This window comes from Prosopis cineraria, unplaced genomic scaffold (assembly GCF_029017545.1).
Source record: "Prosopis cineraria cultivar Desert tree isolate PC_DT_omini unplaced genomic scaffold, ASM2901754v1 PC7, whole genome shotgun sequence".
Taxonomy (NCBI): domain Eukaryota; kingdom Viridiplantae; phylum Streptophyta; class Magnoliopsida; order Fabales; family Fabaceae; genus Prosopis; species Prosopis cineraria.
In genome coordinates, this window is record NW_026555338.1 from 5,121,715 (window position 1) to 5,193,803 (window position 72,089).

Here is a 72,089-nt window from a genome sequence, read left to right on the forward strand (position 1 = left end):
TTTGTTATCAGAACTTTTTTAACTCTCAAATCATATGAAATTTTATTTGATAAACATTTATATATATATATATATATTTGAATATATATATATATATATATTTCAAATATATATATATATATTTGAAATATATATATATATATATTATATATATTTGAAATATATATATATATATATATATTTCAAATATATATATATATATATATATTCATGTGTGTGTGTGTGTGTGTACGTGTGTGTACGATATATGTGTAAGATATATAAAATTAAAGTGGAGAGAAACTAGAATCTATTATATGACACCAATAAGAGAAAGAAATCAAAGAAGATTTTTAATCTTCTTAAGTATTTGTTTCTCAATAATAGAAGTATTAGAAAACCTTCCATCATCAATATAATCAAGACAATTGAACTAAAATGTATGAAGTAGAGCAAAATAAAATTTCAGAAAGTTCTTATATACCAATAGAAAATTTATCATGTATTTTAGTACCCTTCTTATTAGGAGGAGAAGGAGACAGTATAAGTAATCAAGCAAACTGGACAAATATGTTTTTAATGAAACAATTAGGTTGTTATATAAATGAAAATATAAAAGATTTAAAACATCTTTTTAATGAAAAAGAGATAATAAGCATGTTACTAGAAGAAGTACAAATAATGTTAGAAAAAGAAAGTCTTAGAGAAAAAATGAAAAGACTTAAAGAATATGCAAAACCTTTAGAACAAAAAGTACATGAAATAAAGAAAGAATGTAATGAAAAATTAGATGAAATAAAACATAACATAGAAAGATTAAGAACTGAATAAAGTATGATAAGTCATAATATTTATAGAATATTTAGGAATAAACCCTTATAATAAATTAGAAGATGAATGGTCACAAATAAATATGATGAGAATAGTTGAAGATGAAGAAATTAAAAATGAAGAAAAAATAAGAAAACAAGATATGCATGAAAATATATTACAAACAAGAATAAAAATAGAAAAAATAAAGGAAGGACAAGAGATAATGAATAATAATCTATGGTTTATACATGCACAAATAGAAAAATTAGAATTACAAATATTTGATAGAGGAAATGGAACAAATTATGCAAAGAAAAAAGATAAAGAAATAAAACAAAAACTAGAAGAAGAAATAGAAAGAGAATTAGAGAAGAAAATAAAATAGATGAAGAAGAATGGAAGAGTACAAATAGAGTTGCAGAAATAATGCTAGGAAATTATAATTATAAACCTAGAAAGAAAAATAAACCAAAACCTCAAAATAATGCAAAAATAAACATGGCACGAACGATAAATGACATAGAAAGTGAATTAGAAAGTCAATCTGAAGAATTGAAAATAGAATTTCAAAAATTATTACAAAATGAAGAAATAGAAGAAAAAGAAAAATTAGAAAAAATAAAACAAGAGTATAAAAATTTGATAAATAATAATTTTGAAGAAGGATTTGTAAATATGCAAAATTCACAATTAGTAATTCATGGCCAACAACTATATGCATTAATAGGAAAAAATGTAGATGTAAACACTGCAAATATGTTAATAGAAGCAACTTTTTAGGAAATGTAAAAAATTGGTGGAATAAAAAACCTCAAAAATATAGAGAAAAATTTAGAAGATTAGATAAAAGTTATCATAGTAAAAGAGAATATTATGCTATGCTAATAGATAAATATATAAAAAAATTATTAAATGAATTTGGAGGAATAAGTATGGATATAAATGAGATGAGTAAACAAAAAGAAACAATAAAAATATTACATGAAATAGAATTATATTCATTAGAACCATAATATTTAAATGCTTTTATATGTAAATGCAAAAATATTATTATAAAGTAGGATTAGAAGATTTAAAATAAGAAAAATTCTATTTAGACTTATTTTATAGAAAATTACCAAAATTAATATCAGATACAATATTAGAAGATTATTATGATACTTATAAAGTAACTTCAGAAGGAGATAAAATAATAGATGATTCAAGACAAGGTCCAATAAATATTTTAAATAAAATAGATACTATGAAAAGAAGAGAATTATTTTTAAGAAAATATATAGCTGATAAATGTAAAACTGCATGAAGAAATATGAAATATTATAAAACTAACAAAACAATATTAAGATGTGAAGAAATAATAAAAGGACATAAATGGGGATGTAAACCAGAAAAATATGAAAAGAAAAAGAAGAAAAGAAAATTCAAATTCAAAAGGTATCCTAAAGAAAATATTATAAAAAACATAGTAAATCTAAACCAAGAAAGTTCTTTAAAAGAAAAGGAAAAATAAGAATAAATTATAATAAAAGACCTAAAAAATGTAAATGTTATAGTTGTGGAGAATTAGGACACATATCATCAAATTGTCCAAATAAAAAAGATAAGAAAATTATGAAAATAATGAAAGAAGCATATAGAGAAAATTTAAAACCTATAGGATATGATGAAGAATTATCTGAAATAGAAAATAAATTAAATAATTCAAAAATAGAAATTTATAAATTAAAAATAGTCAGTGAATCTAAAAATAGTGAATCTGAAGAAGAAGAAATAAGTTATACGCATATGATGAATAAGTTAGAAGATGAACCTGAGAGTAGTAATCAAAATGAATATGATGAATATGAAGAAGTTGTTACTGCAGAAGAAGGAATAATTTAAAAAAGAATGTCTTTTAATAAAAAACAATATGAGAAAATAAGAGATTTAAAATTAAATTTAAAACTTGAAAAATTAAAAAATGAAATTTTTTGAATAAAGTTGGAAAACTTGTAAAATCTAAAAAACAAGAAAAATATGCATGTGTAGTATTAGAAAAGAAACACCCTATAGAATCAACATTAACAGAAGGAGTGTTAAGAATACCATTAATAAGTAAAGTCTTAGTAGATGCTGAAATTAATAAATTATCATTTAAAGATGAAGTAACAGAAATATATATTGCTGAAGTACAATTATTAGTAAAAGCTTATTTTCAAGAAGGAAGAAATTCACCAATAGAATTATTAATAACTAATGAAAGAATAATAAGTAGTGTTAAAGAAAGCATTTGAGGAATATTAACTGAAAATTTAATATATCAAAAACTAAAATTTACAGTAAATATTAACTTTTGTATTTCAAGAGTTGATGAAAATATGAATAAAACCTTATTAATATATCATAAATTAGAAGGAATAAAATTATTACTAGGATCAAGAACGATAAGTATAACTGCTATGATAGGATTAGTATTTACAAATGAACATAAGATTTATAAAAGGAATAAAGGTAAATTAACAATATACAAACTTTTTATACCTGTATCACAAGAAATAAAATTAGATCCAACTAGAATAACAATACCTGAACAATTAAGATTAGAATTAGATAATACAATAGGATATTATGAAAACGTAAATAATTCTAGAAGACTGATAGCTAATGACAACATAGGACAAAGAACATTAAGAATAAGTACACTAACATTAAATACAAATATAAATCAAAATAATACTAGAAGAAGTTTTAGTTTTGAACAAAGAACTAGTACAAGTAGAGGAACGTCTAGACAAGAAAGATTATTGTTAAAATCTAAAAATGAAAGACCAATAACTTCAAACTTAGAACCAATAAGACCTAAAACACCAATAAAAAACAATAATTATATAGCTATACAAGTAAAACAATATGTTAATTGGATAGATGTAATGGCCTTAGTAGACCCAAGAGAGCAAAAAAGTACAATACAATTAGGATTAACAAATAATAATCCTGAAGTAACAAATGAAGGAAATAGAACAATATCTTCAATAAGAATAAATGAAAGAGATGTGTTAACTGTAAAATTCTAAGTGATAGATGATAATAATAATCAATGTAAAATAATCTTAGGAATAGATTTCTTAGAATAAGTAAAACCATGGAGAATACAACAAGAAAGAATTATGATTAATATTAATCATCAAATAATAGTAATCCAAAAAATAAAATTGATATGATAAAATTATATTATATATTGATAAAATTTAATTATCAAAAATATAGATCTAGAAAATATCATGCTTTAGTTGATACGGGAGCTAATATTTCAATAGCAAAAGCAAATGTATTACCAGATGAATTATGAAAAAAGAAAAATAAAGTATTAAGAATCCAAGGGGTAGGACAAGAAATTAATTGTATTTGGATTAGAAGCAAGAGAATATGGTACAAATAGAAGAATATGAATTAAAAATAAGAAAATTAAATCAATATAATGATAATTCATGTGATATAATATTAGGAATAGATTTTATTGAACAGTATTATTCTTTACATATGTTTGAAAAAGCAATGATATTAATAACACCTTGTAAACACCAAGCATGGGGAGTAAGAGTAACTAAACCTTACAGTAGAAGAGATGAAAAATTTAAAAAGAAAACAGAAAATTATGAAGTATAATTTCTACCAAATAAAAAACCTTAATCTAGTAATGATGTTATAAATTCAATAAAAATGTTAAATACTGCAAAAGAAATTAAGACAATTGAACAAAGATTATTAGAAAATTATAATGATAATCTTTTAGTTCATTGGAAAAAATCTAAACCTTTAGCAAAAATAAAATTAAGAGATTACAGTAAAGAAATAAACTATAAACTATACCCATAGACAGAAAATGATAAAAAAGAATTTATAATGCACATTAATGAAATAAAACAATATGATTTAATAAGAGAAAGTATATTTGAATATTTATCACCTGCTATGATTGCAGTAAAACATAGTGAAGGAAAAAGAGGAAAGTCAAGATTAGTTATAAACTATAAAAAATTAAATGAATTAGCAATAAGAAATAGATATCCAATCCCAAAAATAGATTTATTATCTAACTTAATAAGAGGAAAAAATATATTTAGTAAATTTAATTGTAAATTAGGATTTTTTTAAAATAAAATTAGAAGAAGAAAGTAAAAAATATATTGCTTTTAGTACATCAGAAAGATTGTATGAATGGAATGTATTACCTATGGGATTTCATAATAGTCCTAATATATTTCAAGAATATGTAACAAAATTATTATTGCTAATAAAAAATTTTGCTGTAATATATATAGATGATATTTTAATATTTTCAAAAGATAAAGAAGAACATGGAAAACATTTAGAACAATTTATAGATCATATAGAAGAAAAAGAATTAAAATATCACCTAAAAAAGCTGAATTAAGAAAAGAAAGAATAGGATTTTTAGAAAAATACATAACCAATAATGGAATAGAATTACAAGAACATATTAGTGAGAAAATATTAGAATTTGAGGAGATTAAAAATAAAAAAGAACTTCAATCATTTTTAGGATTAGTAAATCAGGCTAGAAACTATATTTCAAACTTATCAAAATTAACAGCAAAGGTAAGTAAATTAGCTAGAGAAAAGACAATATGGATATGGGAAAAAGAAAAAGAAAAAAATAGTGAATCAGATAAAAACTTTATGTCAAAATCTACCTAAATTAACTATTCCAGTAAATAATAATGTAATATGGATAATATACATAGATGCTAGTGAAAATTATTGGGGAGCAGCTTTATATCACATTAATGAAAAAGGAGAAGAAGTAATAACTAGATATGCAAGTGAAAAATTTAATGATTTTCAAACTAGATATCATTCAAATTGGAAAGAATTTTTAGCTATAGTAAAAGCTGTACAAAAGTTTGAATTGTTTATTATTAATACTAGATTCATTATAAGAACTAATAATACTCAAGTTGGTAGTTAGCTAATTATAGTAATAGCCCACAAGTCACAAATAACCTTTAGCATGACATTGCAACTAACCAATTCATATAAGGATCGATAATCCGATGTAACCTATCATATAATCGTATCACATCCCTTTTGTCACGTGATATTTTGGTCGAGTGTGAGACATGTAATTGTCATTTTCCTTTACCTAACCATTACTTTCTCGATCTCTAAGTGAATTGACTATAACAATGGAAAGACACTTTTCATTATAGTATGGTCATACATTTTCTCAATCTTACTCATTGAAGGGCCCAATAATATGTCTTAATTAATGTGAATGATATATTCCATCTTGATCACTCATATTCCTCTGCATGAATATCATTAAACTTAATCATAGCCTTTATGATTACCTGGTTAAAGGTGGCTTTTGACTGGGTCAAAGTTCAATGGTCATCATGTAGGAATTCATGATGATCTCAAGTTAAAAGGCTTAGTGATATGGTTACATATGAGATAAGCTTATGACTTGTACCATGCAGCTTTTTCATAATAGGTCAGTTAAGCACCTTGTACGCTTTCAAGTGCCTACAACTTTGATTTATATATCTATAATTAATTAAAGTCATACTAGTCTTATTTCATCTATGATCTCTCATAGATGACTGATCAGGGATATTTAGTACAATTACTATAGTTTGTTTAAGAATATAATTATCATAATGAACATGCAATTGATATGATAACAAAAGAGAAATTTATCAAATAACATTGTTCATAGTATAATGATTGGTTTTAGGACACAATTTCCAACAATTTATACTAACTTAAGATCATTAATTTTGGGTTCACTTGTATGAGAATGTGTAGTTATGGGTATCTCAACTTGGGATAATGTATTTATAATGAAATTATTATTAGAGGTCAAGATACTAGTACAAGTGACAATATTGTAATGTACGTATGTGTATTGATGAATTCAGTATTGTTGGATACTATTTATGGCCACCCCTTGATATATGTGAAATTAGGGTTTTAATGGTCAATTTATGTTCGGGATGTAATGATTGCTTAATCAAGTTGAATGGTTTATTTGAGTTAGTTCAAGTGGTTATAAGGTTATTGGCACTTAGCTAGTGAATTTGGACACCCTTATGTGTGTTTTGAAAGAAAAAGGGATAATTTTGTGTTTGGTTGTCTAACTTTTAAATGGTAAAGTATTTGGTTGTGAAACTAGTGCTAATAGCCAGGTGGTTTAAAGAGCTATGTGTGAATACTTGAATCGCTCAAATCGGACTTCAGATGGCAAAACAGCCCACTTTGAAAGTAGGTCCAAGAATGTTGTCATAATAGTAGTTTGCTATCATGACAACAGGGGTGCACTACAATGCAAGGCATGTAAGATGTAGCATACTACACAACAAAAGGACTCTTCTCTTTATGCCATCTACTACATCAAATGACACATGTGCCGCGGTAGATGGTGCAATTTGGTTGGTGTCCAAATTGCCCTCTTTTGTTGATTCCATGTGTTAATTTATATTCCCATGCATTTGTTACTTCCTTTTACTTGTTTTAAAATATGGTTTGAGCAAAAACATATCTTCATAAAAGGTTTCTTGCAATCCCAAATCTTTCAAACTTGATTTTTAACCATTGTGTTATGATAATCTTATATAAAGAATTAATCAATCCTGGTTATCATAACGATGTTGTGTTTTCGTGTGATGTATCTTAGTAATGTTAAGGCGGACATTACAATTTAGTATTCGTTTCATGCTTACTGAGGCTGGTATCCTGTCACTAATGTGTTTGTTTGCTTGTTGTGTTGCATTCATTTGTAGATATTGGCATATATATATTCGTTACACTTACCTTCCCTTTGTACAGTTGTTTAACTTATCTACTCAATATTTTTGTAGTTACTTCCATCCTCAGGAGGGAAAAGGTGGCAAGAAGACAATCTTCTAGAGCTGTTACTGGTCGCAATCCATCCAAAATGTATGATGTGCTGGAAATCAATGAGCTACCACTAGAGAACTGCATTCTAGTTGGTCGGAACTTGGAACAACCAAGAAATGAGCCGCAAGGTAATAAGGCTTTATTACTAGAGATGAGGGATTTGATGAGAGAAATATGTAGCACCGTGAAGGGACAAGGTGCATTGAGGAATAATAGAGCAAGAGGTGACAATTAGACTATTGAGAATGAAGAAGAGACATTTGAAGAAGATGAGGCATATGAGGAAAGTACACCCAAGTAATCTAGGGCTATGGGTGGTAGTTCTCAAACTTTCATAGATTGAGCTTGGAAGATCTTCTTACATTTCAATTCACCTACTTTCAATAAGACTGTGAAAGAGGGCAAAGCAAAGTAATGGATTAAGACCATTTTTGAAATGGCGCCTTGCTTAAAGGAATAGAAGATGACCTTGGCTTTAATGTTGTTTGTGAAGGAAGCCAAGCATTAGTAGAAATCGATGAGGCTGGCGGGTGGAATCAGATAGACTTTGGATGAGTTTAAGATAAGGTTCTTTAACTTCTACTTTTTAGTAGCCTTCAGAGCTAAGTAGAAGGCCGAATTCCATGAGTTTAAGCAAGGGAACCTTGATAAAGAAACCTTTATCTCTAAATTCAACCAATTATCTAAGTACTCCACTTATCTCATAAGGAATGATGACTCAAAGTGGAAAGTAGATAAATTACTTGAGAAGATGAGGCCAGAGCAACAGTTAGCCCTATTTGAGATCATCTTGTGTGCTGAAATGTATAACAAGCTAAGAATAGCTACAAGAAGGGGAAGAGAGGCAAAGACAAAGAAGAGAAGGGATAGCCAAGGTAAGTTTTCTTAGTTACTTACCCCTACTGGAAGAATTAGCAAGAGGTCTATTTTTAACTCCAATAGTTCTTAGTGCAAGGCAGTGTGATAACAGGGGTATTAATGAGATCCGGGTGGTGAGCGAAGTCCAAGAGGTTTTCACAGATGAGATTACGGGTTTACTACCAGAATAAGAACTAAAGCTCTCAATTGATTTGGTGCCAAGTACCAAGCTAATTTTTTAAAGCTCCATATCGTATGGCTCCCTTTGAATTAGTAGAACTCAAGAAGCATGTAGAAGAGATGTTAAAGAAGGGCTTTATATGTTCCAGTGTGTCACCTCGAGGTTTGCCCATCTTGTTTGTAAAGAAGAAGGATGGCAGCTTTTAGTTATGCATTGACTATAGACAATTGAACAAGGTAAATATGAAGAACAAGTATGAGTAATATGCATTGAAACTTGCTCAAGCTCAGGATTGTTTGGCTTACCACTAATGAATCCTTTGTGGTAGCCATTTCCTTTCTCATTTCTTCCTTAACCAGCTTAATCTCCTTATTGAATGAGAACTCAAGCATTTGAAGACATAAAGTGAACATGTAATGTTCGTCTTAATATTACTATAACATATCACACGTGTAACCCTCCCCTACATCTACTAGATATAGGAAATGATTAACTTAATCACAACTCACAAGAAACCAAAGCATATCAATCAATATGTTTGAAAAGTTTAGGCCTAAGACTTCTTTTGCAATATCATCAAAATCATAACACATTTGAGCATATGCGGTCGAAACAAACTATATACATTCATATAGACCATTACATGCCTTTAAAATGAAGAAAACAAGTCAAATTATAGGCCATGTACTGTGGCAGGCAACACATACACTGTAACATGTGTCACAGTCATACGCCCTGACCTTCTGTATGCCATGTGCTGTGACATGATGTGAAATGTGTTGCGGTGCACAAACCCTTTTTACTGCTATCATTTGACAACACAAATGACAAACTTTCAGCATGCACCATTTCCACATATGATGTTCGATCAGAGTGATTCAAGAGCCCACATGAAGCTTATCTCATAAGCTAACTAATGAGATAAATTTGGACTTGATCTAATGGTTTGATCAAAATTTAACACTCAAGTGCAAAAAGTCACTTTTTTGAAGAAATTAATGCACCCAAGCGCTCAAATCGATCTTTTAATCTCATTAGATCATTCTAGGCCTTAAACCAAGTTTAAAAGGACCTATTAAACCTAATTGACAATAGTATATCACATATATATACACGTATCAAAATTTGGCCATTCAACAGCCCCTTTCTACAAAACAAAAACTTTTCACAACTTGGATCAAAAACTTTTTTTTTGGCCACTTTCACTACAATATCACCACAAATCACCTCTTCACACATTTACAACATAATTACAACTAAATCTTAGTCCCTGTTAAAATCATTACATAATTCCACAACACATTTCCACATATAGGTTAAGATTCATAAAATTACTACAAATTTTCCTACAAACCACAATTCAAATATGCATGCAATTTCTATGGCAACTTATATATACAATATTCACAATGTTTTGGTTCATTACATAAACCCAAGAATTTCCACGACAATGGTACTACTATACTAGTCCAAACTCTTTCCTCTTGCTTGGCTCACTACTAGGTTACCTCAACCTTTTAGTCACAAGAAAGGTTACCTATAGATTCAATAACCACTATAACTCGTTACCAACTTCCTTTCTCAACTCACACGTAAAACACACCAATCTACACATAATTGGCATAATTAGTCAATTGGTTTAATTGACCAAAAATACTTATTTACTACACTAAGCTACAATTAGCCATTCATTCCTCGTTGCTTAGCCAAACTAGGTTTATTACCAGTCTTAATCACTTCTAATAATCCCACTTTTGCTCACGCACAATTTTCACCCTAATTTCTATTGAATTAGGGCCAAAATTGAGCTTATAAACTCAAAGATCTATCGTTTAATTCCAAACCAATCACAAAACTCTAATTTAACTTTCGAGAACCTTTTTATTATTATAGGGAAAGAAACAAACCCCTGAAATTTCCTTGATTCAATTTCTCTATAACTCGTAGCTAGAGAAATTATAGTAAAATTGGAGGTAAAGGTTGTACAAAACTTACCTAATAAGTTATTAATCAGAATACCTTCTAATGCTCCGTAAATACGTATATATATATATACATATTTCACAGTTACATGAAAAACTAAGAGAATAATGGTATACAAACAATAGCACTCCTATTTCTTAGTGTCGTCTTCCTTCCCTTTGCCCTTAGCAAAAGCTTCCTATAAAATTATAACAATACAGATGAGAATAAGGTTACAGTAACCAAATAATCTCATTTATCTGCAAGTATACTAGGAAAATACATGAGCATATGAAGTGGCAAGTAAAACAAGTTGACAAGAAATATATAGAACACATACTATAACTATACAATGCATGATTGAACACTCCACCTTATATCTTTCTTATTTCCTCTAATTGAATCTGTTGGCTAAAAATTCAACAGAACCAAGTCTATGATATAAATTGGCCTAAGATCACCAATTATGGGAAGCAGTCAACTAAAGGCACCTTCTCCCATTCTCAGACCACATACTCCCCTTTTTTTGAATATCTGGGTGCCTTATACCCGATCTATCACAAGGTTAGAATAAGGGCTTCTAAACAAGAAAGACTAAGCACTAAGGCCTTTGGGATGCAAGTAAGTACCACATGGATTTCATGCAATACATCTTTCCTATAGTGAACTCTCACTCTTGTACAATGATCATACTCATACAATATAAGAAAATGTAGTCATATCACATCATAACTAGTTTCAAACCAATTACTACCAATTTCACTTTGTAACTGATGTCACAATATATATCTCTCTCTATGTATATAGGTTTGGCATAAAAAAATTCTTTCAAATATCTATATATATATATATCCCACTTGACATAATTATTCCAAATCATGGATAACCATCCATATTAATGCATTACTAATTTTAAAACAAAAGAATATACTTTTACAAACTCATTACCATCCAAATGCAAAAGTAAATAGATTAGATTATCCAATTTCATCAACCCTTTTATCACAAAAGGGTTATCGTGTCAATTAACAACTCCTTTAGTCCTATTAGCTCAAAAGGGTTCAATCAATATTTAATCTATAAGATTAAACATTAATAATCAAATTACAACTCTAATAAACACCCTTATTAGGCTAAATTAGGGTACCCACACTATCCAAAATTCTTCTTTAGCCTAACCAACACTCCTGCCTCATTTCATTAACCTTATTTAACATCCATATACCTATATAATACTAAATTATAACCAACATTACTCCCAAACCTCTAATTTAATCTGAAGGTTCATCCAAACTCTAGCTTAAAATTCCAAATCATCAAACCTAAGTTTAAAAGTTTAAATTAACTCCCCTTAAACCTAAATAACAGTAGGTTTGGTTGTAACCCAAGCGGAGATGAAATCAACATCCCATGCTACCCATAACCTCATAAATTTCAAAAAGAGAGGAAGGAGAATGAAATAGGATGCTTACCCAGATGTTTTTTTAACTTACAATACCTTTAAATAGGTCAAAAGATGAAACCCCAGTAGCCATAAACCTTCTTTTTTATCACCCTTCATGTTTCTTCTTTCCTTCTCTTAGTTTCAGATGCGTGCGAACTTTTGATTATATTATATTTTCATACATCTGCTATGACAGATGGCACAATAAGGCCTAAATGAGTTTTAAGCCTCACTCTAATGCCTAGTTGGTCTAAAATCCATCTTAATCCACCTTTAAGGTTGTCTAAAGATCCAACATACCTGTTAGTAGTTTGGAAAAACTGTTAGTCTAATAAATTCTCTTATTTACCAATTCACCTTTATTAAATCCCTAAATTCAAGTTTCAAAATTACAGGATGTTATAGAACACGTCTTCATGAATCTTGAATATATAATGAAGTCGTCTTCTAGTAGTAGGATCTATTTACAAATCATCTTCATTTATAGGGATTGAAGAGCTTGAAGCTACACTTTCTGCCTTAACTTTTCTCTTAATACTCTTGGTGCAACCAATGTAAAGAGTGCACCAATGTTAAAAGCTACATTGTGACTTTCATATTCTTCTTCATCATCACTTATGGGTAGCTACATCTTTCTTAGAGTAGTGAGACCTATGACATAACATGTGTTTGTCTTTCCTTCCATATAGTTGATCTTTTTGTCATCTAAGATTTTGAAAATCAGGGGTGCATAAATGTGAAATTGTTGAGGCCTCTTGAATTCTAATTTCACTAGTTATGCCATTTTCTTTTATGATAATGTCTGCCAGATTGAAACCTCATTTGCAAAGCACAATTTGAGTGAGTATATGATGCACCACCTTGTAAATAGGAGGCATAGAAGTAGGCTTGGTCACTAGTTTGTCTGTCAAAATCCATTCTGTCATGAAAGTCTTGTAAATATTAGCCTTGTCAAATGAGAAGTTATTAATTTTTATCATTGAACCATTCAAAGGCAAACCCAATAATTGAATGAAATAACTCTAAGTGATGTCAAAAGACTGATCTATGATAATTACTCTAAGTTTCTTTCCCTTGTTCAAAATCTTCATGGACTCATAAAAGGCTCTAGTCACTTCTTCAGTAAAAGGTAACTTGATCTCAAGCATGTTCTTGTAAGGTACATAAAACTTCTTTACTTCATAACCCTTCTCTTTCAACTCATTCAAATTCACACACTAGTAAGCTTCATATTTTTTCTTGCACATCAACTCTTAAAGCTTTTAAATTCCTCCCTTAGCAAGATCTTCACAATAGTAACCATCAAAATTAGCAGAAGGGTCTATCACCACTTTTCCTTTATTTTGATTTTGGTTTTCATGCTAGCTTCTCCAATATTCACATTACTAGAACTTCTTATTTGAGAGGTAGCACCGTCAAGTATCCTCTTTAAATCAATCTCATTAGACATAGAGGCTTGAGCTTGAGCAGTAGGTTCCTTACAAGATAACATAGGAGATTTAAGTCCAGACCCAATACCTTTTAGATTCTGAGAAGTGGTAGCATCGCTTATAGTCTTATCTGATTGAATCTATACTCTCTTTCTAGTCAGCTCTTTCTTCTTCTAAGCCTTTGCCACTTAATTAGCTTTGTCAATCACCTTTGTCTTGTTTTCCAATGTGCTTCTACTTGTTCTTTTTCTCTTTATAACTATCTCATGAGGTTTATGAAAATCAACCGGAGAGGTCCCTTGGTTTGCAAGAGACTTCTCATTTGTTTTTACTTATGCCACCTTCTTTGATGGATCGAACATAAGACCAGATGAACAAAGAGATTTAAGAGGTTAATTAAGAAAAGGTTTAGGGGTTTTGATTGTGAGAGTGTATAGTGTATAGGGGATAATTGCAAAAGGAATTTGATTATGGTGTTAGGATGAGGGTTATCGGGTTGAGAGAAAATAATTTTTGTACCGATAAGGTTTGAAGACAAAGGTAAGAAAGAGACAAAGCCACCTCTAATACCACATAAAATCATACCAGAATGTTACCAATATAGTAGTATGAGAAACTATTCGTTGGAAGTAAATTTGAAATGAATAGATATATGTTTATGATATACTAGTATGTGTAGTTCATACCCTAAAGTTTCTATTATATTGGTGCCTTCACAGTCTATATCAACTTTTGTTATACCAATTTATTGTTTTGATATTGGTATAAGTAATTTAAACCCCAATGATTCTTAGATACTAATAAGTATTCTCCTTTCTCCTTAATCGTTCAAATCAGAATGTACTAGCTCTATCGGTATGTGCATACCGCAATGTCTTAATAATACTAGAATTTGTTCTTACATACTACTTAAATGAGACCAAAGTACCTACAAAAGAGACTAAACATACTTCGATGTTCAAGTTAGTTCCAAGTATATAATAAATTTAAATTATAAACAAGGTTAGAAATTCTTACAACTTATTGGAATTTGATAAACCCAATTCTCTCCTTATGGACATGAATTACCCAGCTTCAAGAGGCTTGGTGAAAATATTAGCAAGATGATACTCTGTAGAGATGAATCCCCTTACCACAACTTTCTTCTAAACATGATCTTTCATAAAGTGATGTCTAATATTAATATGTTTAGTCTTTGACTGAAGCAATAGATTCTTAATCAGGCAAGTTGAGTTTTACCCTAAAGTCTTCAAGTTGCTGCTTCATCCATAAAACTTTATAAACAATAAAGCCTAGCAGTAGTGTACTCTGATTCTATTGATGAAAAATAGACTATATTTTACTTTTTTATTAGGGTAATGTGGCTTTGTTGGCATCTGGACACATTACGAAGATAATCAAATAGGAATTTAAATTATCACTAAGATATTTACCTAAGAAATACTAATAGCCTAGCTGTCTCAAGTACAAAAAACTTTTTTTAAAAAAAATAATCAAAGGCATAACATGACTAATTAATTATATTAGCCAACAATACTAAAACAATTGTCAAATAACTAAAAATAAACACTTCTAAATCGATCATATTTTATCATAAGAAATTGTACTAGGGTATCCCTTAAAGTGGATCCATGAAATAGTTTATTTCACTCGAATCTTCTTCCTAATTAGGAATTCCATTAGGTTTATCTTGAATCTTATTTCATAAAGGAATTCCCTTGCAAATATATACATATAAGTAATAATTTTAATCATAATAGTCAAAATACCAAAAATAAACATTGGCATAGTACTTAAACAACTATCATTAAAAAAATATTAAAAGCAATGAATATATATATATATATACATACCTAATAATTACAAGAAGAAATAAATTTTAATTGAGTAACTAAGATCAATTCAAAGAGTCAATGTATAATTTAAACAACTATTGCTAATACTAAAACATATTAATGTGTGCGCGTGAAATAAATAGTAATTATTGATCTAAGAGAGTAACTGATATAAATAAATTTAAGTAGATCATGCATGATATATAGAATAATAAATAAGCAATTTGGACAATAGGGCCTATATTTAACAATTTCATATGCAGGTAAAAAATTGGCCAATTCTCCACATATCCACCACTGTTGTAATATCTACTCTCATAAATCATGATTAACTCCAAGTCTTCATAATTAAGAGATTGGCTCAAGGTAAAAGACATATTTGCTAAGTTCACAAATAGGTTGTAAAGGTGGGATTCTAAGTTTTCAAAACAAAGACCATTTCAAAAGGTTTCGTAATTGACAAATTAGAGTTAATAACTATGTGGAAGCATATGATCATTTAAAGGATTAATGTATTTGCTTAGAAATCAAAATACAAAAGATTTCAGCAAAATTTGAGGCCTGCATCATGGCTTATAGAACTCATGCCGTAGCTTATGTGCCTTTGTACCATGTACTGCGGCTCATGGTATAATGCGCCGTGGCACATTGCACATTTCATGACAGCATAATTCTACTATCAAATTGATAGCTTCTGGGACAACTTTCGATGTGTCTCATTTCTCCGTTCGACATCCAATTGATGCGAACTAGGTGTATACAAAAAGCTTTTCCCAAGCTCTAACTAATGCCTTTAGTTTCACACTCAAATTAATACTTATTCAAAAATTAGACACTCATTTCAAAACTTATACTTTTACACCATTTTTCATAAAACAAAGTGTCCAAAACACATACCACAAGCCAAAAGTCATAGACACTATTCAAACCACATACAATAGACTAAAACCAACATGTGCAATGCACCACATCATATGTAACACTTATAAATATCATTTTCAATGTTCAACCCCTTAATCTCAAAAATAGAGGGGGAGCTCTAAATCTCATAAATCAGTAGTTTATTCACAAGAATCACATTTCAAACACAACTTTTACTTGCATTAGTATTTTAGCCCTGCTATGGATATTATAATTCTCATACATACACCTTAGGGCTCAAACTACACTATATAATTCACAAAAACTTAATGTAAGTATGATCCAAAATAAATTAACCCTAGTTGGCAATATCAATTATGATATACACAAACATATTCAAAAAGTAAAAGAGGCCTACTACTAGGATCTCAAATTCTAAGCCTCTAGCTATTTTCCTCTCAAGATCATGCAATGCATAGATATGCACAATTCAAAGCATGCATTTACTCAATAATCAAGCACACATTACCTCATTGTTGTACCCAATCGTATACATGATAATCACATAATACAGACAACTAAATCATTGAACTCCACTTTACCAATCTCATTGAACTTCACATTTTCACAAATCATTGAACTCCTAATAATCAAATATTCTCATAATACTGCATTAACACACATTCCTTGTACTCCCTAAAACATGTAATCGATGAACTATTGACAATCAAGTTATTGAACTCAACTTTCACAAATTCTTTGAATATCAAATTGTATCATTCCAACTTAATCATTAAACTCACAATTCACAACATCATTGAATCTTACAAAGGAAACCAACATCATGGAAGTTAGAATAATTCATGACACACTTGCAATTTATTTAAGTTCACACACTCAAATTTTCAAACATCAATCAATAAACTAATTAACACACAAAAACACAAGGTAAAATTCCTCTAGTTACCTCAAACCTTTGAGAGGTCAAAGGTTTCATTCCTCAAATACTCACTCTCGAAGCTTCCAAGAAGCTTGAATGGTGTTAATAAGATTATTCTATAAACATTTACAATATAATTCATTAATAGCCATTTTTGGAATAATTTTCACTATCAATCTACACACTTCTTCACTCCTACAATTCCTTTTCTTCTCATATAAAAGTACCCTTTGGCTTTCTTGTTTTTCTCTTACTCATATTAACATCATTGAACTCTTCAATGGCCATTAATGAAGCTACACTATCCCCACCGTCTTATTTATAGTGAAAATTTGGATAATAAATGCTCTCCAACCACTAAACATCATAAATCCATAAATATCAAGTTTTATTCGCTCAATTTTCTTTCATTAACTCTATTTAAGTCAATGGGTTTATATCATAGCCTATGTGGACTGAAAATCATCATTCTCAACCAAACCTTAACTTCCAATATTAAGAAAATGGATAAGGAAGGTAGATTTAGGTGTGGAAAGCTTATCTTTAATGTTTATGAGCTCCAAAATACTCCTAATGTTTGGATTCCTCAGGCCCTAATAGAACATTTTTGTCTCTGCGTCATTTCTCTTTTGTTTCCTATCTCTTTCTGCTTCATTTTGTGACCTTATTTCTACAGAAAAGTGTCCATGTGCCTTAGCAGATGCATAATGCGCCGTAACGCATGGCACAGAGGGCATGTCTGTATACATGCGTCACAGCGGCTTGATCCACAAGCCGCGGTATATGGCACAAAACCTTACCCTTCAATTTTCTTCCTCTTTTCACATCTGGGTGACCTAATTCTCCTTTAAACCCGCTTTCAAGGCTAAAATTATAACTAAACACACTTATTAGGCTTCTCTGACCACACACTACTCTAATAAACTTAATTAATCTAATCAAGCCTAAATATCTAGATTAAAATTTAAGGATATTATAACTATTGCACACATAACCACACACATAAGCTAGGACACACATATTCACAACATAACTACATTATCACATGCTAATGCATCCTATGGCAACTTATAACATGAAACATTTAAAATACAAATTCATTACACAAAACTCTAAGGGTACAGTTGTAGCCACTAATACACTTCATCAAAACCTTTCCTTTTGCCTTGCTCACAATTAGGACCTATAAAAATGTAACCATGGGGTGAGATAATCATCTCAGTAATAAAATAACTCACAGCTACTAACTAACATGCATAATTGTAAATAAGTAAAACTTATATATAAAATTACATTTATACGCACCATTGTCACATTATATCATTTCCATTAGCATGACCATCCATCATCCAAACCTCTATATCACCTTAACTGAAACCATAGGTTCCACTAGGCCAATCATACACTTATTGACCCAAGCACACCTTTAGTAGTAGAATCACCTGGCTAAAGGTGTTTGATCCTACTTACAGACTATGGTTTTCCTCTATCACACACGATCGGGGTGTCATACTCTAACACCACATCACACAAATGCTAAAGAGCCTAAATTCCAACACCACACCCTGCCGATACTCAAGAGAATAAATGCCATATGGTCTTCACTACTCCCCATGAGTGAAGTGTCGCACCTTATACATCTTTGTTCAATAGATTTAATGTCTATGATCTTGCCTTGGGCTTGGATCTTATATTTGAATTCTTAAAGTTTATCCATCTAGGTCTCAAAAAGAATTCTAACTAATTTAATTATTTATACAAAAACCTATATATAGTGTGGGTTCATCCTAAAAACTAACGGGATCTAAGTACAATAGAACTTAGGAGTGAGAGATTGAACTTTTAATCTCTCAAAGGTCTGAGATAACTGGAATTTAAGTTAATATATAGCATAGTCTGTAACACTACTTGGAAATTATTTACTAAAATTATGGGTTGCGTTTGAGTTATGAAAACCACATCTGAATGTACATGTTGATTCAGTGGGATGTTATGGAAATGTATGTATAGCATGTTTATGTGTTATCTGGAGTATTAATACTTAATGATACACATGATGAAATGCTGTACATTGTGAATTGGACTATATATGTGAACTCTAAAAATGAGAAACTACTCTGAAATAATTGCATGTATAAATTTGATGATCGAATGTAAGCATAAAGGTAGGAGTTCACCTATAGGAGAGTTGTAAATACTATAAAAATACATGATCTACCTTACTGAGGTCACCCCTTAGTAGTGATTCATATGAATATATGTGCACGCATGCCTGCGGTAAGTTTCACTGCTTAAATTGATAGTGTTAATCTAGCACTTGCTCAAGTTCATTACTTGGATTGATAATGTTGGTCGAGCATATCATGACACCCTGCATTTGAGTAAGGGGAATCGTGGTCCAAACTAGATTGAGGAAGCCTTTGGCCGGGAAACCCCTCCTGATTTGGAGAGCAGAATTGGCCTAGTGGTATGGATTAGAACTGCAGTGAGTTACCCATAAGTTTAGTTAGAGGTGATAAGGAGGTTATAAGGGGGATTTGACCATGCATCATTTGATACATATTTTTCTATGAATCATCATGGAATTAAATGACTAATATAAACTCTAAAATATATCTTGTTTGTAGTGTACTCTTAAGCTAAATATGTGGATTGTATGAATTGTATGTTACCACTATTTTATATGTTAATTTAAATATCCTAATTACTAAGATTTTGTATGAAATATCACCTTATTACTTTCACAATTTCTAGGATATGATAAGGGAAGGATAAAGACAAAGGCTTGGGAACAAAACACTAGAGCTACTAAGGCTTCTGGTGAATTTCTTTGTAATGTATTATTATTATATATTACCAACTATCGGGACATGTAGATTCAGGTTTATGTTTCATGTGAATTTGATATTTAGAATATTTGTGGTATTTTGGTCTAAACTGGTTTAAAAGAGACATAGTATTATACTTGAAGATTTAAGAACTTGAGCTAGATTTTAGCTCGTTTATTTGTGAATATTCAATTTAATTTCGAAGTATGCTTGGGGAATATCTGTATGAGTGTTTTATGACTTATTGAATCTAATTCTAAATGGGAAACATATGTTCCTCTCTGAACGTTATGAAATGTGCTACCCTCCTGGGCGAGTGGAGTACAAGCCGAGGGGAGTGAGGTAAGCCCTCAATGAGACAAGTTGAGTTATAGGTTGGGGTGAATACATAGGCCAGGGTGAGTGGTTCTGCAAGCCGAGGTGAGTAAGCAGAGACTGATACAAGAAATCTTTATACATATGATTTGTATATGTTGAATGCTTTTAAATGGTTGCTAAACTTATATAAAATCTAATTATCTTATTTTAAGATATGTGCACCCTTAAAGCTAGTTTAATCTTCTTGAAATATTGATATATGTTGTAATTAGGGGTAGTGACTAGGGTCATTACATTTTTCTTTTTGACAATTTTAAGAGTAACTTTGTCATTTGACTTTCAAAATTAATTCAATATCAGAACCCTAGTCATGCAGTGATATATTAGAAAGTTTGGGGTCTTCTTTCTTATTATGTTCAGTTAAGGGTCTCTTAGTGAAATTTTCCCTATTTCTACTAGGTTTGGAATTGGAAATTAGTAGAAGGAATGTGCAAAATCAAGAAAGAGAGGGGGAGTGGGTGGAAGAAGAGAGAGGGAGAGAGAAATTATAAAAGAAGAAGACAGGGAAGAATAAAATCGTGACTGTGGGTGTATTTAATAGCCAAGTGAATCAGATTGCTATTTTTGTTGTGTTGCACGTGCTATATAAAATCCTATATTTACTTTTTTTGAAGATTAATTCCAAATGTAATTATGAGCTAATTGTCACGAGCCAGTCTTTTGACTCATGCAACACTTAGTCACACTTCACTGGAAGGTGCTTAGCTTAAGCTTAAGCTTAATTTATAAATAGGAAGATGCTTTGACAAAGTTGAATGATGAAAATCTTGACAGAAAAGGATGATTGAGAAAGTTTGGGAAATGTGAGAGTTATATTGTTTTGAAAACTCATTGATGGTTACAAATGAGGAGGGTAGACTTATTTATAGACCTCCCTTTTTATGTAAAATGTTCTTATTTTTTCAATAGACGGTGGAGATTAATTCGATCATACGATTGTCATTATTTCTCTAAAATTCTATATAGAAATATCTAAATATTTATATAAACTTTTTTAAAGATTATCTCAAGATATGTTTGGAACATTTTAGAATATCCTAATTATTTTAGAATATTTTAAGTATCTTCACATCCCTCCACAAGTATCAAGAACCTTCTAGATTTTTCTAAATTGTTCTAAATGCTTTTAGAATATTTTGGAACATTCTATATTCTTCTTAATTGTCCTAAAATACTCTTTTATAACTTCTTAAAATTCACAAAATATGACATAATGGTGATAATTTCAGATCTAATGGAATGAAAAATGAAATATAATGTGGAAAAATAAAAGAGTGGAAAGTATAGGAAGTGAAATTTGGTAAAAATTACGTTAGAAATATGGTGAGATGAAATGAGAAATCAATAAAATATGAAAATGGCCTTGGGAATTTAGAATGAGGTTCTAATTAATGGATAAAAAAACTGCTAAAATAAAGGGAAAAAATTAAGAAAATCAACTAAAAAAGAAAATAAAATAAGGGAGAATGACAAATAAGAGCCTTGTAAGAATAATAATATCAAATTAAGATTTTTTAACATTGACGTTATCAAATTTTAATGTTTCTTCTACCATATTTCAATACTAAAATTTTTAATTTGACATTAATATTGTTATAAGATCCTTACTTATCATTTTTCCATAACATAAAGAAAAAAGAAAATAGGAAATAAAAAATTTCCAACTTTGTCCTTGCTTCTTTTCTTTTCTCTAATATAACCACCGATTAATCTAATCTTCATTTTTATCCTTTAATGGTGTCATTTTAAATCCCATTGACCAATTGATGTATATTGTACACATTTAATTTTAATTCACTTATACTAGAAAATTCACTTCATATTAGATAAAATCTGATTTTTTTTAAAAATTATATTTTTTTTAACCTTCTACAAAATAATAAAAACATAGTTGATAAAATATAAATTAAAATTACTAGTAAGAAAGATAAAGCTTTTAATATAGAAAGTGGGATTGTTCGAAGACTTGTAATTTTTTTGAGCTTTGCAGTAATATGTACTCTTTTTGTTAAAAAATATAAGACATTTTTTGAGAAGTTGAATATTAAAAAAATATAAGGCATTCTTACTCTTTCAAGGTGTAATTATTGTGTTTTTTTTAAATATACCCCTATTAATAAATGACTTTATATTTATGATAGGCTATTTAATATGAGTAAATATAGAAAGATAATGTTAATTTGAAAGTAGGTAATTACTTGATTGAGAGTGATATTTGATTAAAAATACTTTATATTTTTTAATAAAAAAAGTATATAAATTGTTTAAATGATTTTTTTTTGTAAAAAGATAATTCAAGAATATTTTACTAAAATAATTTTTGTAACTTAATATAAAATATATTTAAAATTTAAAGTAATTGATTTAAAATTTGGATAGTTCATACATTTTATTGATTCTTTTAGCATTTAAAATGGGGGAACTAGGAGCGATTTTCCCTAATTAACATTCAACCGACACCTTCTCCTGAAGTTAATTTTAACCCCCACAAAACATATCGTGGGAAGGAGCAGCGGATCCATTTTTCTTCGTCGACTAGCAAGCGTTCGCTACTCCGTCAGACGCCGTCGGCCGTTGTCAGCCCTGCGTGGTTGTTCTCGGGCAAGTAGTGAAGAAGGTTCGAACCTAGGGCTTTGTCTACTCATAAAATCCGGTGAGATTGAGTTGTTCAATCGGGCATTGAATCTTATATTGAATTTGTTTCCCGCGTCATCCGTTCATGCTGGTTGTTCTTGCTTTGTTTCTTTGAATCTGGTTGCGTAGTCGTTTGAATATTGACACTTTTGAACTTGGGAAAACTTACAGATTGAGTTTATTATTTTTACTCGTTTTTCTTGAATGGTGTGTAATTGGCTATTGTACTTTTGTCCTCTTCATTTTGATTACTAGCGACTTGTAGGCTTTGGATTGTGTTGGTTTGCAATGTCGGATTCGTTGTGTATTGGCTAAAGTTGTGTCAAAGCATCTGGAACAAAAAATTAAAACGTTATTATATCAACTATGCATATTTCAAAGATTCCAGCGGGGGCACTGGGTGTAATATAGGTCCGCCTATGCCTTGGACTGTTGATAAGTGGCAGTCAGCATCCCGAATTGCAGCCAGGACGAGCCTGATCTGTGTGTGGATGATTGAGGTAAATTCTTCTAATAGTTCTACTCCATTAGTTCTTTTAAACCCCTTCTACTAGATCTTAATCCTGTTAAATGATCTTAAGGATTTCAATATAGCTTCTTCTGCTATTCAAAGGCTCTTTTATAAGGGCGATATTGCAAACTCTACTATAGTACTAGCCGCATTAATATATTATAATTTCTAAATAATGTTTGGAATCTCTTAATTAATAATATTCCTAAAAGCTTGATAAATGATAGAGTATAATGGCGTTTTGCAATCCATGTAGCCGACCCCCACCTAGTGGGATAAAGGCTTGTTGTTTTTGTTTGCTGTTTTCTAAATAATGTTTGGACTTGCTCCTAGTACAACCTCAACTATACTAGTGGTAGGAAAGTTTTGGTGTGGGATTAGGGTGGGTTAACATTACGTTTGTGATATATAAATATTTACTTTTATAACTCTAAACAAGGGAGTTTGGTAATATGTCTTTTTTCCCCTTATTTTATTTATTCATTTTTTTTAAGGTGAAGTGTACTAAACTTTAATATAGTGTGTGGACTAACTATTGTCTATTGCTAGACTAACTTGGGTGTTGCTTAATGCTTAGGCAATATATACCTGCCCCCTCTGGACTACAATATAAGGCATTTTCTGAAAGCCTTACTTGGTTTTAAATATAAGGCGGCATTGGGAGGTTTCCTATATTTTTTTCAGTTATACTCTCATTTTATTATATTTCACTCAAATAATTAATGAGGGTTTTTTTTTGAATAAATGAAATATTATCTTTATTCCGCTTAAAGGTATGATTGAATTTTTTTTTCAGAAAATTAAAATTTTAACCAACTTCTTTTAGAAATTTAAATTAGTTAATAATGACTTATATTGTAGTTCCGAGGGAGTATATGTTAGAGTAGTCCTTTGGTAATCAAGGCATGGTGTGAAATTAGGGTCTTACGATTCTCTTATCAAATTCTCCCCTTTCTTTCTACCTCCCCTCTCATCATTGGGAAATACCAAGAGTTAGTTTCCCTCTATTTGTTCATTAGACTTCAAATCAATATAACTATAATTCATCCCTTTGCAATGCATGGGGCATTAAAATTGTATAATGCATTGTCTCTCTCCACTTCTCTAACCCTTTTAATGGCCTCACTTTATTCAAAGCCTACAATCAAGTTTACTTTTGGGAAAAAAACTATTTAGCTTCATATTTGAAAAAGTAATAAAATATGTAAAAAAAACTTTTGGTTAGAACCTAAAGTGCAAAATAAAAAGAGAGAATACTTTGTAAAGCTTTGTTATGAGGAGGCTTGTTTTATGTAGAATTATGATAGATTGAAGGTTGTATGGCTTGAGATGCCATTAATGTGCAATTGTATACAACAACAATAACAAGTTCTATCCTATGAAGTGGGGTTAGTTACATAGATTCATGACACCACTATGTTATATCAATAATCAACTCTTCAAATATATCTTTTACCAATAGATCTATTTGATAACTTCCTTGATTGTTCTTGGCCTCTTTATATCTCTCTCTAGATAGTCAAAGACTATCTAAAGTTTTCTTCACCAGTGCCTTTATTAGCTCTTTTTTTGTTTTTTGGTTTGTAGATTTGCAAACTACCTTAAATGATCTTGAAGATTCCAATGTGAAATATGGTGAATTGTAATGCCAAAATTGGTTAGAGCTTAAAGAACAAAAGAAATAGTGAGAATACTTTGGAAAGCCTTGATACTAGGAGGCTTGATATATAATTATAATATAATGAAGGTTTTATAGCTTACATTATCATGCAATTAACTATTATAGAGTTTAACTGCATAAGAAAGGAGAATTAATACTATTGTAACAATCGTTGTGATTAGTTGGCTGGTTGTCTTTCCTTGGTTTAACTCTATTTTCATTGTTTCATCAACTATAATAAAACTTTCTTAGCATTATTTGTGATTTATGTTAATCTCCAAGGAGCTTGAGATGTTTTGTTGATTTTATTTCTATGTTTATTACTTCATGTCTTGCAAGATAGAAAAGCTTGTAGGCATCTTGATGAAAGATGCATCAATTACCATTTCATGTTGGTCAATTTGCTGAGGCAAGATCTTTTCAAGATGGTTATCGTGGTGCATGGTTTCGTTGCAAGGTAATCATGGTCATTCTCCTAAGTAGTTTATTTTTTTGTGGTGCATGGTTATGCACAAGATATTTACACTTATGTTTGATGCATGAATTACCATTGCATGGTTTTGTTAAAAAGATATTCTCCTAGGTAAGTTGTATTGGGTCATTGATTCTCATATAATTTAGATTGTTATAATGTCTTGTTAAAGACTACTTTTGATTTGCGGGTCAAAAAAGCAAGTTGGGATTCTACAAATGCTATAGGAACCCATAGTGTTGCGCATAAGAATGAACCAACACCAATTAGAATGTCCCTCATTTTTAATATTATTCCAAACAAATTCATAACGATCCAGATTGCAGTTCATTCCCTTCCATTTCATTCCATTCCCTACCATTTCATTCTATTCCATTCTTATCCTTTTTAAGGGCTGAATAGGCCGTATGTTATGTTTTTCTCTCCATACCCATTGTTGGTTATTATGACCATTCAAGTTGTGCCTTGTAATAAGTAGGGTCTTATTTGTTTCAATTATAGTGGAAGTGATTGATCCAAAGGACCTGCTCATGATTGGTTTCTTTCATTTGCCATGTAAGCACATCAACAAGGGAGAAACATATGATGTTCTTCTAGGAGATGTTCAAATTGCTTGACTTGCACTTTCTTATTCCTTTGAAATCAAATCTAATCAAAAGACTCTTAGACCCCATTTGTTTTGTAGCAAGGATTTTAATGGAAAGGGAAGAGGAAAGGGAGTGAGAAGGAGAATAGGAATGAGAATGTGGTTAAAATGTATGTTTGAATGCAATCTCTAGTTAAAATTTGTTTTATATGCATGCTTTTATCATGGAAAGGAAGCTTGAATTATTACTAGACTAAAAATGACCCTAACTAAAAATACTGTGAAACCATTTAAGGGAATTTTAAACAGAAAAATTTTGCCCCAAGTGATGGCCTTCTTCATCAATAAAATGGTTGGCTCTTTGATAGATTGAATATTTGCAAATTCAATTAAAAATCTCAATAGATTAACAAGATTTTCAAAATCAAAGATTTCAACATATTTGAAATCAAATATTGGTTTACAATAGATTTGTCAACTCTTAGATTTGCAAAATCTTTTCAAATATAAACTCATCAAAGATATCAAATGCTAAGTTATATTGAAAATTTGTAATGATAGAAGAGAGCTTTGGATGATTGAGAAAGAAGAGGAAGAAGACGAGATGATGATGGAGAATCTTGAAGAGAGGGAGGAAAGGTGTGAAAAAGGCAAAGAAAATTGTCGTTGTAGAAACATGGTTGCTGCAGAAGAGACTCATGATGATGTTGATTGTGATTGGAGAGAAAGAGAATCATTGTCGGTGAGGTAGAGAAAGTCATCAATGGTGAGAGAGAGTGAGTTGGTTCTTTGGTTGCCAGCTTTGGTGGGATTCAAATTGATGACTTTTGCTCCTTGAAGTTTATCAAATTCAAAGTTGACATTTGATGCTCTTTGACTAGTCTAGAATGATAGAGCTTAGAGTCTTGTCGATAGGCTTTAGATTTGAATAGAGGGTAGATCTATGATAGAGTTGAACTTGAGGGTGGTTTATCTTTGGTGTGGTTGAAGCTAACATTGAAGTTGAGGTTGAGGGTATTTTGGCCAGGATAAAGTGTTTCGGAAGAAAATATGGATTTCCTATGAGGTGGTGGTGGGAGGTCAAATTCTGTCATTTTCCCCAAAGACCAACTAGGGAATCAAATATCCCGCTTCCTTTCCCTACTTCAATTTCTAGTGAACCAAACAAAGCCTTAGAAATTATATTTCCTTTGGTCTGCTAAAGAGAGTGACAAATAGTAAAACATTGAAATCAACAACAACAACAACAACAAGCCTTATCCTACTAGGTGGGGTTGACTGTGTGGATTGCACAACGCTATTGTGCTCTATTATTTGCCAAGCTTTTAGGAATATTATTAATTAAAAGCTCTCGATCAACAACATTTATAAGTGTTTTCTTTGACCTTCCTCTATCTCTTTTTACAGGGCTTTAAATTATTGATTCCACTCTCATCATTGATGCCTCCTGTGGTCTTCTTTATGCATATCCAAATGATATCAAACGATTTTCTACCAATTTTCCTTCAATAGATGTTGTGCCTGTATTTTCTCATTCATGCTTATTTCAGATTTTATCTTTATGTGTATGTTCATTTATCTATCTTAGCATTCTCATATCTGCTACTCTAATTTTATGTTCCTACTGTCCTTTTCAAGCCGAATATTCACTATCATATAACATAATTAGCCTTATAGCAATTTGATAAAACTTTCTTTTGAGTTTATTAGGAACCTTTGATCACAAATAACTCTTTTAGTCTTTTTCTAATTAAACCATCTAGCTTGTATTCTATATGCAACATCCCCATCAATTTCCCTATTATGTTGAATAGTAGCTCCCAAATATCTAAATTTTTCTACTTGAGATATGATTTGATTTCTTAATTTTACTTCCAAATTACTACTGACTAACCTTTTAACAAAACTACAATGTAAATATTCTGTCTTGCTCTTACTTAGGTGAGCGAAGAATTTTACAAGAGCCTTGAGACGAAGGAAGGAGAGCGAAATATTTATAAGATTTTCAAGAGTAGGGAAAGAAAATCAAGAGATATAGAGCAGGTAAAGTGTATTAAGGATGAAGAGGAAAGAACTTTAGTTACAGATGATGTAATTAAAAATAGATGGGAGACTTACTTTTCTAAACTTTTCAATGATGGAGAGGGTTCATCTAGTAACTTGGAGGATTTAGTAACTGGTGAAGGAGAACAAAATTTGTCATTCTATCAAATAATACGTGATAAGGAGGTAAATGAAGCTCTTAAGAAAATGGCAAATGGTAGAGCCAACGGACCTGATTGTATATCTATCGAAATGTGGAAATGTTTAGGTGAAGAAGGGGTGAGATAATTAACTAAGTTATTTAATGTGATTTTACGGTCCAAGAAAATGCCTGATGAGTGAAGGAGAAGTACATTAATTCCTATTTATAAAAATAAAGGAGATATTCAGAATTGTACTAACTATAGAGGGATTAAACTCATGAGCTACACAATAAAATTGTGGGAGAAAGTAATTGGGCACAGGTTGAGATTGGAGACAAGTATTTCTGAGAATCAGTTTGGTTTTATGTCAGGTAGATCAACTACAGAGGCGATTTATCTATTAAGGGGATTAATGGAAAAGTATCGTTGTAAAGATAAAGATCTACATATGGTTTTTATTGATTTGAAAAAAGCTTATGACCGTATACCAAGAGAAGTGCTTTGGAAAGCGTTAGAAAAAAAAGGGAGTACGGATTGCTTATATTAAAGCCATACAAGATATGTATGAGGGGGTAAAAACTAATATAAGAACGCCTAATGGTCAAAACAAGGATTTTCCTACAAAGATTGGACTACATCAGGGATAATCTCTGAGTCCTTATTTGTTCAACTTGATCTTAAATGTTTTGACGGAACATATTCAAGGGGAAATTTCAAAATGTATGCTCTTTGCGGATGATATAGTTCTTATAGCAGAGACAAGAGAAGAGGTTAATTGCAAACTTGAGTTATGGAGGAGGACATTGGAGTCGAAAGGTTTTCATCTGAGTAAAAGTAAGACGAAATATTTATATTGTAAATTTGGTAAAGGACTATTTGACAATAATTTAGAAGTGAAATTGGGAGATCAAATTATACCTTAAGTGAAAAAGTTTAGATATTTGGGAGCCATTATTCAAAATGATGGCGAAATCAGTGGAGATATTTCACATAGAATTCAAGCTGGGTGGTTTAATTGGAGAAAAGCTAAAGGAGTTATTTGCGACCGTAAGGTGCCTAATAAACTTAAAGGAAAGTTTTATCGTACTGCTATCAGACCGGCAATGTTATATAGTAGTGAATGCTGGGTCTAATGGGACAGTAAGAGCATAAAGTTAGAGTAGCAGAGATGAGAATGTTACAATGGATGTGTGGACATACACGTAAAGATAAAATTTGAAATGAGCACGTACGCGAAAAAGTGAGGGTGGCACCTATTGAGGAAAAAATGGTAGAAAATCGATTGAGATGGTTTGGGCATGTACAAAAAAGACCAAGGGAGGCACCAGTGAGAAGAGTGGAATATATAACTTTGAGTCCGATTAAGAGAGGTAAAGGAAGGTCTAAGAGAACACTCTTGGAAGTTGTTGAACGCGATTTCTTAATTAATAATATTCCTAAAAGCTTGATAAATGATAGAGCACAATGGCGTCTTGCAAACCATGTAGCCGACCCCACCTAACGGGATAAAAGCTTGTTGTTGTTGTTGTTTGTTGTTGTTGTTGCTCTTACTTAAGTGAAAACTTTTCAATTTTAATGTTTTCTTCCACAACTCAAGTTTGTAGTTAATTTTTTCTCTTGTCTCCGTGATGACAGCTATATCATCTGCAGAAAGCATGCATTTGGGAATTTCCTCTTGAATATGTTTAGTTAAAATATCTAGGACTAGGTCAAACAAATAAGGACTTAAAGATGATTCTTAATGTAGTCCAATCCTTATAAGAAAGTCCTTTGTTTTACCGCTAGACATTTTTATGCTAGTTGTTGCTCCCTCATATGTATTTTGTATACCTCTAATATAGGTAAACTAGACTTCTTTCTTTTCTATAGCTTTCCAAAGTACTTCTTCGATATACGATTTTAAGCTTTTTTCAAATCAAAACCATGTTTAAATGTTTACCTTTGCATTAATACATTTCCATTAATCTCCTTAATAGATAAATTGTTTTTGTAGTTGCCTTACCTAGTATGATGCCAAATTGATTCTCAGAAATACTAGTTTCTAATTTTAACCCATGCTTGATCACTCTTTCACACAATTTCATTGCGTTACTTATAAGTTTAATCCCTTTGTAGTTTGTACAATTCTAAATGTCTATTTTATTTTTGTAAATAGGAACTAATATATTTCTTCTCCATTTATCAGGCTTTTTCTTGGACTTGAAGATCTCATTTCACTTAAACATTTCCACACTTCAATAGCAAGACTCCTTATCTCTCGGACCAAAACGTTTTGACTTTTTCTTGGCTTTAAAACACTCATTCTTATGTTTGACTTATTCCTATACATTATTATTCTACCACCAAGACTTCTTATCTGTCGGACTAAAACTTTTTGATTTTCCTAAAACTTTTTTAGCAACCTTCCTTACCTTTTTAGCCATATTGTCCTATAAGATTCTTGTCGGCGCTTTTGATTTTTACCCATAATACACACATCATGGACAAGGATTTTGTGTCGTTACTCCCTCTTTAGGAATTACTTTACAATTTTTATTGAGTCTTTTGTTCGTGTTCCTTACTTAAAAGAAATCAACATGTGACCTTGAGGCTTGACTTTTGTAAGTGATTAGATGTTTATCTCTTTTTTTGAAACATGTGTTGGCCATTTTGAAATCATATGCCAAAAAGAAAAAAATCAAGAATAGATTTTCTTTTATTGTTTAGATTCCCAAAACCAAACTCATCATGCACCCTCGCATAATCACCTGCCTTCCTCCCGATATGACTATTAAAGTTTCTTCTAATAATGATTTTTTTCACTTTGTAGTATGTGTTGAATCAACCCCTCTAAGTCTTCCCAAAACAATTCCTTAAGACTGGCTTTTGCTTCGGCTTACTAATAATATTGACAGTTTTACGACCAAAGATTATTGTTAAGGAAATACTTCTATTCCCAATTCTGTTAACTTCTACCACGTCCTTTTTCCACTCCTCATCAACAATGATGCTCACCTTATTTTGTGTACTTATTTGCTCTGTATGCTAAAGTTTGAAACCTTAAATATCTTTAGTTTGTTCATTGAGCTATTTGGTTTCCTGCAAGTACAAGATATTAGTTCTTCTATGAATCATAACTCCTATTACTTTTATAAATTTACAAGTCAAGGTCCCAACATTCTAAGTACCAAATCTTATCTTTCTCACATGAACTTACTTCTTTAGTTGTGTTCATTCAAAATAATGCAGTAGCCCTTGCTCATTTAACACCACATTCAGGTATAGATACAGTGGTTCTAACTCACTTGTTACTACACTTGAGTCATACATTGTGTGACTTATAGGCAATGACCTAACATTATCACCAAATTGTTTATTGTTCGCATTCATGTGAGTTTCAACAAAGTTTTATGTTGGCTATGAAAGACTTGACACGGCCCTCCTCTTTTACCCGAGCTTGGGACCGGCTATAAATATAAGCAGAGTTAAAACATTGAAATTAAATATGAGCAAGATTATTCTTGACTCAAACCAATGATACATGTAAATCAATATTGAACTTTGAAGCTTGCAACAAAGAGTCAAAGTCTATTTAATTATAAACTTGTAATCCATTAGGGATTTTATTTCAACAAGTTCCCTAACATCTTATACACTTAGGTTTGATAGTCATGCCCTTTGCTATTGTGTCATTTCAAGGCCTATTGCATGGTAGGATTGCCTTCATGCAATTTTATCCTTGATACATGAGATAGTATCATGCTTTTCTTATTCATAACATTTTTCTATTCTTATGCTAATATGAAGTTTCAATTATATCATGTGGTTAACTCAGCATTCATTTTTTTCCCCTTCCAGATTAGGCAGATTCGCGAGAAGAAAGGTCAAATGTTTTGTCTCATGGAATATGTTGACTATCCTGACCAAAGTATGTTTGATCTCTTAATTTATTTAGCAAAGTGTTTATAAGGGTTGTTCTTGATGATATTTTATATGAATTATGCAAAATGTGGTGTAACATGAGCATTTTACTTCCTTGATTGAGTGTAGCATCTGGGTTTTGAAGTTTTTTGTGATGTTGTAAGAATTGCTTTATTCATTGAATGGGAAAATAAGTTTTGTAGTTACAAAGCTCTTCATCAAAGTGATAAAGTACTGATTATTATGTTATCATGGGTGATGTGAAAGTTAGAGAAATATTAAGAATAAACGTTATTTTTAAGTTATTTTAGATATTTTTTATTTAATAATATTATTTAGGTTATTTTTTTGTTTTGTTGAGCTGTCCTCAAGTTTAAGAGTATTGAATTATGGTATTTGTAGGTTAAGTATATAATTTTATTTATTTACTTTTCATGTAGTTATCCTCCATTATTTGAGTTACGTCATTAATAGTCTTCCTTATTTTTCTCTACCTATCTTGGATTCTTTCATAAAGTGAGAGGATTCCATTGAGATACTAGGGACAATAACGATAAAGTTTCTACCAATTTCAACATGTTTTCTTCTTTCATGATGCATTGGATTCTTGGTCATTTCAATGCTAGCCTTATTATCACACCAAAGCTTCACAAGACCACCATACGGAACTTTCAATTCTTTTATTAGTTTGGTAACCCATATACCTTTGCAAGTTCCAAGTGCCACGACTATGAGTTTAGGCACAACACTACATATTGAGACAACCAATTGCCTTTTTACTTCTAAGTGGCTAAATTCCCCCCCACATAAGTGCAATTCCTAGTAGTAGACTGATGTAGGACAGGGAAGGGGAAGGGAGAAGAGAAGAGGAAAGAGTAGAGAAAAGGATAGAAAGACAACAGAGAGATTATAAAGAGGAGACAAACTTATAGGAGAGGCAAAATGATAGCAATTCTCATTCAAAAGACATGTGCAAAGCAAATGAGTTAAGACACTATTTACAGGCTTTAACCTAATCCTAGAATTAAAAAAGAAATATTCTAGAAATCCTAAAATTAAATGTAAATATTAACAATAAATACTAAAATATAGCAATAATTCAAATAATACAACAACTAAAACAAGACATTCCTAATTAATATGACAATTAAAATAAAAAAAATTCCTAATTATTCTTCAATCCTCAAATTTTCTCAAATATTTAATTATTCCTTTTCTCTTTCCATCATTTCTCCCCGCTTTGAAAAACTCTCCTCCAGAGAGTAAAATTATGGATATGTTTAGGAAGTACAATGGGATGATCAAGAGATTTCAAGTTGTCTCTATTTGTAAACTCTTTTCAACAATTCAGATGCCAATAAATGGCATCAAATGAACAACAAAACTCTAAGCATGTAGAATCATAATATTGAAGTTTGGAAATCTTGTCTAATGAACAAGATAACAATGGAGGGGATTGTGTGATTCAAGAATAACTTGTTCATTCACAAATGCAGTAACTTCATCACTAGAAAGCGTAGTAGGCGAATGATGTAGTAGAGGAGCAAGATGAAGATGACTGTTGTTATTAATAGTCTTAGAATTCAAAACTAATGTGGGTAAAATGAACAAATTTGTTCATTTTGGCAAGAGTTATTTCGATTAAGCCAAACCCAGTTGAAGATGAGTACTGCTTACCATCCTTAAACAGATGGTCAAACAGAAGTGGTCAACCGCAACCTTAAAGCCTATTTGCGACATTTTGCACACGAGCAACCCAAGTCTTGGTACAAGTTCCTTTACTGGGTGGAATACTCATACAACACAGGTCATCATATGTCAACCAACCATTCACCTTTCAAGCTGGTATACGGGAGATACTCCTCCCCTACTTCCTTATGTGAAAGGAGAAACACCTGTAGCTAACTTGAAAGATCAACTTGAGACTAGAGATGCAATGATTCGACTTTTGAAGGATGATCTGCGCAAGGCTCAAAACCGAATGAAGGCTTATGCTGACAAGCATCGAAGGGAAGTTGAGTATGATGTGGGCGATGCCGTGTGGTTGCGAGTACAACCCTTTCGCTAACAGTCCCTTGCCAAGCGAAAGTTTGAAAAATTATCACCGCACTTCTTTGGGCCCTACAAGTTTCTTCAAAGAATTGGCAAAGTAGCTTATGAATTAGAGCTTCCAGTAGATGCTCGTATTCACCCTATTTTCTGTGTATCTCGGATAAGATTCCAGATAAAATTCAGACTTATTCAAGAAGGAAGCGGCAAAAGATAAATTAGGATTAATTTCATTTGATTTAATATTTTATATTTCTTTATATTCTATTTAATTCCTTAGATTTTATTGAGATTCATTATTTTATTTATTATTTAGTATTTTAGATTTTAGGAAATTTTATTTAGTTATCTAGTTATCTAGATTTTATTCATTATCTTAGATAGTTATCTAGATTTTATTTTAGAGTGTCTATTGTCCATGTTCATGATAGATTCAACAAATTTTTACATTGGCTGTTGATGGCCTAACACAACCCTCCTCCTAACACAATAATCTAGATAGTTATCTAGATTTTATTTTAGAGTGTATTTAGCATTATAAATATGGCCAGCAACCTTGAAGCTAGCATATCATCATCAATAAAACAGTCTTTTAAACTCTTTGGAGACTCTCCTAAGCGTGGCTATTGAGAGAAGTTTAGAATGAGATTATTGTTCTATACCATCTTAATAGATTTATTTCTTTTATTTCATTTTACTATCATAAGCACCTATCAATTTGGCATCAAAGCCATGGTTGCCACACGTAACGGTCAAGAAACCAACCCATCTGACAACTCGCCCAATGATGACTCAGAAAATTTGAATTCACTCATGTCAGACCAATTAGCTATAATTGCTCGAAAACTTGAAACTCTCGATTTATTAAAAGAAAAGGTAGAGGCTCTTGAAACCTCAGCAATCAAGAAACCAAGAGATTCACACCATAGACACTCTTATGAAGATGAAGAGAGTGTAGATGAGCAAGAAAATTGTAGACGCACCAGATTTCATCACACCAAAATTGAATTTCCAAAATTTAATGGAGTTGACCCATGAGGTTGGATTTTAAACGCTGAAAAGTATTTTAAATACTATAACACACTTGAGGAAGAGAAGGTGGGCGTGGCATCATTATCATTAGAGGGTGATGTGTTGGATTTTTTCGCTTGGATCAGCCACGAAAAAACAATCCATTACTGGGACGAACTCGTGGCAGCGTTTCAGGAGAATTTCGGTCCCCTTGAATACCAAAATCCAAACGAGCTTCTCTGCAGCATCAAGCAAGAAAGGTCAGTACAGGATTACTACACAGAGTTCACAAAACGATGAGTGCGAGTGAAGAACTGGTCGGAGCATTGCTTGCTCGACGTCTTCATGAACGGATTGAAGGAGGAGTTGAGATTGGACGGATGCATCCATAAGCCAAGCTCGGTCTACCGAGCAGTGAGTCTAGCATTGGAAATCGAAAATAAAGTGGGTGTCAGCAAAACCAAAGCTAACCCAACCTAGACCCAAGCCGGTTTCCATACTGCACTTGGCGTACGCGATTAAAGAACTTTGGATCTCTCATTCTCGTCATCTTCACAAAGATTGCTTACCTCAATGCTGACAGGAAGCAGACCAGCGAGTTCGGCGTCAACTAGAAATTCAGCCCTGGATGTCAAATAGCAAAGACGGAGAGATAAGGGGCTGTGTTTTCGCTATGGAGACGTGTTTCGGCCTGGGCACTACTGTCAGGGGTTGCTTTCTCTCATGGAAATCATAGAAGAAGGAGATGAAGTCGTTCCCCCTTTTGAAGACCGTAAACCCGATAATATTACAGTAGAGGGGGTATAAATTTCATTAAATGCTATTCTAGGTAGCAACACATGGGCAGCAATGAAACTTAAGGGGACACTGCTCACAAAGAAGTCTTGTTACTTGTAGATAGTGGGTCCTTTCATAATTTTATATCATACTCATTGGTGCAAGAATTATGTCTTTCCACTCATTATATTTTTGCATTCGGAGTCCAAATTAGAGATAGTAGTATTGTACATTGCAACCGAGTATGTAAAGATGTGGGAGTTAAGCTCACAGAGCTAACCATTAAAGAAGAATTTTTCCTATTTTCCTTGGGAGGGGCAGATTTGGTACTAGGCATTAAGTAGCTAGCATCTCTTAATACAGTGCAAGCCAATTGGAATGAACTCTTTATGATTTTCTGGTGGAATGGCAAGAGGTATAAGCTACAAGGAGTCCCTGACACTATTAAAGGTGCTCAATTTAATTCAATTCAACAAATAAAAGCTTCCGCTGACTCTCAATCCTTCACAGATTTCAACCTTGAACCTTTATTTGCAAACTTCCCAGCTGTTTTTTGAAGAACCCACAACCTTGCTACCATTCAAAAATCACTCACATACCATTTCCCTGCTACCTGGGGCCAAACCACCCAACTTACGACCATATCTATCCACATTATCAAAAGGCTGAACTTGAGAAACAAGTTGAAGAATTATTAAACAAAGGTTTTATTCATCCCAGTTCCAGTCCATTTGCTAGCCCAGTATTATTGGTTGCAAAGAAAGATGGTTCATGGTGATTTTGTGTAGACTATCGAAAATTGAATAGCATTACAGTCCCAGATAAGCATCCAATTCCCAATATTGATGAGTTATTAGATGAACTATATGGGGCGGTTTACTTTTCCAAATTGGATCTACGATCTAGGTACCATCAAATTAGGATGCAACCTGAGGATATTTACAAAACAGCATTTTGAATTCACGTGGGACACTATGAGTTCATAGTCATGCCTTTCGGCTTAACTAATGCACCAACCACTTTTCAAGCAGATATGAACGATTTATTTCGCCCTTATTTGTGAAAGTTTGTCTTGGTCTTCTTTGATGATATTCTGATATACAGTTCCTCTTTCCAACACACCAAGACCACCGATGTATTGTCTTGCAGACCTTACGGAAAGTTTGTTCTGTGTTAATTTAAAAAAATGCTTTCTTGGGAGACCATGAGTTCCCTTCTTAGGGCATAATATTTTTGCCCAGGGAGTTGAAGTTGAGCGAAAAAGGTGGAAGCAGTACGTGAATGGTCTACTCCTAAAACTATGAAGGAATTACATGGATTTTTAGGCTTGGCAGGATATTATCAGCATTTTGTGAAGAATTTCAGGATTATTGCTCGTCCTCTCACTAAATTAACTAAGAAGGATGCCTTCTTATGGTTTGAACTAGCTCAAATGGCCTTTGATCATCTTAAACAAGCATTGATGATGGCACCCGTCCTACAGTTGCCTAATTTTAAAGCAGAATTTACAGTTGAATGCGATGCATCCACAGAAGGAATTGGTGTTATACTTATGCAAAATAACCACTCTATTGCGTACTTCAGTAAAGGATTTTCTTTCTCTAACTGCTTCAAATCCACCTACGATCGTGAACTCCTAGTGTTAGTTCTTGTAGTCCAAAAATGGCGCCATTACCTCTTAGGGAGGCATTTTCTAGTAAGAACAAACCACGCTAGTCTTCAATATTTATTACAACAACGTACCACAACGAACACTCAACAGCGGTTGATCATCAAACTTTTACCCCTTAATTTTACCATCATCCGCAAGGTAGGAGTGGAGAATAAGGGGGTTGACGTGTTGTCAAGGTGCCCACAACATGCCCATTTTTTTTCAAATGGCAGTACCTTTTGCTATAGAGTTGGATGACCTTTCTTTTGAGTTGACATTGGATCCTTTCGCTAATGAAATAATGCAAGATTTATAGAAAGATCCGACTTCCCGACCTAGATTCCACCTTGTTAATGAAAAACTTTTCTATGACCACAAAGTAGTCATTCCTTATTCATCACAGTTGCGACCCAAGTTGCTAGCAGAAGCCCATTCTACTACTATTGGAGGGCACGGCGGTTTTCTTAAAACATTTGAGCGTCTTGCGGAGAATTTTTATTGGCCAGCAATGAAAGCGGATGTTAAGGCATATGTGCGACATTGTGCCACTTGTCAGCAAAATAAGTATCAAACCCTGGCACCAGTCGGAATTCTTCAACCATTACCCGTACCTTCTCAAACTTGGGAAGACATTCCCCTTGATTTTATCGCTGGTCTTCCTAAGTCAGGTGGGTTTGAGGTTATTTTGGTAGTAGTGGATCGTTTGAGTAAGTATGCACATTTTCTTGCTCTTTCGCATCCTTACACTGCAAAGAAGGTGGCCACAATCTTTTGTGAGGAAATTATTCGCTTACATGGGGTACCTCGCTCAATTATCTTTGATAGGGGCCCTATCTTCATGAGCTCGTTCTGGCAAGAGTTATTCCGATTAAGCCAGACCAAGTTGAAGATGAGTACTACCTACCAAACAGATGGTCGAACAGAAGTGGTCAACCACGGTTTTGAAGCCTATCTACGATGTTTTGCCCATGAGCAACCCAAATCTTGGCACAAGTTTCTTTTCTGGGCAGAATATCCATACAACACAGGTCATCATGCGTCAACCAACCATTCACCTTTCAAACTGGTATAGGGGAGAGATCCTCTTCCCTTGCTTCCTTATGTGAAAGGAGAAACACCTGTAGTTGACTTGGAAGATCAACTTGAGACTAGAGGTGCAATGATCCGACTTCTAAAGGATGATTTGCGCAAGGCTCAGGACTATATGAAGGCTTATGCTGACAAGCACCAAAGGGAAGTCGAGTATGCTGTAGGTGATTTGGTGTGGTTGCGAGTATAGCCTTTTCGCCAACAATCACTTACCAAGCGAAAGTTTGAAAAATTATCACCTTGCTTCTTTGGGCCCTATAAGATTCTTTAAAGGATTGGTAAAGTAGCTTATGAATTGGCACTGCCAGCTGACGCCCATATTCACCCTATTTTCCATGTATCTCTCTTATGCCAGGCTCATGGAATGGCTCCACCAATTACACCAACTTCCTTACCACTATCGGCAGATTTTGAGTTACTTGTAAGGCCTCACTGAGTCTTAGATCATAGATGGACTCATCATCATTCGCTTGAGCTATTAGTAGAATGGCTTGAGTGACCTGTGGAAGAGGCAAGTTGGGAGGACCACGACCTTTTGCATGCTCAATTTCCTTCTTTTCAACTTGAGGACAAGCTGAGTTTTCAAAAGGGGGGTATTGATAAGATTCCAGATAAAATTCAGACTTGTTCAAGAAGAAAGCGACAAAAGATAAATTAGGATTAATTTCATTTGATTAAGTATTTTGTATTTCTTTATATTCTATTTAATTCTTTAGATTTTATTGAGATTCAGTATTTTATCTATTATTCAATATTTTAGATTTTAGGAGATTTTATTTAGTTATCTAGTTGTCTAGATTTTATTCATTATCTTAGATAGTTATCTAGGTTTTATTTTAGAGTGTATTTAGCATTATAAGTATGACTAGAAACCTTGAAGCTAGCATATCATCATCAACAAAACAATCTTTTAAACCTTTTAAAGATTCTCCTGAGCGTGGCTATTGAGAGAAGTTTAGAATGAGATTCTTGTTCTATACCATCTTAATAGATTTATTTCTCTTATTTTATTTTACTATCATGAGCACCTATCAATCTCTCTTGTGCCTGGCTCATGGGATGGATCCACCGCTTGCACTAGCTGCCTTACCATTATCAGCTGATTTTGAGTTACATGTATGACCTCATCGAGTCTTAGATCATAGATGGACTCGTTATCATTTGCTTGAACTATTGGTGGAATGGCATGAGCGACCTGTGGAAGATGCGAGCTGGGAGGACTACAACATATTGCATGCTCAATTCCCTTTTTTTCAACTTGAGGACAAGTTGAGTTTTCAAGAGGGGGGTAATGATAAGATTCCAAATAGAATTCAGACTTATTCAAGAAGGAAGAAGCAAAAGATAAATTAGCATTAATTTCATTTAATTTAGTATTTTATTTAGTTTTTAGATATTTATTCAGATTTTATTTATTTATTTAGATTCAGATTTTATCTAGTTAGATTTTATTCACTATTTTGGATTTTAGGAAATTTTATTTAGTCATCTAGTTATCTAGATTTTATTCATTATCTTAAATAGTTATCTAGATTTTATTTTAGATTGTATTTAGCATTATAAATATGACTAGCAACCTTGAAGCTAGCATATCATGAGATTAATAAAATAGTTTTTCAAACCTTTTGAAGATTCTCCCGAGCGTGGCTATTGAGAAAAATATAGAATGAGATTCTTGTTTTATATCATCTTAATAGGTTTATTCCTATTATTTCTTCCAGTTATTTTGAGCTCCTATCACACTTCCTCTTCTAAATCACTGTTACAGTTGCCGTCAATATTACTGTGCAAGTAGCAAAGTTTAAACCAAATAGATCGTCTAAAGAATGATAACTATAAAAAACAAATGGAAAGTGAACACAAAAGGAAAGTTGATATTTTCTAGTTGTTTTCCGTTACTTCAGTTATATTGTTACAAGTACCGCTGTATTGATATCTCGTTTATTTAGCAAGGAATTTGACTATCTACGGTTATTTACGCTTTTAAGTTTGCTAATTTGCATACCTTATTTGTTTGTGATCAGTTTCTAAATGGTGGAAAACTACAGTTTTGTGCTCAGATAGCTAAGCCAAGACATTCAGGTAAATAAGTTTCAAGTTGTGCTGTTTTTCACTCTTGACTTTGTAGGAGATGTTTGTCAAACTTGTATTTTGCTTGCAACTGATTTTAAAACATTTCTTTCCATTAAAATGTCAATTGTTTACTATTTGCCGCACCTCTAGGCTGGGAATCTAAAGTTTATGAGGAGTGTATGGCTGATTGAGATTCTATTTGTTGTGTTGTTTTTCTTGCAAATTACATATTCATGCTTAGGATATATGGTTGCATTGAAAGAGTTACTAAGATGTCATGGGCTAGATATTATGGTCTTGCTGAAACCATGAGTAAGTGGAAGAAAAACAGATGAAGTAATCAATAGAATGGCATGTAGAAGTTACGCAAGGGCGGAGAAAGTTGGTTATTTTGGAGGCATATTGTTCTGTTGGAATGAAGGGGACATTGCTAATGATTCTATCCTATGAGAGGTGTAGTTCATGCATGTTAAGGTGCAGGGTAAAGAATTTGGTGAATGTTTTAAGTACATTTGCCTATGCTAATCCCCAAAGGGTGGGCAGAAAAGAGTTGTGGGGAAAGTGGGAATGCATGGCAAGAATTATCTCTGAACCTTGGGTGATGATGGGAGATTTTGATGACATAATGTCACCATTGGAGCAGGGTGGAGGGGAAGCTCCAAGCGTGGCATGATGTAATGCGTTTAGAGATTGGTGTAATAGATGCGGGTTTGTAGATTTGGAGTCTACAGGCCTTTGTTCACAAGGAAAGGACCAAAATGGAAGGGACGTTAGAGGGTGTATAAATCTTTAGATTGCTGTTTGTGAATGATGTTTCGCAGCAATAGTTTCCTGATATGGTTGTGAAAGTTTTACCAAAGATCATTTTGTTTTGAAGAAATGTGGAATCATGCATGAAGGATTTAAGGAGTTTCTGAAAAGTGAGTTGGTTGAAGGAGAGGCTCATAATACTATTTTAAGTCTTTGAAACTCCTAAGCTCATTGGAATCATGATGCTTTTGGGAGTGTTTTGAAGAGAGAAAGATGTATTCAGGCCAGATTGGGGGGCATTCAAATCAAGTTCGGAAGAGACAGAAATCCTCATTCGAAAATTTGAGTTAACTATTGCAAGGAGAGTTACTTGAGGTTCTCCAGCTGGAGGAGATTTATTGGCATCATTTTGTTACTTGTGCTTGCAAAATGGGGATAGAAACACAAAATACTATCATTTGAAGACAATTGATGGAAGAAGAAATAAAATTTTGATGTTAAAAGACGAAGAGGGGTGTTGGGTGGAGGGTGAGACTAAGATTATGGGAATGGTCCGGAGTTTTTTTGACAGGCTATATATAGATGACAAGCTACAGTGAGTGATAGAGCACTGCTTAATGAGGGATTATACTATTAGGATTTAATATTATTTTTAATTTATTTTTTGATATTTTCCATTTAATAATATTATGTAGATTTTTGTTTAGGTATCTACATATTTATCCAGATATTTGGTTATTTAGATATTTATCCACATATCTAGTTATTTAGGTTTTATTTAGATATTCAATTATTTGAGATTGTATTTAGCATTATAAATATGCTTGTCAATTTAGAAGCTGACATATGAATAAGCAGACTTTTGAATCTTTTGAAGATTCTTTCAAGTGTAGCTATTAAAAGAAGTATAGAATGAGATTCTTATTCTATCATCCTAATAAGTTTACTATTCTTATTTCTTTCTATCAGTTTTGAGCTCCTAACATTTGGTATCAAATCCGTTCAATCCTTAATGGGTTCCTACCACCTATACACCCCTCCTAAACCTTCATCCTCACCACCCATCTCGCCATGCAATTCCCTATCTAACCATTTTCCTTGCCTTATGATACGCACTGATTCCTTTACATCATAGGTCGCCTTGACGTCTTTAATGCTACAATCAGGGCACCACCAATTGTGTGAACTAGCAAACAAACCAAAGCTAGCCCAAATTCTTTTAGGAGTTAAGGGAGATATGAAAATTTAGAAAAGCAGAACTCCTCAACCTAGAATTGTGTAAAAGCACTTGAGTTTAAGTTAAATTGTGAGTTTATGGTCTAACACGCTTGTGGTCATGAAGGAGTGAAACAACCTAGTCAAAATTAAACACTATTGACTGGAAATACATTCATTTCATGAGGCTAAGGAGATGCGACCTTCTCTTCTTCATCTCTTGGAGACCCAACAAACTCCAAGCCTTTTTTGGCTTTGCATGTTTCTGTTTCAGAGCTTGCACATGGCAAGGAGCTCAACTCTCCTCTGAAAGACAACACTAAAGTCAAGATAGTTCTAGAAAGTGCCAAACCTTCTTTGCTGCAGGTTTAGGAAAAGCTTTTACAGCAACGATGAAGTTTTAGGAGCCTTTCTTTGAGTGGAAGGTTTTGAGCTTGGTGAATAGTGGATCTCTTGTTCGGACCAACTCTATTTCTGGAGCCCAAATTGGAGATATTGCTATTTATCTATTACTCCCATCTAAACCTCTAAATATCCAAGAAAGTTTTGCCTGTCTTGCCTTAAGGACAAGGCAAATTTCCAAGGGGAGAGTATTGATAGAGTATCGATTGATGAGGGATAACAGGTGGTTTGGAAAGTAAGAGAAATATTAGGAATAAATATTATTTTTAATTTATTTTAGATATTTTCTATTTAATAATATTATTTATATTTTATTTAGATGTTTATTTATCTAGATATCTAGTTATTTAGATTTTATTTAGATGTTCAATTATTTTGGATTGTATTTAGTATTATAAATATGTTTGTCAACTTAAAAGCTGACATATCATAAATAAAACAGACTTTTGAGCTCTTTGGAGATTTTCCTAAACATGGCTATTGAGAGAAGTATAAATTGAGATTCTTGTTCTATATTATTTTAATAGAATTGCTCTTCTTATTTCTCTCTGTCAATTTTGAGCTCCTAACAGCAAGAGCAGCATGTTACTAAGCATCAGTGGGGTGAAGTTGATTCGAGGATAATTGAAAACTTGAAGAGGTCTATTGATGGGGAGGAGATAAGGCAATATTCAGTATTGGAGGATTTAAAGCACTGGTAGAGGATGGTTTCTCATCTGTGTTTTATCATAATAATTGGGACATTGTTGGATCTAGTGTGGTGAATTTAATTTCACATGTTTGGTATAATCTGAGTCGTTGAGGGGCTGAATATGACATTGCTGGTGCTGATTCCGAAAATTGAAAAGCCTAAAGTAGTAGGCCATTTAAGGCCTATTATTTTTTGGATGAAAATGGAACTATATATTAACAAAACCAAGCGAAATTACAAAAGGAGAAGTCAAATGAAAAACCTGCCCCTTTCACCATGCACCTTTTCAAACTGGCCTAAAAAGGTTGATTATCAAAGGAACCAAAAGAATCACTACCAACAGACCCTAAGCGTGAGGGATTTCTGAGACAGTTGCAATCATTAGGAAAAAAAAAAAAAGAACAGAGAGATTCCTATCACGTAAGGTGATATCTTTGATATCGCACAGAGTGTTAAAACAAGGGCAAAGTAACTGCTGTCCCTAGTAAGTTTGTTGTAACTCTGAGCACAACTGATTTTGATCTCAATATTATGATATCCCCTGGCCCAGCAAAGTTGTAGGCCCAGTAGCGGTAGGATTATGCTTGAAAACCCCCACTTCCCACTCCCCCTCTTCCAAACGATACCCGCACCTGTACTCCGACACTCACTTGTGCTTGCTTCTATTACTTCACATTTGTAGGCGTCCGTTGTTCGCTAGAACTTTAAGGCCTATTGTTCTTTGTAATGTGTGGAATAAAGTGGTGGCAAAGATTGTTGTAAACAGATTGAAGTCTTTGATGAATAAAATAGTTTCCCCGTACCAATCTAGCTTTGTGCTGGGCAAGATTCATACAATAAAATATTATTGTTGCAAAGGAAATTTCACATACAATGAATAGGATGTGTAGGAGGAAAGGATTGATGGCCATAAAGATCTCTACTTGGAGAAGGCATGTGACAGTGAATTGGGCATTTATGGAGAATGTGGCATGGAGAGGGAAAATATTATTCTTATTGATTCAAAATTATGTGTTTACAACTGGTATATATACACCTAGCTGAGAGACTATAACAAGAACTATTAATTCTTAATAATCAACAGTACTCCCTACTAATAAGCGAAGAATATTTATAATAAATTCAACATCACCACACTTTCTCATAGCTGCTTCTTTCTGACCACGTTTTGCTATGCTGCAGATGGCAAAGCAGTTGTTCAGACTTCCGTACGTACGTCATTGCAATGTAGTTCTTCACATTCTTCTCCAAGTACTGGGCCTTTCTTAGAGGCTTTGGAGGGACCAATCACAGTGAATAATGCTGCTAAAACTGGTATGGACTTAAGTAGGTGACACTAGCATTAGAAAATCTAATTCTTTGGATAAGGCTCCTAGAACTCTGTTGAGGGATGAGACAGCTGAAAATATGGGAACGAAAGATAAGAAACCCGCAAAAAGGCTAAGAAAGGAAAAAAATATTTGACTTGAATCTTGATTCCTTGTTTTTACATCGTGTAGGAGATGCAATACTGGATTTCCTTTGTTCTTTTTCTTTTTCTTTTTCTTTTTTTTTTTTAATTTGGAGTCTGCATGAAAAATTTCTGATTTTTCCTTTTGTTCTTTTTTCTCTTTTTTTGGCTAAAGGCTGACTTTTCTTTTGACACCTTGTCTTGCTGCTTCTTTCTCATAGCTGCTTCTTTCCGACCACGTTTTGCTATGCTGCAGATGGAAAAGCAGTTGTTCAAACTTCCGCAAGTACATCATTGCAATGTAGTTCTTCACATTCTTCTCCGAGTCCTGAGCCTTTCTTAGACGCTTCGGAGGGACCCATCGCAGTGAATAATACTACTAAAACTTGTATGGACTTAGAAGTAGGTGACACTAGCATTAGAAAAGCTAATTCTTTGGATAAGGCTCCAAGTAATCATGTGAAGGATGAGTCAACTGAAAATATGGGAACGAAAGAAATCAATGATGGGTTGTTTGATAAGAAACCCTCAAAAAAGCTAAGAAAGGATAAAAATATTTGTCTTGATTCAATGTTTTTACATCGTATAGAAGATGCAATACTGGATTTGGAGGAGCTTGTAAATAGAGTGAAATGGATAAAGGGTCTATTGGAGTGTGGGGGGCCCTTGTCATCTACCAGTCAATCATTTTGGGAATTTGGGCAGCATATTGCTCGATAGAAAAAAGATTGTACTAGATCAAATGTACTTTTAGTGTAGTTTTCCTCTTACTAAATGTAAAACAGTAATAGCTTGATTACATTTTGTTAATTCTTTTATATTAGTGATATCATATGCTTGTAACAGTGCCAGAAAAAAAGGAGATAATGTGTACTACTCAGTTTAGGTAGGTTGTACGCCGGTTTAGGGTAGTTCATATCTTTTCGGGACTCCTACTTTTGACCGGGTATTAGAGATAATTATATGAAGTCATAATTGTTCGGTTTATCCAACTCAATCTTTTTAGGACTTGCATGCCTTCTGATTGTTAGATTAATAGATAAATTTGTTGACACATTAAAAAAGCAAGGACATTGGAGAGTTATCTCATAATCTAGGGTTAAAGTGCAAATTCACTCCTAAATTTTTTTCACAAGATGCAATTGGTATCCTTGAGTTTTAAGAAGTCCAATGTTTTTTCTGTACTTTTAAAAGCGGTACGATATGGCCCAAAACTAACAAATCCCTAACATTGACGATTAACTTGTGATTTTTTGACCCTATGCTTTGTTGGCAGCCATAATTTTTATTTAATAAAAAATAGTTTACTCTTCATAAGCACACTAAATTTTCACTTCTTCAATTCAAGAGTCTTTCAAGAATTGAGACTTCAGAATCCAACTTCTCCATAGAATCACAAAGCTATGACCTATGAGCTTCCTACAATTCCCAAATGCCATGATCGTCTCGAAGCTTCAGGGGTGGGATGATGCTGCCTTCAACTATGACGAAGTACCTAGGAAAGCTTCATGGTCATTGAGTCTTCATCTTGTGTTCGAGAACCCTTCCAAATCATTCAATTTGAGCGCAGTAAGGAAATCAACCTAAGTTAACCAACACAAATTGACCACTAAGAGGGTTAGCTTTGTTGTGGCCATGAAACCCTATAGCCTTGTCAAGCATTCATCTATTGGTAGTTTCGCGCGAAATTTTCTAGGAACAATTGCATACAAAAATCTGATATGGATGATTGCAACCAAGGCTATGGGTATTAATAGACGTTGGAGAAGAATGACCCGTTTTTATTCTTGAGGCACTGCGAACCTGAGGCTGGGAGGATGATGCTGGCAATCACCATATCCTGCAAAAATGCAACTTTCTTCATCAAACTAGGACTTAAAAGTGTAATTTTTTTTAAATGAATTTGACGGATGTTTGTTGAAAATTAACGGTAGAGGTGAAATTGTTTCAATTTTAATTATTTAGAGTTTAAAATGTATCTTATTAAAGTTTACAATTCAAATCGTTTGTGGACCTATAATTTAAGATTTAAATTGCATGTTAACTCATGAAGAAAATGGACAATAGCATCGTTGTGGCTAGGGAATTTGTGGGTGACAAGAAATGTGTGAAGACAAGGATGGAGGAGAGGGCTAGTGCAATGAAAGACATGTTTCTTCTCTTCCTTCGTGTTGATATTTAATTTTAAAATATGTATGTGGCTGCCAGCTAGACTTATGAAAGGGGAAAACAAAGTGAGGTGGATAATATATGGACATGTCACCTCAACTTAGTGAAGTCAACTGATAGTCAAAAGTTTAAATCTATTAAAATTGAATAATATTGCACTATTTTAGGGGGAGCATTGCATTTTAAAATTTTACGATATCAATTGCACCTTGTGAAAAAGTTTAAGAGCAAATTTACACTTTAACCTCATAATTTATTGAAAATGTTGTACATATGAATGGTCATCATTACTTACAACTTTTTGGCATGCTATCTGAATGGTTTTCTTTCCCTAGGGTTTAGTGTTTTATGACCTCTTGAGGTTTTTATGTTGTATTAATTATCTAGATTAATGTTCTTATTATGCTATTGTATTGTTAGGTTACCTTCAATTGTTGAAGGCTTGCACATTTGCATGTACATAGTATTGGACTTCAAAGTAAACAAGAAGTGATACTTGCGTTTTCAAATCCGATTATATTTCTTTCAACCTTGTTAAGTAAACCCTGATATATTTTTTTATCTTGTCCCAAAAGTTCGTCAGAATGGAATGACATTCAGATTGTCAATAAGAAAATTATTAATTAAATATAGGGAAAGTATCATTCAAAGACTATTGAGGATATTTAATATCAAATAAGGATAAAAAAGATTTTCAAATATCATTATAAGACCAAAGAATTAAATTGAAAATAATTTTAAATGAAAAAACTATAATATCTCCCTACTTTTCTGTTTTAATTGACAAACAGTCATTTGTTAATTAACAAATACTCATTTATATTTAACAAGAAGTCTTTCGCAAAGTACTCATTCATTAATTAACAAGTACTCATTTATATATAACAAAAAATTATTCGCTAATTGATAAATTCAAAAATTTAAAAATGCTTAGTTGTAAGAAGGTACAACTATAGATCATGTTTCATCAAGTAGTTATTCATTAGTTAATAAGTACCTATTTGTATTTAATAAGTTATGCATTTATTGACAAGTTCAAGAATTTGAAAGTGTTTCGTCATGGGAAGGAAAAAGTGTAAATCATATTTTAACAAACAGTCATTTATTAATTATCAAATATTTATTCGCATTTAATAAGAAACAATTCTCTAATTGATGAATTTAAAAAGAAAAGAAAAGAAGAGGTATTGTAGTCTTTTCCTATCTAAAATTATTTTCGAATCACCCATCTAGTCTTGCAATGATATTTTAAAATATTTTAATTTTTGTTTGATATTAAATTTCCTCAGTAGTCCTTAAATGATATTTTCCCTTAAATATAGGGGAAATGTGTTATAAATATTATCTATTTTATCTTTTAATTTGAACCAAATGGATATTAATAAAATCAAGGGAGAATTTTATTAAAGGACCATAGATATGATATTATCACAAATGAGACCCAAATAAATATGAAATTAAAATGTAAGGCAACATAACTAAAATAACCTTCTTAAATAACTTAAATAACTTTAATGAAAATTCTCCCTAAAATCAAAGCAAATGTTGCATTAAGCAAGTTTTTTTAATTGAAATATAATTATCATTTGGCATAACTCCTTATAAAAATAACAAGTGTTTTCTTGTTAAGTATGGTAAGCTATATGAGTTGCATAATATTATTGTGTTCTATCCAAAGCCATTTTTTGTTTTAAATAAACCATTAACTAGAAGGCCTTGATTGGTAATTTCCTTAACTGACTTTGTCTTCCTCTGCCTATTTTAACAGGACCATAGCCTATTAGCTTGCCTCTCTTTGTTAGCTTCTCCATTGGACTTTGCACATGATCAAGTCATATTAAACAATTTTTTGTTATTTTCTCTTCAATAGAAACAACACTTACTCTCTTAGACTATTAACATGATTCTTATCTTTTCTATTTTATGATGATGTATCCCCCTTAACATTTTTTCCAATTTGAGCCACCTGTTTTATATTTTATGTGTAACATCTTCGTCAGTTTCATCATCTTGTAATATCAATATAAAATACATCAACTTTGTTACTTGTAGTTTGGTATGTTCTTCAACCTTTACTTCCAAATCCAACCTGCCTATTAGTATCTTTGTAATATACGTATTCATTCTTTCTGCTTAGTGGCTCAAGCGAAAACCCTTTAGTCCGTCTCCATAATTTCAATTTAGAGCTAATTTTATCTCTTGACTTCTCAATTAGGACTATAATTTATAATGAGTATATACTTGGGGATTTTCTTTTGAATGCATTCAATTAAAACGTCTATAGTCAAATCAAATAAATAAGGACGCGATGATTTATGATGCAAGTTAATCCTAATAGAGAAGTTCTTTGTTTCACCACAACTAGTTGATATCTTATTAATAGCCAAAATGTCTATATTTTTTGTTTGGGTTAAAGGATAATTTCATCCTTAAAATATAAATTCAAGAATGTGTTAGACCCCAAACTTATTTTTTGTATAATATTTTCTTTTAATTTTTAAAAATGGTACAATATTACTTTACCACTAATAAAAATTAACTCTGGCTATTAGTTACTCAAAAAATTATAGCAAATGACATAAAGAATTAAAGAAAATGACTTAAAATTATAGGCAATGACCCAAAAAATTACAGAAAAAGATCAAGAAAACTTTGGGCCTTTTTTTTATGATTTTTGAATTCTTTTTTGTAATTTTATTTTCAAATAATGGTCTAAGTTTACATCTATTTATGGTAGGGGCAAGATTGAATTGTTTTCAGAAGTTGAAAGGGAATATGCCAAAAACAAGTTTAGGAGTTTAGACACTCCTAGACTGATACTTTAGGGGCAAATTTGCCACCTAGGTCTTCTTTATCACTCTAACATAAACAAGTAATACTGACAAAAGCTTTCTAAAGCAATTCTTTTGGCATTTGATTATTAATTTTTTTTATCAACAAAAACTATTTATACATCTTTTATTTCCATACTTCTCTACTAGCCCCATTAGCAAATAAAAAGTCGCCATCAAACCAAATTATTTCTTTGAGATACATATCTCATTTTCTTTAGAGTTAAAACCCATTTTTGCCTCTAAACTATACTTGCAGGAACATCCTATGTCCAAATCTCCATTTTGGTCAATACTGCCCTTAAATGTTTAAAATTGGATCATTCTTACCCCTACCATTATCTTTAGTTAAGTATGATTGTTAACTCTCTTTTTTAACCAGAATGTCTACATGTCACTCCACCTTGTCTCTATCTCACCACCTCATCATCTTTCTTCTCTTCCGCCCTCTGCAATCACATATCTTGTAAAATCCCAAATTTCTAGTCTTGTATTAATAACGAATTACGAAATGAATTAGTGACTTAATGTGACATTAGTATTCTAGGTAGTGGAATATTAAATTGACTCCTTAAGATGTTATGTGAATAGATATGAGTGGAAAAGTGAAGTCCCGAAGCAGAACATGTGAGCATAGTAAGGATTACCCTCAATGTGTCACGTGCCGCAGTAGAAGATAGGAGCTCCATGGCACATGGTGCAGAATTTTGGCTAATAAGTTCATGTGCCATCTCGTGAAACAGAAGAGAAGAGGAGAAAGGGGAGGTCTGGCATGGAGAAGAGAAGGGACCTCTAATAGGGTAAGTGATTTCGAGAGCAAGGATGACATTTTTGACCTATTATTTATTGAGTAAGTCTCGTACTGCCTTAACTTCCAATTCTACCCTATTTTCTCTTATTTTTAACTATTAAGAAATTGAAGTTGGGAGTTTAAAAGAGTTTATTTCTTACCTAATAGTAATAGAAAGGTTCTTTAGGATTAAACTAGTACTTTGTGATTGGTTTGAGTCAGAACGATAAAGCTTTAAAGCTATAGGCACAATTTGACTTAATTTAGAGAGAGAGTAGTGAGAGAGAATTTGTTTGTGAGGAAGTTCAAGCTTGTATTGAGTGGTAATTGATTGTGATATTGTGGATGAGTGTGAATGGTAGAAATAGTAGTGGTTAGATGTCTAATTGTGATAATTGGCGATTTTTGTCAATGATGAAATTAATTTCAGTTGCCAATTTTGTATAGATTCTAGTATGTGATGAATAAGTAGCAAAAGGAGACTCAAATAGGTTGTAGAACACGGGTAACCCTTTCTATTAAACAAAAGGTTGAGGTAACTATATAGTTTATTATATTTATTAACTATTATAATTGTGTAGAAGTAATTGTACAAGTGTGAATTGTGGTTTTGTTAGTTTTTGTGTATGGTTTTGCATTGTGAGTTTATTTGAGATATATCTATATATATGGGGTATGAAAGTGTGGAATTGAGATAAATTATGTAAAAAGTATGATCATAGGGGGTCGGAGTTCGCCTAAGATATGTGGAGATGTGTGTATATAGATATGAGTGAAAATTCATATAGTCAGGCTGGCATTAAAGGATATCTGATGTAGCATATTATGAGCTGGTACCTTGGGTAATCCGATACAACATATTATGAGATTGTTATCATGGGACATCCAGGCAGTCTGGCAACTCCCTAATGCCCGTTAAGGTGCGGTTAGGAGTCAATGATGCTTCTAGCACAAGTATGTGATGGAGGAAACCATAGTCTGTAAGTAAGATAAATTACCTTTAGCCAGATGTTTCTACTATTGAAAATATGCTTGGGTCAATGAGTGATTGATCCAGTAGAGCCTATGATTTTGTGTTAGGGAGTATTGGAGGTTTGGGAGCTAGATGATCATGCTAGTGTGGTATTTACATGGGAAATGCTTTGAAAAGAGGAAATTTTTTATATACTTTGATATATAATTGCTATTACTCTAGTTTTTGTTACTTTGGCATGGTTATTTGTGGTAACAGACATTAAATAAATTATATTAGTTACTGAGATTTTTATCTCACCCGTGATTATTTATGTTTTTCAAGTTCTGGTAGTAGTAGTGCAAAAGGGAAAGAACCGGGCCAAGAATAGATATTTCTTGATAAAGCCTCATAAGAATCAATGTAATGAATATATATATATATATATATATAAGTATTGAAAAATGTGTATATAAGTTGCCTTAAAACATGTGCATTTTGTTGTGAGTAACTATGGTATTTTGGTGCTTTGGTTTCCCTAGCCTTGTGTACATGTGTGTATATAATGGAATGATAGTGTGGGCTAGTGGATGGATGATATTGTGTGTGGATATGATAAATGTGTGAAGTACATTATGAATATGGCCTTGTATGAATGAGATTGAAAGATGAGAATTTGCCTAAAGTTGTATGTTATGGGCAATTTACAGGTTAATTGGTTACATGTGTATTGTATATATTATTAGTCAATCAAGTGCATATTGTCTATTTGGACATGGTCAAGACCCTAAACATGGCTAATAACTTGTGGTTTCAATTGGTGATGCTCAAGTGTCAAATTTTGACTTAAACAGTCAAAGTGCAGTTAGGTGTCTAATTTTCAAATGGAATATCGGATTTAAACAAAACTAGTGTCATTAGTTAGATTTTGAAACAAGCTTCATGTGGGTGCTTAAATCATCCCAATCGGACGTCAGATGCAAAAATGACACACATTTGAAATTCACACCAAAAACTACTGTGTGACAACAAAATTAGATGTGTGCATGCCGTGGTGCATGTATCCACATGCTGTGGAGCATGGCACAGAGCGGGCAGCCGTGGTCTCTATGCCATATGCCACGATGCATGTAGCACGAGTGGCAACGCACGGCCCCTATTTTGACTTAGTTTGTTGGAATTTTACATGTTTTCTTGTTGACCTTTAAGTGCTATTGCATAATGGTTCTGCTGTGTATTATTTCACAAATCAGTTTTATTATTATATGAATTGGGAAATATTTTATTTGGGATCCTAAAATTTTCAAAATAAAAGAATTTGAATTGATTAGTAGGTTAAGTGGAGGATCGTATGGTAATGTCAATGAGGGCATTACATATCCCATCTGAACAATCAAAGAACCCTAAAAAAAATTGCGCTCCTTTCCCTCAACCTCAACAAATAGAATCTATTGACAATAGAGTACACAAGCTTCTTTCTATTCAATCAATCCCGAAATTGTTCAATCTACCAAGTACGATGACACCTTCGGGTTATGGAGAGTCAAGACCATCCAGAAGGAGGCTAGTGAGTTGGAGATTATTTGTAGGTGGCTCTTGGTTGCTATAAGGGAGAATTAGAGAAAGTGGAGTTTCTGACACTAAGTATCCTGTAAGTATAGTTTAGGGTAAAATGGGTTTGAACCCTTTACTTTTTTTATAAACAAAGGAAACTAAACTACTAAAGCTTTTTATCTTCATCATATTATACTTTTTGTCCATTCTTTCCCATAATTTTCTCATGAAAATTCAATAAGAATGATAACTATGAAGGCAACTTGATTATAAAGTTGTCACAACAAAATTCTAGAATATAGTATCGTACTTTACTGCTACTATTGGCCAAATGATAAAGAACATTAAGTTCAAGCATAAACCATAGGCCAAACTTCAAGGTACCATTACAAAATATCAAGTGCACATTTCATCAAACATGTAGCTAACACTAATTGTAAACTTCAAAACAAAAAAATTACTCAATAAAATCTAGAAAAATATGCAATAAATCCTAATTGTTTAAAAAATTATTTATTTTTCCTCTAAATACAAATATTGGCTAATTAAACCCAAATATTCCAAAACAAGTGCTAAAAAGATAAGATAAATTAGGGGGAAAATATAAGTAACATGAATTATGAACTCCCCATACTTGGATTTTTACATTTTCAGTCAAAAATCGCTTCAAATAAAGAATTAAGAGAAGAATAAGATAACAAAAGTTGGAAAACAAAGAAGTAGAGGTTGCAAACTCAAACTTCAATGACCCTTCATTCATTAACAATTCAATTGATTATCAAGATGCAAAAAGAATAATTCAATGATGCAAGAACTTAGCAGGAATGAATCAAACTAGATAACCACATAGGGAAAAGTGTTTACACTCATATCACTAGTGTTTAGGGTTTATTTCACTCAAGTCCACTTATCTAATCACCCTACTATTGGCCTATCAAAATTCTTAATCTCCACTAACTTGTAGTAAATGCAATCATGAATAAAACATATTTTGTTAGGGTTGTAAAGGTGAGAGAAGAGGTGTAAGAATGCATGTAGAAGGAAATGGAAAATATAAATCAATCAAATCAAATGGGATTCAAAAGCATGAACAAGTTTTAAGAAGTTAAAATCTTATAAAGCATGCAAGAAAACTAGGTAGGAAGGTGATTTTACTTAAGCAACCACTTTATTCTTTATGTATATTTTTTATTTTCCTTCTTTTTGCCACAATTGCTTTTCTTTATTTCATGGTTCTTTTCAGTTTTCTTGTTGACTACATTTTTTTCTTGGGTTAATATGTAATTTAAACCTTAAACTATAGGTTTAAAAGTAATTTGAACTCTAAACTTTTGAAAGGTATATTTTAAACCTTAAACAATCAAAGTTGGGGCAATTTTGCCCCACCGTTTAGTTTAAACAAACATCCTTCAAATTGGGGCCTAATATGCTATTTTCACCAAATGAGGATATGAGAGGGAGAGTGAAATTTGATAAAAATCACATATTAGGCTTCAATTTTTAAAAAACTAACAAACATTTGTTAAAATTTAACAATGAAGGTGAAACTACCCCAACTTTTATTGTTTAAGGTTCAAGTGTGGCAAAATGACCTAAAGTGGTCATTTTGCATCTGAATATCTAATTTAAAAAAAAATATTAGATTGAAATGAAAATTATGTCATTAGTTAGATTATGAATTAAGCTTCATGAGAGCGCTTGAATCACTCTAATTGAACACTATATGAGGAAATGAAGCATAATGAAATTTTGTTTCGGAAGCTATCATGATAGCAAATGTTGTAACATGCATCGCAGTGCAAGTGCATGCCATGATGCATTGCATAGAACAAGAATTAATTTCTCTGTGCCATATGCTATGGCATATGTGCCTGTTTGGTAGAAATGACCTTTTGCTCGTTATTCATCATGTAATGTGATTTTGCATTCCAATTGGTTTCCATTGTGCACAAATACCTATAATTTTGAGTTTAAATATGTTTTTCAAAGATTTTTAGGATCCCAAACAATTTCAAAAGTATTATGTAGTATTATTATACTTTGATATTATTAAGGTAAGCCTAGGAGCTTAATTACTTCTAATTACCTTGTGTACTAAATGTGGTGATTAATTGATAATGTCAAGGAGGACATTACACACATTGCATGGGATAATTGGTTTTCAAGCTGAAAGTTAGGTGCTTTGGAAGTTAGATTTTATTTGTTATCATTTTGTTTTGATACAGCTTGTTGGCCACAACGAAGTACTCATTGGGCACTATGTATAACACAAAGTAGTGTTAATCATGGTGGAAAGGTTTCTATATACTCTATAATATTTGCCTTGATATTACAAAGATAACACCATACAACAACCCTATCATGGTAATTAAGAATAAACATCTATGGAAAGATTACCATCATAAGGAAAGGTTAAACCATAATTATAGATAGAAAAGATTTCAAGAAAACCCTTTATAAAATTATTGGTTAAGCTGAACTCAAATTTTAAAAAAATAGAGTTTAACACAATGAGGAAGCAAAATGACCAAACTAGAAGCAATAAGTCAAAATGAGGGCAAAACAACAATTTTTGCATTCTGGCCTATCTGTTGCAAGCGTGAGTGTCATCCATTATGGTGGATAACATAGAGAGAGAGGCTCCCTTGCTATGCCTTATGCTATAATGCATGACATAGTATCATGATAGTAAAGAGTTGACATGACAGCTCCAAAAGTTAAACTTCTAGCATGCACAATTTCGTTGTCCAATGTTCAATTGGAATGGTTCAAGCACTTATGAAAAAATTATATGAAGATCTAACTAATAGAACTATTTTAACACCAAAAGGATAATCTATTTGAAAAATTGGATACCTGAATGCAAAGGTCATTTTCACACAATCTTTAGCATCCAAGTGCATAATAACTAAACTAGAAGCCATTAGACTTCTCTTAGACTTGAACGAATTCCAATAGGTTGTCTCACACCTAATAGAACAATTACATGAATAATATCACAATCCAAACATAAGTGATGAACTAAACCTCAATATTAACAACAAAAGATCCATTTGCCCAATAAATTCTTGCCCTATTGAGTCATCCCAACAAGCACTACCACAAGTTTAATATCTCAAAATATACACTTGTAATAGTAATTTGGCCTAACTACACAATGTCAACATTAGATCACATATTCACCTACCAAAAGGCATTATAATAACACATGATTTATGCAAGTGTAACCAAAACAAGTATACATACTAATTGACAATATATATATATATATATATAAATTTAAATTATACATAATAATCAAAAGTCTATGAGGCATTACAAAAGTAGAACTCAATTCTTCTCTTTGCCTGGTCGCCTTCCCCTTTACTCCTACCAATGGTGTCACTTGTAAAAATTATAACAGCACAGTGACACAAAGTCCCAATAACAAAATAAGCTACAATACCTATTAAATAGTCAAAAACCAAACAGGCATGTGAAATGGGGACCACATGATGAAAAATCAAGACAAATATACATAAAACACAATTATACACACGCATGATCCTAAATCCATTTGAATCTCCTCAATGCCGACAATTAAATCCATGAACTAATACAATTGGGATAAATTTATATGACTAGATTGGCCGAGCTCACAAAATAGGGAAGGCAAGTTGTTTAAGGTTACATTCTAATTTTAGAAGATGGATTCCCTTTTTGCAAATAATCAGGGTGTTGCATGCATAATTACCACCACATACGATGAGCTAAGACTTCTAAATAGATAATACTAAACACCAAGGCCACTCGTTGTGTTAGTGAGTAGCATATGGTTTTTTATGTTACTCCATACCTAGGGTGAACCTCCTACCCTTTCATCCACACAAACATGCATCAACTTATTCCATGGTCATATTACAGTCACCATAATCATATTCACATTTATCAGAGAATAAGATATAACCTTAGTTGCAATAACACATACTATATGAAATCAAAGTACTATTTGCAAAAACTACTAACCCACTTCACATATGTTCTAAAACCAACTCACACACCCACACATTCTAAAACCAACTCACACACCCACACATGCATATACATATAGATAATAATTTCACAAAAGCTCATTCATGAATCAACAAGCCAACAAGTAGAGTAGGTTACCCAGTTACCTCAACCCTTTTGTTACCAAAAAGGGTTACCTATGGCATATCAAAACTGTACTAGCCTCTATAAGCTCAAATGGGTCCTAAGTAAATATAATCTAAATAATTAAAATTAAATGATGTCATCAATTATTGGTTCTAACAAGAATTATTTAGCCTAACTAAGCTACTTATAATCTTAAACCTTTATTGTTGAGAAATCTACACCCTAACGATGATCAATTAAATTCATTTAACTTCTATAAACTCATACAACATATATCAAAGCCTACCTTGCTCTCCAAGTCCTAAATTTAGCCTAAGGTTCATCCAAACCCTAGGATCCGCCTTTAAAACATAATAAAATCATAAAAAATGAGAATATAAACTTAATTTAACTCTTGTTAACCTAAATGAATCTAATGGATTTAGTCAGAACCTATTAAGTGATAAGAGAATCTATCTCCAGTACCCAACTCTATGAAACTTCACATAAGAAGGTAGAAGAGAGGTAAGGGAAGCTTACCCAATATGAATCTAGCTAAAAAACCCTTCAAAGTGATGAAGGGTCTAAGCCTTAGCAACCTTAAGGAGTTCTTCCATTGCCCTCTAAGTTTTTATCCCCCCTAACACATCTAATTTATTTTTAAAAATGTATGTGCATTGCAGTGCAACATGCATGCACCACAACGGATGGCACAATTTGCCATTCTACTCAATCAATTCTTCACTTAGGCTTCGTTAGCCTAATACCCATCCTAACCCAATCCTAAGCTACCCAAAAGTCTATTAAACCCATTAGTATCCCTAAAAACTCAATAAACTTAATTATTCTATTATTTGGCTAATTTATTCTTATTAATTAGTGAAATTCTATTATTTAAAAATTTGGGATGTTATATATTTGACTACAGTAAATGGTGCTTTTGGCCATAATGAGTGGTCTCTATACCATAAGCAGTAGCAAATTGCAAGCTTGGTTGCAAAGCATTGCTCTATTTTAGCAAAATGATTCTTTTACCCTTGTTTAATTTATTTTTGTGCTCAACTACTTTTCCAAGCTTTCATAACCTTGTATACTCTGATTTTTTTAATATTTTCAAGGGCCTTAACTTATAGTTTCCAAACTTGAATTATCTTAGAATCTCATTTACTCAGTCAAATGGCTAAGGCTGATCTATCTTTCTTTAGTTTCTTCCTTAGTTTAACTGATGGGTTTAAGTGCCATGGTTATGTGTAGATAATGACAAAGGTAATTACATCCTTCACTCTAGTGACCTACTATTTCACCATAATAAAGGTGCACTAAGGAAAATGTAGGAAAAGGAAGTAAACCAACCAAAAGATGAAATATGATGCAAGTCTAATGGGTCAATAGAGAAATTCATAAAACACAATTAATTAGTAGGGCTAAAACACATAGAGCAAGGCCCAAAGGGTAAAATTGCCATGCTTAGAGGAGACCAAGAGATCCCAACCATGTTTAATGTAACATCTAGAAAATTTTAACCCAGATTTATTAACCTAATAAGGGTAGTTAGTGAGTTAATGAGGTATATGGCTAGAGGGGCTTAACTTGGCATAATTATTATGATTTCAGCTCTAGAAGTGGGTCTATGGCGAGGCACCCAAGTAAGGAAAGAGGACAAAAAAGTGAAGAATTATTTTTTGTGCCATATGTCACAGCGCGAAGTTGGTTTGTTGTGGCATATGGTGATAATTTAAATGTAACGGGCTCCTCTGTGCCATGTGCCACAGCGGAGGGCATCATGCACCGCGACGACCAATAATTAGATAAATCAGTTCGTGAGCTGTGTGAAAACAGAAGAGAAAAAGAGGAAGAAAATGAAGAGCTCAGTTTTAGCTCTACTAAGGCCCAACATTTGGCCCCATTGTTGATAAATTAAAGCTCCCAAACACCCAAGGTAAGATTGTGGTGACTTCTTCCTTTTCCTTTCATATTTGTTATGATTTATGGTAGGGTTTGAGTTGAAAGATGGATTTTTGATCCATAGGAGGATGGGTCTAATTTCATTGCTTAAAATAAGTTAAATGGGAGTTGTTTAATGTTTTGGAAGACCACATTGATACCACATTGATAATTTTAGAAGTGGTTGGTCTATGGGAACATTTATCATTCAAAAATTGATATTTGTGAGGTAGTAGTTAATGTGCATTAATGATCGGTTGAGGTGTTATTAATGATAATGTGCATTTATGGAATCTATTGAGCCCATTGGGTGAGAATCAGTATTGATTATGAGTTGGTAAAAATAGTATATATGGAGTTTTATGTTGATAAAGTTTCAACTGCTAGATATGGATGATATCCTTGTGATATGGTTGTAGAGAGGTTTGTTTTGGCACCATTTAAGCTTGTTGAAGCCTTAAAAAGTTGGTAAAGTGAGGGGTAAATCTTTGACCTCTCAAAGGTTTAAGGTAATCGGGGAAAACTTAATTTTTATAGTTGAATGTTAATTGTGTTTGTGAAATGTGATTTGTGAGTTAAATTAATGATGTATGTTGGCAAGTGCTTGATTGTGAAATGGTTTTTAGGAAAGAAAACATTAATTCTACCACCCTTGATATTTTATGAAATTACTTGTGATTTGTTACTGTGGGTGGAGAATTATGATGAATTATATGTTAAATTATGGAGCATATGTGTTACGTCAGTTCATGTGTTGAGAAATGATTGTTAAAATGCATATTATGTGTGAAATGTGTATAGCATGATCATTGGTGGGAGTTTGCCTAGGGAGAGGAGTAGATTGGTTGAAAATTCACGTAGTATTGGCAGTGACTGTTGGAATCTGGAACTAGCCTTGGCACCAACTGTTGGAATCAGGAGGTAACCCTTCTCCCATGATTGTTTTGGGACTATCCTACTTGTTCTACGAGGGACTTGAACCTAACTAGTTTCTACCGGTTCATGAGGAGGCTAAATTAGGGGTACGACACCCCATGGTTGTTAGTATTAAGCGAAACTAGATTACATAAATGAGTGAGTTAACCCTGGCCTCGTAGCTCCTCACAAGTGAAAGGCTGGGTTAGTCTATGAAGGACGTAGCCACGTGATAGCTACCGGTTTCATGTCGGAGGTAACAGGAGGATATAAGGTTAGCATCTGATCATGCATATAAGTTGAACCACATAGTTGTTACTTTTATGGTTTAGCATGTGTTGAGGGTGCATAGTTGTTATTGTTGCAGCCCTGTGTTATGTTTTCACTAAATAACATGATAAAATGTTTTGTGGCAAGCCCGATCACATGGTTGTTAGTTTTGTGAACCGTGGTCTAGTGTTATACGATATATGTGTTTATCTGCCAAATTGCATTTGTTTACAATTAATATGTAACTGTAAGGGTTAAGTGAAACTTGATTACTGAGTGGTTGTACTCACCTTCAATTCTCAATATTTTCAAGAACTAGCTTATTGGATTCAGTTGGGAAAAACATACAGAGGCTTAGGATTTGTGGAGTAAATCCTCTATATGCCTCTCTTTAGTAGTTTTCATGTGTAATTGTTAATATATTTGCCAATTATGATTAATTGTTATGATTTGTGCACTACTTGCATGATTTTGTATATAACTAGTGTATTTTGTTCCCTGGGTTAGTGAGTTTTGGTTGTGAACCCGTGGATAGGGCCAAAATACTTGTGCAAGTAGGAGCATATGTATTTTTGAGAAATATAAATGAAATGGTTGATTTTGTATAACTTTTCCTCCCCTTTATGTTTTGTGAAAACTAGGGTTACGTGGGGATTTTGTGAAATAAGCATTATTGGTTGAGTATGGTGTGTTGCATGAGTCTGTAAGAGTCCATTGAGTGTGGTTAGATGGTTTGTGTCAGTTATTGTCACGTGTGGTTGAGTTGGGACACCCTATTTGGGAGATTTTGTGAAAATATAGTAGAAATGGGTTTTGGTGTCCAGCTTCTTATAGAAAATGAGTTTGAATGTGAAACCTATACCATTAGCTGGAGCTAAGAGAAAGCTCCGTCTTGACACCAAAACCACCTCAATCGGACATCGGACGGAGATTTAGGATGCATCAAAAGTTCACCTCTCAGGCTGTCAAATGACAGTACTGATTTGTCAAATTTCGTGCAATGTATTGCGACGCATAGCAAAAAGAAGACACGTCACGGCACACGAGTTGTAAGTCACGGTACACGTGTCCTTTTCTGCACAAAATTTGTCTTTGAGTTTTAAAACTCATTTTTTTGGGTCCCGATTGATTTCCAAGCTTCTACTTTATTTCAAACTCTGATTTAGTTCTTAAATTATGTTTAGGATTTGAATTGATAAAAATTGGGATTCCTTTGAATGATTTTGAGAAATTTCCTTTATAAAATTCTACAGTTTAGTGATTCTTGAGGGTTAAGCCCTAGATTACCATGATTTGGAATTAATTGTGATTTATGATTTAACCTCAGGGAGGTTATAGTTTGGTATTAGTTTCTCTAGTTCTAAGAACTGGACCATGGATTTATGAATTCAGTGTGAGCTTGCTTGTGAATGATGCATCTGCATATAAATAGTTGGCAATTAACATTATACACATGTTCTTTTCCCCTTTGAGCTAGTGTTAACTATTTTTCGTTTGTGGCATAACTTCCATCCTTAAGAGGGGTGAATGGTGCAAACAAGAAATATAGCGGGCAATATTCTGGCGAATGTATCAAGACAAGTATGGGAAGTCTTGGTACAAGAGGAGAATGTTGTCCCTAGTGAGCATGTTGAGATGGGACAAGTCTCGGGACAAGCTAGAGAGCAACCGAGACCTACAACGGGCAATAAGAATATATTATTTGAGTTGAAAAGCATGATGGAAAGGATTGAGCAGAGAATAGATGAGCATGATGAGATTTTGAAGAAAAGACCGGAAGAGTCGAGCAAGACCATAGAAAGAGTTGGCAGTCGTGAAGTAAGATTAGAGAGGGAAATACTTGATCAACAAAAGGAGGAGTATTATGAAGAGAGTGGATGGAGAAGGCCTGAACTAGTGAAGCCTAGAGGATTAGAGTAAGAGAGCTCTATTGATTTAGCCTTGAAAAAGTTTGTAACATTGAATCCTCCATTATTTGAGGGTTCCATAGAGAATAGAGTGGCTGAGAAGTGGATAGATCGATTAGAGATGATCTTTTCCATTATGACCTGCACGTCTATACAGCGAGTATTACTTGCTATATTCCTGCTTGAGGATGCTGCCAAGTAGTGGTGAGAGAGTGTGAGACTGGCGGAGGGTTCTGAATTAACATGAAGTGAGTTCAAGAGGAGATTCTTCTCCTATTATTTTCCTACCTCCTTCAGAGCTAAGAAAGAGGTTGAGTTCCATCGATTACAAAACATAAATGAAGAAGAATTCATAGCTAAGTTTAATGAGATGTCTAAATGCTCGACTTATTTAAGGAATCATGACGATGAGTACTGGAATGCGGAACAGTTACTTGAGAAGATACGGCCTAATTACAGATAGCAGTTAGCATCCTTTGATATTATCTCTTACAGTGACATGTGCAGTAAGTTGAAAACAGTGGCCAGACGAAGTCGTGAGGCTGAGGACAGCCAGAGGAAAGATGGTAGGGGTCGTTTCTCTACATATACAGGTCCTACTGGAGGTGTTAACAAGAGAGTTGGATATAACTTTGGACCATCTAGATTAGGCAATAGTGGTAGTAAGAAGAGAAGCTTCCAGAGGGGTTTACATGCTAGAGGTTCTCAGATGATGAGTAATGCCCCTAGGAATATGAGTGGGTGGAGTCAAGCTTCGAGACAGGATTCTACTCGTATGATAGCTGGACTGATTAGAGCCCCACAATGTAGCAAGTGTAGGAGACACCGTGTTGGGGAGTGTTGGACATGTTTCAAGTGTCATAAGGTTAGGCACATCACTCGATATTGCCCAGAGAATGATCTTCACACAAATCAAAGGTTTTGCTATTCCTAGTCGTGTGTTTGCTATGACGAGGAAAAAGGCTGAAGCTTTCCCGAAGCTTATCCGAGGTATGATTTCTTTAAGCAATCAACAAATTTCTACTTTGTTTGACTCTGGTGCCACTCACTCCTTTGTTTATGATGAGTGTGCAAAAAGACTGAGTTTGCATATTGTTGAAATACCTTTATTGATGAATGTGTCTACACTGGCTGGCACTTTAGTGCGAACCATTCAGGCTTGCTTGAAAGTAGAGTTGAAATTTGATGAAATAGTTAGAAGTATTGATTCGATTTGTTTGCCCATGTTGGGAATTGATGTGATAATTGGCATAGATTGGTTGCCTGCTAATGGAGCGATGTTAGACTGTAATAGAAAGATAGTTTCATTATTGGTGTACATGGCAACTATAACGAATGATGATACTACACGTCTGTAACTGTTACTACCCTAGAAACTCCTAAGTTCCTATCAGTGGTACAAGTAGAGAAATCAGTGAAAGAGGGATGTTAAGCCTTTATGGTGTTTTGTTCAGTACACAAAGTGTATGATAGAGCAATAAACAAGATTAGAATTGTCAATGAGTTTCCTGATGTGTTTACAGATAAAGTGTCAGGATTGCCACTAGAAAGAGAGAGAGAGAGATTGAATTCTCAATCAACTTAGTACCTAGTATCGAGCCAATCTCGAAGGCTCCGTATCGAATGGCTCTAACAAAATTAAATGAGCTTAAGAAGCAGTTAGAGGAGTTATTAGAGAAGGGGTTGATTAGACCTAGTGTTTCACCTTAGGGTTCACCTGTTCTATTTATCAGGAAGAAAAATGGTAGTATGAGATTGTGTATAGACTACTGACAGCTAAATAAGGTGACAATTAAGAATAAATATCCATCACCTTGAATTAATGACTTGCTATATCAGTTGGCTGGAGCAACGATATTCTCTAAGATTGACTTGAGATCCGGCTATTACTAGTTGAGAGTGAAAATGGGTGATGTGCTGAAGATTGCTTTTAGAATAAGATACAGGTACTACAAGTTTCTTGTTATGCCCTTTGGACTAACTAATGCACCATAATTTTTATGGATTATATGAATCGAGTCTTTAGGCCCTACTTGGACAAGTTTGTAGTGGTCTTCATTAATGATATTCTAATTTACTCAGTTGATGAGGAAGAACATACTAAGTACTTGCGGATTATGTAGCAAATTCTAAAGGAGAAGAAGCTTTATGCGAAGTTGAGAAAATGTGAGTTCTAGTAATACGAGGTAAAGTTTTTAGGTTATATAGTGTCGGCCAAAGGTATTGCAGTTGATCCTCATAAGGTGGATGTGGTTTTACAATGGGAAAGTCTGACTTTTGTAATAGAGATCCAAAGTTTCTTGGGTTTAGCAGGATATTGTAGAAGATTCATTCAGGGATTTTCCCGGATTGCATCTGCTTTGACCAAGTTGACTAAGAAAGATCATTCTTTCATATGGACTAACAAGTGTAAAGAGGCTTTCTAAGAGCTAAAGCAGAGATTGATGACTGCACCTATGTTGATTATTCCAGATTTGAAATGGCCATTTGTGGTGTATGCAGATGCTTTACTTGAGGGTCTTGGATGTGTTCTAATGCAAGATGATAGAATTATGGCATATGCTTTGAGACAATTAAGACCACACGAGGAGAGCTATCCTGCCCATGATCTTGAGCTTGCGGTAGTGGTGTTTTATGCTTAAAATATGGAGACACTACCTTTATGATGCGCAATTTGAGGTATACAGTGACCACAAAAGCCTTAAGTATCTAGTTGATCAAAAAGAGTTGAATATGAGGCAGCAGAGATGGATGGAGTTCTTGAAGGACTACAATTTTGAATTGAAGAACCATCCTGGCAAGGCTAATGTAGTAGCTGAGGCATTGAGCCGAACTACACTATACGTAGCATTCTTGATAATGTGAGAGCACAAGATGCTAGAGGATTTCTCTAATGAGCATAAGAACGTTCCTAATTTTATGTCATACAACTTAAATGTCATGTTGATTACAAGTGAGTTTTGGAAAGAGCTGAGAAAAGCACAATCAAAAGATAAGTACTTGTTAGAAATTAGGGAGGACATTGAGGAAAACTGAATAATGGCTTTTGGTTTTAGTGATGATGGTTTCATGTTATATCATGACCATATTTGTGTTCCTGATGATAAGGAGATTAGAGATACTATCTTATCAGAAGCTCACAGGAGTAAATTAACAATCCACCCTGGTGCTACTAAGATGTACCAAGACATGAAGAACCGGTGGTGGTGGCATAGAATGAAGTGAGACATGACTGGGTTCATTTCTAGGTGTTTGACATGTTAGAAAGTTAAGATAGAACTCCAGAAGCTACCTGGGTTGCTACAACATTTAGAAATCCCAATATGGAAATGGGACAGTGTGTCTATGGACTTCATAATGGGATTGCCCTGTACTCAGAAAAGTCATGATGCTATATGGGTGATTGTGAATAGACTGACCAAGTCGGCTCATTTCTTAGCTATTAGAGCAAATTATACCTTAGAGAGATTTGCAGAGGTTTATGTTCAAGAGATAGTACGGTTGCATGGGGTACCGAAAGAGATTGTGTCGGACCGTGATTTGAGGTTTGCATTGAACTTTTGGTGAACTTTACACTAGGCTATAGGTATTAAGTTGAAATTTAGTATGGCCTATCACCTATAGACCAATGGTCAAACCGAGAGAATGATTCAAACTCTCGAGAATATGTTGCAAGCGTATACTATTGAGTTTAGTGGAAGTTAGGATAAACACTTACCACTTGCGTAGTTTGCCTATAACAACAACTTTCATACAAATATTCAAATAGCTCCATATGAAGCTTTGTATAGTCGAAAGTATAGATCCCCTCTCTACTGGACTGAGTTAAATGAGAGAAGTGTCTTGGGTCTAGATTTAGTAGATCAAACCATAGAGAAGATAGAGGTAATTTGACAGAAGTTGTTGACTATCCAGAGTCGGCAGAAGAGTTATGCAGATAAGAGAAGGAGACAACTAGAGTTTATGGTCAGAGACCATGTATTTTTGAAAATATCGCCTATGATTAGTATTGGGAGGTTTATTCGAGCCAAGAAATTAACTCCTAGATACATTGGTCCATTTGAGATTTTTGATAGGATTGGGCCTTTAGCGTATTAGATTGCATTACCCCCACATTTATCAAGTGTACATGATGTGTTTCATGTCTCACAACTCAAGAAGTACCAACCCGATCCATCTCACATTATTGAACTAAAATAAGTGGAGTTACGGGAGAATTTGACTTATCGGACTAAGCTGAAAAGGATAGCTGATGTGAAAGATAAACAACTTAGAAACAAGACTATCATGTAGTGAAAGTGACATGGAAGGGAAGGACTCTCGATGATGCCACTTAGAAAACAAAGGAGAAAATGAGACAACAGTATCCCCATCTTTTCCAGTGAGGTAAGATTTACATGATTTATCGAATTTTGGGGACAAAATTCCTTAAAAAAGAAGGGAGAGTTGTAACATTTGAAAAATTTTAACCTTGATTTATTAACCTAATGAGGGTAGTTAGTGAATTAATAAGGTGTATGGCCAGAGGGACTTAACTTGGTATAATTGTAATGATTTCAGCCTTAGAAGTGTGTTCGGATCGATGGCAAGTCACCCAGATAAGGAAAAAGGATGAAAAAGTGAAGAATTATTTTCTGTGCCACACGTCACAGCGTGAAGTTAGTCCGCCGCAATACACAGAGATAACTTAAACATAACGGACTCCTTTGAGCCATGTGCCGCGGCGGAGGGCATCGTGCGCTACGGTGCCTAGCCAAAAATCAGATAAATCAGTTCATGAGCTGCATGAAAATAAAAGGGAAAAAGAGGAAGAAAATGAAGAGCTCAGTTTTGGCTCACTAGGGCACGACATTTGGTCCCATTATTAATAAATTGAAGCTCTTAAACACCTAAGGTAAGATTGTGGTGCCTTCTTCTTCCTTTTCCTCTCACATTTGTTATGATTTATGGTAAGGGTTGAGTTGGGAGATGGACTTTTGATCCATAGGAGTATGAGTTTGATTCCATTGGTTAAAATAAGTTAAATGTGAGTTGTTTAATGTATTGGAACACTACATTAATGATTTTAGAAGTAGTTGGTCCATGGGAGCATTTATTATTCGAAAATTGATATTTATGAGGTAGTTGGGAGAGGTTATTGTGCATTAATGATGGGTTGAGGTGTTATTAATGATAATGTGCATTTATGGAATCTAATGAGCCCATTAGGTGAGAATGGGTATTGATTATGAGTTGGTAAAAATAGTGTATATGGAGTTTTATGTTGATAAAGTTTCAAGTGCTAGACATTGATGATATGCTTGTGATATGGTTATAGAGAGTTTGTTTTGGCACCATTCGAGCTTGTTGGAGCTTTGGAAAGTTGGTAAAATGAGGGGTAAATCTTTGACCTCTCAAAGATTTGATGTAACTAGGGGAAACTTAATTTTTATAGTTAAATGTTAATTGTCTTTGTGAAATGTGATTTATGAGTTAAATTAATGATGCATGTTGGCAAGTGCTTGATTGTGAAATGGTTTTTAGGAAAGAAAACCTTGATTCTACCACCCTTGATGTTTTATGAAGTTACTTGTGGTTTATTACTATGGGTGGAGAATTGTGATGAATTATGTGTTAAATTATGGAGCGTATGTGTTACATGAGTTCATGTGTTGAGAAATGATTATTAAAATGCATATTATGTGTGAAATGTGCATAGCATGATCATTAGCGAAAGTTTGCCTAGGAAGAGGAATAGATTCGTTGAAAATCCACGTGGTATTAGTAGTGACTGTTAGAATTGAGAGTTAGCCTTTGTCCCATGTGTTCTACAAGGGACTTGAACTTAACTAGTCTCTACCGGTTCATGAGGAGGTTAGATTAGGGCTACGACACCCCATGGTTGTTAGTATTGGGGGAAACCGGATTACATAAGTGAGTGAGTTAACTCTGACTCGATAGCTCCTCACAAGTGAAAGGCTGGGTTAGTTCTTGATGGATATAGCCACGTGATAGCCACCGATTTTGTGTCAGAGGTAACAGGAGGATATAAGGTTGGCATCTGATCGTGCATATAAGTCTGGCCACATGGTTGTTATTTTTGTGGTCCAGCATGTGTTGAGGGCGCATGGTTGTTATTATTGTCGCCCTGTATTATGTAACATGATAAAATATTTTGTGGCAAGCCCAGTCATGTGGTTGTTAGTTTTGTAAACCGTGGCCTAGTGTTATGTGATATATGTGTTTATTTTCCAAATTACATTTGTTTACAATTAATATGTAACTGTAAGGGTTAAGTAAAACTTGGTTACTGAATGGTTGTACTCACCCTCAATTCTCAATATTTTCAAGAACTAGCTCATCAGATCCGAGTCAAGAAAAACATACAGAGGCTTAGGATTTGTAGAGTAAATCCTCTATATTCCTCTCTTTAGTTGTTTTCATGTGTAATTGTTAATGTATTTGCCAACTATGATTAATTGTTATGATTTGTGTAGTACTTGCATAATTTTGTGTATAAGTAGTGTATTTTGTGCCCTGGGTTAGTGAGTTTTGGTTGTAAACCAGTAGATAGGGTCAAAATACTTGTGCAAGTAGGAACATATGTATTTTTGAGAAATATGAATGAAATGGTTGATTTTGTACAACTTTTTCTCCCTTTTATGTTTTGTGAAACCCGAGGTTGAGTAGGGATTTTTGTGAAATAAGCTTTATTGGTTGAGTATGGTGTGTTGCACTAGTCTGTAAGGTCCATTGAGTATGGTTGGATGGTTTGTGTAAGCTATTAGCATGTGTGGTTAAGTTGGGACACCCCATTTGGGAGATTTTGTGAAAATATAGTAGAAATGGGTTTTGGTGTCCAACTTCTTATAGAAAATGAGTTTGAACGTGAAACTTATGCCATTACCTAGAGCTAGGAGAAAGCTCCGTGTAGACACTGAAACCACGTCAATTGGATGTTAGACGGAGATTTGGGATGCGTCGGAAGTTCATGTCCTGGGCTGTCAAATGATAGCACTGATTTGTCAAATTTCATGCAATGTGCTGCAGCACACGGCGCCTCACTTCATGGTGCATGGCACAGAGAAGACACATCGCGGCACATGAGCCCTAAGCTACAGTGCACGTGTCCTTTTCTACACAGAATTTGTCTTTGAGATTTAAAACTCATTTTTTTGTCCCAATTGATTTCCAAACTTTTGCTTTGTTTTTAAACTCTAATTTAAAGTCCTTAAATTATGTTTAGGATTTGAATTGATGAAAATTGGGATTCCTTTGAAAGATTTTAAGAAATTTCCTTTATAAAACCCTATAGTTTGGTGATTCTCGAGGGTTAAGCCCTAGATTACCATGATTTGGAGTTAATTGTGATTTAACCTCAGGGAGGTTACATTTAACAAATTCCAAATTCAAGGATACAAGATTATTGTGTCTAATGATCCACTATCTAGTTTTGAAAGCTCATTGATAGGTGCCCAATCCATCAAGAAGGCATCTAAGGAGGGTTCTTTAATGGAGATTCATATGTTGTAAGCCAAATCTAATACAGAGCCCATATACCTTAAAGAAGAATCTAAAGACTAACCCAGTAAGGGCCCAAGAGAGAAGATCAACATGAATCAAGCCTAAATCATTAAAGTAGACATGTCGCTCTTCAAAGCCACTAAAGGGGACATTAAGGTACACATGTCCAACGTCCAAGACAAAGAAGATTCAACCTAAAACAAACAAACTTTGAAGAATACTTACTCATTATGTGATAAGTGTGGGGTAGAATAACGGAGCAAATTTTTAGAGTTGATATGGGGGCATTAAATGGCATGATTCCTATTTTTTAAAATTTTATATTTCAATAATTAATTAGTTTCTATTTCTATTTTTATGTTCTATGTAAAATCCCAAATTTTTTTATTAAAATTAAATTTTTGTAATAACCCAAGAATTTTAAATATTATTTTTAATTGTTATTTTATTTTAGATATTTTTCATTTAATAATATTGTTTAGACTTTATTTAGATATTTATTTACCTAGATTTTATTTAGATATTTATTTATATATCTAGATATTTATCTAGATATCTAGTTATTTTGATTTTATTTAGTATCAGATCTTGGTTCTATGAGATTTTATACAATTTTTATTTTATTATCTAGCTATCTAAATTTTATTTATTATTGTAGATTGTATTTAGTATTAGAAATGTGTTTAGCAACTCAAAAGCATGCATATCATAAATAAACAGACTTATAAAACTTTTGGCCTTTTGGAGATTCTCATAAGCATGGCTATTGAGAGAAGTATAAAATAAGATTCTTGTTCCTTAATAGAATTATTTCTTCTTTTGTCTTCTATCAATTATTTGTTCTTTTATTAATATTATAAAGTTAGATTCTAATTTCATATGGTAATAGGATTTATCTTCATTATTTTTCTCTACCCATCTTGGATCCTATTAGTGCTAAGAATAAATTTTCTATTTTTGCTTCAGCCTTAACCAAATCACCATTTTACCCCTATCCAAAACGATTTGAAAAAAAAAACAAGAAGAGAATCATATCCTAAAAATGCACTATCTTCACCTTTCATTCCTTTCCTTCCTCATTTCTAAAAATTCCAAACCCAAGTGGTAGAGAAAGTTCTCATCCTTCATCTGTCTCTTCCATCATCTCTTCATCACTGTTTAGATCGCCGACCATGTAAGTGAATATTATGATTCAATTTGCGAGTCCTTGGTCCCCTACCTCATCATTAGTCTCTACATCCTTTTTTATCACTGGTGTTGTCGGACCATCTTCCTTCTTCTCCATTCTTTTCATTAATGGATGGTGAGCACACGAAGAGCTTGTCTAGTACTTTTGGAGGCCTAATTCATGAGTTTGGAAGTTGTTCTATTGCTGTCTTCTTCTTCCCTATTCTGTTAGCCTCTTTCTTTTCCTTCCCTTCTCTATGAGTAGCTGTGAACTTTTCTTTTTGTTTTTCTATAAGTGTGCTAAGATGATTGAGGTTGTGAGATTTTTTTTCCTGTACTGTTGTGTATATTGAATTTGAAGGGGAACTTGATTTAAGTTGAAACCATAGAGAACAAGAGGATAATGGTGTGGTTTTGAACTTTATTTGAATTTGATTTGATTATTAAAGATAGAA

The 72,089-nt window shown here is 33.1% G+C and overlaps 1 protein-coding gene across 1 annotated transcript; it reads left to right on the forward strand.

Moving 5' to 3' along the window:
- The first annotated feature begins 22,869 nt into the window (after window positions 1–22,869).
- Window positions 22,870–46,508, forward strand: LOC129315588 (uncharacterized). Its single transcript, XM_054959407.1, has 7 exons — window positions 22,870–23,062; window positions 25,554–25,671; window positions 30,644–30,727; window positions 32,296–32,365; window positions 40,960–41,017; window positions 45,249–45,380; window positions 45,773–46,508. Exons 2-7 carry the CDS (start codon window positions 25,604–25,606, stop codon window positions 46,234–46,236), a joined length of 876 nt encoding a protein of 291 aa, XP_054815382.1. The 5' UTR covers window positions 22,870–23,062; window positions 25,554–25,603; the 3' UTR covers window positions 46,237–46,508.
- The last annotated feature ends 25,581 nt before the right edge of the window (window positions 46,509–72,089 follow it).

Bases quoted from the DNA above. Each gene is read 5' to 3' on its own strand.
- LOC129315588 (XM_054959407.1), top strand. From the start codon at position 25,604: ATGTTGGTCAATTTGCTGAGGCAAGATCTTTTCAAGATGGTTATCGTG. The intron at 25,672-30,643 runs GTAATCATGGTC...TCCATTTATCAG, and splicing joins GTGCATGGTTTCGTTGCAAG to GCTTTTTCTTGGACTTGAAG. The intron at 41,018-45,248 runs GTAAATAAGTTT...GCTATGCTGCAG, and splicing joins AGCTAAGCCAAGACATTCAG to ATGGCAAAGCAGTTGTTCAG.